The 72089-nt window shown below is 41.3% G+C and overlaps 1 protein-coding gene across 1 annotated transcript; it reads right to left on the bottom strand.

Moving 5' to 3' along the window:
* Positions 1 to 25631: 25631 nt before the first annotated feature.
* On the bottom strand, positions 25632 to 50625 carry LOC118833218 (DEP domain-containing protein 7-like). The gene is made up of 9 exons (XM_036740588.1): positions 50518 to 50625; positions 38014 to 38407; positions 37150 to 37277; positions 36123 to 36312; positions 33155 to 33366; positions 28525 to 28667; positions 28263 to 28388; positions 28095 to 28173; positions 25632 to 25905 (listed from the first exon to the last, which is right to left on the bottom strand). The coding sequence occupies exons 1-9, from the start codon at positions 50588 to 50590 to the stop codon at positions 25892 to 25894; spliced, it is 1359 nt and encodes a 452-aa protein (XP_036596483.1). The 5' UTR covers positions 50591 to 50625; the 3' UTR covers positions 25632 to 25891.
* Between the last annotated feature and the right edge of the window lie 21464 nt (positions 50626 to 72089).

Here is a 72089-nt window from a genome sequence, read left to right as displayed (position 1 = left end):
ACAAAGTTTACCAGGACCTTTAAAAACTTTGTTCATAGGAATCTCTCTATCCTGAAAACTTTCACAAGATGGAATATCTAAACGTCCTCAGTTCAGTTAACAACCTCAATTTCTTAATTAAGTACAATTCTTAATCTAACAACATCCAGATTATGATAGAAATTATTTTCTAACAGCATAAGTAATGCGATGTTAACCAATTTGTATATAATAACAAATTTAGAAATAAGTACACCACAAGCAATTATCATGTATTTAAAACTTGAAACAGATTCTAATTAATTACCAATCTAGTGATCATAACTGAGTTGGATAAGCAAATCAGATCTGGTTCGTAACCACTAGTGGTAACATTCTTAATTTCTAAGGCCCAACACTCTTAGCATAGTAAAAGAAAACATTACTGTTTATAAAACCATATTTTAACAGTTCACAAGAGAACCCGAAAGGCCTCTGCACAAATTCCTGACTTATAGCAAAAACAATTTCAATTGAACTTCCTTTTAAATAAAGACAAAACTTGGAAGTTCATAATTCTTTAAGTTACAGCAGTTGTCCAGCTTCTTAACCTAATGCAACTTTAAGCCCTAAACATTATTATGTGTGTAAAGTTTGAACTACTCATTTCTGTCTAGGTAAGTACATTTTAAACCAAATATGATAGTTTAAAACTACCAAATTCTCATCACATCCTCTAAGAGCACTCAATTTACATATATCTAACTCAGATTAAAATCGCATAATAGTCTTTTCAAATTACAAAATCTAAGAATTTTAGAAATATAATGTTAGAAGTACAAAAACAATAAATTTCAGATGGCAATTCCAGACTATCACATATAGGAATTATTGAGCCTATTACTTCTGGTATTTCTATATTAATATATTAAATACACTTTATTTATTTAACTGTATATTCTCAATCAGGTAACAAGTTTCTTTTAGCTTCAGCTTCCACAGTCTTTCAATGTGGAGGGTGGGGGGAGGGATGTGGCCAGGAGCAACATCCCCCCACCTAAATTTCCCCATACAAGTTTTCTCTTTCTTTCCTAATTCTTGACCCAAAGTACCTCAGACATTTCAAGTGAATAATCAATTACATACTCTCCCAGCTTTATTATTTTTAGAATCTAACCACCCCTTAATTCAGAGCCCATTTACCAATTTAGGTGAGCAAATTTCTAAACCTCTATGCACAGAGAATCTTCCATCTCATCTTTAAACCACCAGATATATGCTCATAAAAACTTTCTCACATGGAAAGTGTGTTCTCATGGTTAATATCAGTATTATTAATTATTCACTTGTTACAACCACATATAACAGTTCCAAATTTTATCACATATAGAAATTATTCAACTTATTATTTTGGTATCCAAAAAACTACTTCAAAGGTTAACAATTACATGAAATCAGAGAGATAATAATGTTGTGTCTAAAATATAAACAACCATCATTATTATTTCCCTTTGCAAATCAGGAAACAGGTCAAACAGAGATTAAAATACAGTTTGCAATTGGAACAAAAATGTGAAGTTACCTAGAGCAGAAGCTGGTATCCCAGTGGTGACAATTCTGGGAGGCAGAAAGTCCAAATCCATCTACCTCGCCCTTCCCCCACGACCGCAGAAGTTACTGAGCCTAGGGCAGTTTGCAACTTCTGAGGACAGAGTGGGCAAGATGCAAAGGACCTGGATGGCATTTCCAAGCCAAAAAGGATGGGCTACCCAGGGGCACAGGACTGACTGTCAGTCTGTGAATTTCTGTCCTTCTCCTCCTTTTTACCGGGTGGGGAAGGGTGATTTAAGTTTTCCTACAGCTCTCCTGCGTTCTTCTAATCTGATCTGAGAGGAGAGGAGTTTGTTTTATCTGCTCTAACTTTTACTGCAGCCCTGAAACAGGATAACAATGGTGAAAAATCTCAATGAAGTAAACTTCACTCCTCGCTTACTCCTAAAGAAAACTTTTGCACTAGAATCTAAGGGAAAAGATTCCCTCCTAACTGTGATCAGGGACAAAGACAAATGCGAGAGTCCCATAGAAAACTCCAACAGAGGTTTTAGCCAGAAGGCATTCATTGGGAGGAGGTCTTTCAGCAAGAGGAGCTCCTGGAATGAATTTACAATTTCAGGAGTTCCCTCTCCCGGAATTCAACTAACCAATTTCCAAACTTTTTAACAATTAAAACCCAGAATTTGCCAAAATTTTAACCCTTTTTCTTTCCGTTGTAGCTCTAATTCGGCCACAAATAGAAGTACAAGGGAAAAAAGTCTTTGTTTCCCTACTTGCAGCCTGGAATCTCTGGCTGCCTGTGTTACAAGTTTTTTAACAAAACATAGACATTTCACAATTTGACATAGACACACGAACAGAGACGAACTCAAAACGTAACAAAAAGACACAGTGTGGATCGAATTGAAGGCTAAACAGGTCCCCTCAGAGGAAAGAAAAGTGAACCAGATTTCCTCCTTAGGGACAGGACCCTCAATCTCCCCACACCCAACACAAAACAGAAGACCAGATGGCATGAGTTGGTTGAGGGCTAAACAGGTCCCCTCAGAGGAAAGAAAAGTGAACCAGATTTCCTCCTTAGGGATAGGACCCCCAATCTCCCCATACCCCAGCAGGAAGAGGCTGACGTCTCAGCTCTTCCACTCTGCCCACCTTCCCCTCGTCAGGGGTGTCGTGGTAACAGAGACCAGAGTGGCTAGCCCAGAACAGAACAGAACCTTACCTCTAGAGGATTTGAAACCAGATCTTCTCCGAAGGCCGAAAAGGGACGAGTCAGCAAAGAGCCCATTCTCCGAGACCATCTCCCAACATCAGAGTCCTAGGAAAAGAAATCCCCAGGAGCCGGCCCTCTGAAGTGAGAGAAGGTGGATCGGGGGCAGAGACTCCCTGTTGAGGTCCGGAATTCTGTGTGTGTCTCCAGGGCGGTAACACGGAATACCGCCTCATCTCGCTGGGGCCTCCAAAATGTTATACCAGAAGCGAGTGAGACACACGACAAGAGTTTAAGTTTTAAATGGAGAAGTTTATTAGCCGGCCACCGTTCGGGGAAATAGAGTCTCCCAAATCAAAACGGCCACGATGCCAGTGAAGAAGCAGTATTTATACAAAAATCTAAGTACAGATGTTAGTTATCTCTTGAAACTCACATGTTATTTTTAGCAGGCTCAATAAGCCTTTGTTAACTTTACAGAAAGAAAGGAACCCCCTAAATAGATTGTAAATACAATATATCAGATAGCTGACTTAAGCGTTGACTGAATTACAACCCAGTATCTCTTCGTCCAATCTGCCATACATCCCACGGGAGCATGAGATAAGAGCTAGGAGCAATCACATAAGAAAAGGAATATCCGGGGCTGAGGCTTTCATCCTTCAAGGCCATAGGCAGACCGGGACAAATAGTCCAGCTGGGTTTTGTTGAGACAAGAGATAAAGTTGTAATTCAGTCAACTTAGTTAGGTAAAGGAAGATCGTTGGGCTTTCCTGGTAACTAGCTTACATTCCATGGGAATATCTCAGGGGCCGTGGGAACTCGCCAAAGGCAGGAACTCAGCCTGTTCTTTTATAGCACTCTGGAGTTTGCGATTAGGGGCTGGGGGCAGGGTTTTTAGCAATAGCTGGCTACTCAGGTATCACAGTTTGAATTTGCGAACTACCTTACTTCCTTTTGACAACGAAGGGGGAAGGAACAGGCGTGGAAGTACCGGATACAGCCGTGATCAAGCCCAGGCCTCTCAGCCCAGGATGGGAGTCTGTAGGAGCACAGAGCCTGTGGCCACAGGAGCACCTACTCCGGAGGCCTCCAACCCCAGGCAAACACAAGGGCACCAGACCAAACCAGGTGTGAACAGGAGAGAAATCCAGCCAGCATGCCAGTCTGGGAGGTCACTGGGTGAGCCAAACACCAGAGCAGGTACAGGCCCAGGGCGGAAGTACCAGCTACAATCGTGATCTAGCCCCAGGCTTCTCAGCCCAGGATGGGAGTCTGTCAGAGCATAAAGCCTGCAGCCATGGGAGCAGCTAGCCCAGAGGCCTCCAACCCACAGTCTAAAGGTTTGAAACTTGCCTTCCTGAACTTCTGGGAGCCACGATGGCCGGGTAAAATGGCTCATATCCCTCCCTTTAATAAACCCATAGCATAACATCAGGAGAAAAAGAGGAGCCAGAAGGGGAGCTTCAGTAGCGATAGAAGTGGGGGAGAGGGCCCTTCCTGTGGTAGCAGAAGGAGACTAGTGAAGGAAGACAGGTGTCCCAATAGCCCTCACCTCAGCAGAACAAGGGGAGTAACTGAGCCCCAGGGGGTGGAGCTAACTAAGGTCAATGCCAGGACCCCAGACTTGGCTTTGCACAGCCAGGGGAAGTAACAGACACCAACACAGACACGAGCTGAGACCACCTATGCTGTAGAACAGTCCTGGGGAAGAAGAGACTCCCAGCAGCCAGACCACACTCCTCCCCCACACCTCACAAAACCAGAGGCCATAGCATATAAAGCTAGATCCCAACACAAGAAACTTGGGACAGAACCCCCTGAGCCCCAGAGGCAGAGATCCACTTCAGAAACCAGGAGGGGGAAAACACCATGAAAAAGAATAGCAAGAAGCTTTCAAAGAGGATTGATTCATATTATGGAGACAGGGAAGATGAAATTATCAGTTCAGAAGAGGACAGCATGAACACTACACCCACATCTGAAACCTCAAAAGGGAAAGTGAACTGGTCTCCAGACCAAAAAGCATTCCTGGAAGAACTGAAGGAGGACTTTAAAAACCACATTAGGGAGGTAAAAGAAAAAATGGAAAAAAATTCAATGAGGAAAACAAATCTTTAAAAGGTAAAATTGGGGAATTGGTTAAGGAAATTCAGAATATAATTGGAGAAAATGTCTAATTGAAAAGTAAAATCAACCAAATGCAAATGGAGATAGAGAAGACAAAGGAAGAAAACAAAATATTAAAAATTAGAATTGGGCAAGTAGAAGCTGATGACTGTATGAGACATCAAGAATCAGTCAATCAAAATCTAAAAAATGAAAAAAATAGAAGAAAACTTGAAATATCTGATTGGAAAAAGAACTAACTTGAAAAACAGATCCAGGAGAGATAATCTAAGAATTATTGGTTTACCTGAAAGCTATGATGAAAAAGTATCTTCCATGAAATCCTTAAGGAAAGTTGCCCAGAGGTCATAGAACCATCGGGTAAAATTGTCATTGAAAGAATCCATTGATCACCCCCTGAAAAAGATCCCCAATTGAAAACTCCAAGAAATATTATAGCCAAATTCCAGAACTACCAGGTCAAGGAGAAAGTACTGCAAGCAGCTAGAAAGAAACAATTCAAATGTCATGGAACTACAGTCAGGATCACACAGGATATTTTAGCTTCTACATCAAATGGAGAAAAAGGAATACGATATTCCTAAAAGTAAAGGAGCTTGGACTACAACCAAGGATCAACGACCCAGCAAAATTGAGCATAATTTTCCAAGGAAGGAGATGGGAATTCAATGAAATAAGGGAATTCCAGAAATTCCTGATGAAAATGACAGAGCTCAATGGAAAATTTGACCTTCAAATACAAAACTCAAGAGAGACATAAAAAGGTAAATGGGGTGAAAAACTCCTAGTTAACCAATAAGGCTAATTAATTACATCATTATAGAGGATTTTTTATGTTTTATATATACACACATGTCAGTCTTGAGACTAGTAGACTCATTATGACAATCAAAAGCGATATTCATAGAATGTGGATATCAGTAGAAAATAACCAACATAATGACAAAAATACAATTAAGAGATATAATGGGATGGTTCTGGGAGAACAGGTAAGGACGTAGTAGAAAAGGGTAAATAATAACACATGAAGAGGGACAAAAACATATTGCAGTAGAGGGAAAGAAGGGAGGGAGAAGAGCAGCACTTGAGCTTTACTCTCATTGGATTTGGTTCAAGAAGGGAATAACATAGCCTGATAAGTATAAAAATCTAACTTGTCCTTCAGGCAGTAGGAGGGGAAAGGAAAAAAAAAGGAGGGGGATGGTCAGAAGGGAGGGAAGAAGTAGCAAGTGGAAACTGGTAAGATAAGGGAAGGGAATCAGGAGGGAGGGTAAACCAAGGAAGGTGGTGATCAAAAGGAAAACTTTGTTGGGGAGTGGAAGGGGAAAGGGAGAAATAAAAGCATAAATGGGGGGGGATAGGATGGAGAAAAAGACACGGATAGTAATCACAACTGTGAATGTGAATGGGATGAACTCTCCCATAAAATGTAAGCAGATAGCAGAATGGAGTAAAAACCCTAATCCTACAATATGCTGTTTACAAGAAACACATTTGAAACAGGGGGATATGCAGAGGGTAAAGTTAAAAGGATGGAGTAGAATATATTGTGATTCAGCTAAAGCAAAAAAAGCAGGGCCAGCAATCCTCATCTCAGACAAAGCAAAAGCAAAGATAGATTTAATAAAAAGAGTTAAGGAAGGATACTTCATCCTGCTAAAAGGCACCGTAAACAATTAAGCAATATCACTGTTTAACATATATGCGCCAAGTGATATGGCATGCAGATTCTTAGAGGAGAGGTTAAAAGAGTTACAGGAAGAAATAGAGAGCAAACCACAATAATGGCAGACCTCAACCTTCCCATCTCTGAATTTCATAAATCTAACCTCAAAATAAACAAGAAAGAAGTTAAGGAGGTGAACAGAATTTTAGAAAAGGCAGATATGATAGACCTCTGGAGAAAACATAATGGGGATAAAAAGGAATAGACTTTTTTCTTAGTGGTACATGGCACAGACTCAAAACTTGACCATGTACTAGGGCATAAAAACCTCACAATCCAGTGCAGAAAGGCAGAAGTAGTCAAAACATCCTTTTCAGATCACGATTCAACGAAAATTATTTGTAATAAAGAACCATGGAAAAAATAAGCTAAAAATTAATTGGAAACTAAATAATCTAATTCTAAAGAATGAGTAGGCCAAAGAACAAATCATAGAAACAATTAATAACTTCATTCAGGAGAATGACAGTAATGAGACAACATACCAAAACTTATGGAATGTAGCAAAAGCAGCTCTTAGGGGAAGTTTTATATCTCTAAGTGCTTACATGAAGAAAATGAGAAAAGGGAGATCGATGAATTGGGCATGCAAGTGAAAAAGCTAGAAAAAGAACAAATTGAAAAATCCCCAATTGAATATCAAATTAGAAATACTGAATATCAAAGGAGAGATTAATAAAATTGAAATCAAGAAAACTATTGAATTAATTAATAAAACCAAGAGCTGGTTTTATGAAAAAACAATAAAATCGATAAATCTTTGATCAATTTGATTAAAAATAAGAAAGAAGAAAATCAAATTACCAGTATCAAAAATGAAAAGGGGGAATTCACCTCCAGGGAAGAGGAAATTAAAACAATAATTAGGAATTATTTTGCCCAATTGTATGCCCATAAATTTGACAACCTTAGGGATACGGATGAATACCTACAAAAACAGAAATTGCCCAGGTTAACAGAAGAGGAAGTAAAATTTCTAAATAACCCCATCTCACAAAAAGAAATTGAGCAAATCATCAATTAACTGCCTAGGAAAAAATCTCCAGGGCCAAAGGGTTTTACATGTGAATTTTATCAAAAATTTAAAGAACAATTAATTCCTATACTTTATAGACTATTTGGGAAAATAGGTGAAGTAGGAGTCCTACCAAACTCTTTTTATGACACAAATATGGTAGTAATACCCAAACTTGGAAGAGTCAAAACAGAGAAAGAAAATTATAGACCAATTTCCCTAATGAATATTGACACAAAAATGTTAAATAAAATATTAGCAAAAAGATTGCAGCAACTTATCACGAGAATAATACAATACAATCGGGTAGGAGTTATTCCATGAATGCAAGGCTGGTTCAATATTAGGAAAACTATCAGCATAATTGATGATATCAACAACAAAACTAGCAGAAACCATATGATCATCTCAATACATGCAGAAAAAGCCTTTGACAAAATACAACACCCATTCCTATTAAAAACACTAGAAAGCGTAGGAATAAATGGAGCTTTCCTTAAAATTATAAATACCATCTACCTAATACCATCAACAAGTATTACTTGTAATGGGAATAAGCTAGATGCATTCCCAGTAAGATCAGGGGTGAAACAAGGATGTCCATTATCACCCCTACTATTCAATTTGGTACTAGAAAAGTTAGCTGTAGCAACAAGAGAAGAAAAAGAAATTGAAGAAATTAGAATAGGCAAAGAAGAAACTAAATTATCACTTTTTGCAGATGATATGATGATTTACTTAGAGAATACTAGAGAATCAAGTAAAAAGCTACTTGAAATAATAAACAACTTTAGCAAAGCTGCAGGATATAAAATAAACCCACATAAATCCTCGGCATTCCTATACATTACTAACAAAGCCCAACAGCAAAAGATAGAAAGAGAAATTCCATTCAAAGTTACTGTAGATGCTCTAAAATATTTAGGAGTCTACGTGCCAAGACAAACCCAGGGCTACTATGAACATAATTATGAAACACTTTTCACACAAATAAAGTCAGATCTAACTAAATGGAAAAATATCAGTTGCTCATGGGTTAGGCTGAGCTAATATAATAAAAATGACAATTTTACCTACATTAATTTATTTATTCAGTGCCATACCAATCGAATTACCAAAAAATGATTTTACCAAGCTGGATAAAACAATGACAAAATTCATCTGGAAGAACAAGAGGTCTAGAATATCTAGGGAATTAATGAAAAGAAATGCTAGGGAAGGTGGCCTAGCCATAGCAGATACTAAACTGTACTATAAGGCAGCAGTCATCAAAACTACCTGGTACTGGCTAAGAAACAGAGCTGTGGATCAGTGGGATAGGATAGGTACACAAGATGGAGAACAACTATAGCAATCTACTCTTTGATAAACCCAAAGAATCCAGCTTCTGGGCTAAGAATTCACTATTTCACAAAAACTGCTGGGAAAATTGTAAAATGATAGGGCAGAAACTGGGCATAGACCAGTAGCTTACACCATATACCAAAATAAAATTAAAATGAGTTCATGATTTAGGAATAAAGACTGATACTATAAGCAATTTGGGAAAGCAAGGAATAGTTTACCTATCAGATTTATGGAAAAGCAAAGAATTCATGACACAGCAAGAGATAGAGAGAATTACAAAATGCAAAATGGATAATTTTGATTATGTTCAATTGAAATGTTTTTGCATAAAAAAAGCCAATGCAACAAAAATTAGGAAGGAAGCAGAAAATTGGGAGAAAATCTTTGCAACTAGTGCCTCTGATAAAGGCCTCATCGCTTTTTTTGGATTTTAAAACATTTAATAGCCCTAAGCACGATCTGGAATCTTTTTTTTCAAAAAACCTCTGTCATTATGACCATTTTCTGCTGCTTCATAGAACAAAAAAAATGTCTACACAAGCAAAATATTGTATCCTTTGATGGGCTATATGATGACTACCTATACTTTTTTAAAAATTTTTTTGAGGTTTTTTTTTTTTATTTTTCATTTACAACACTCAGTTCTACATAATTTTGAGTTCCAGATTTTCTTCCCCGCCTTCCACCCTCCCTCCCCAAGACGGCATGGAATCCTATATATCTTCTACGTATAACTTCTCATTGAATTTATTTACACACTAGTCATGTTCTGAAGAATTATGACCAATGGAATGAATCATGAGAAAGAAGAAACAGAACCAAAAAAACTCCAAAAACAAAACAAAAGAGAAAAAAAAAACAAAGGAAATAAAGGAGAGCATACAGTGTGCCTCAATCTACATTCAGACTCCATAGGTCTTTCTCTGGATGTAGAGAGCATTCTCCATTTGAGAGTCCTTTGGAGTTGTCTTTGCACCTTGTGTTGCTGAGAAGAACAAAGTCTATCAGGGTTAGTCATCACAGAATCCATATATCTGTGGTTGTGTACAATGTTCTCCTGGTTCTGCTTGCTCACTCAGCATTATATCGTGTAGGATTTTCTAGGTTGTTATGAAGGCTGTATCATCCCCATTTCTTATAGCACAATAGAATTCCATTACCTTCATATACCACAACTTGTTCAGCCATTCCCCAATTGATGGGCATCCCTTTGATTTCCCATTCTTTGCTACTACAAAAAGAGCTGCTATAAATATTTTTTTACATATGGGTCCTTTTCGGACTTCTGTGATCTCTTTGGGATACAACACTAGAAGTGGTATTGCTGGGTCAAAGGGTATGAATATTTTTATAGCCCTTTGGGCATAGTTCCAAATTGCTCTCCAGAATGGCTGGATTAGTTCACATCTCCACCAGCAATGTAACAATGTTCCAGTTTTCCCACATGCTCTCCAGCATTTATCATTTTCCTGTTTTGTCATTTTAGTCAATCTGACAGGAGAGATGTGATAGGAGAGTTGTTTTGATTTGCATTTCTCTAATCAGTAGTGATTTCCAGCATTTTTTCATATGCCTATAGATATCTTTAATTTCTTCCTCTGAAAACTGCTTGTTCATATTCTTTGACTATTTCTCAATTGGGGAATGACTTTTATTCCTATAAATCTGGCTCAGTTCCCTGTATATTTTAGAGATGAGGCCTTTATCAGAGGTACTAGTTGTAAAGATTTTCTCCCAGTTTTCTGCTTCCCTCCTAATCTTTGTTGCATTGGCTTTTTTATACAAAAACATTTCAATTGAACATAATCAAAATTATCCATTTTGCATTTTGTAATTCTTTCTATCTCTTGTTGCGTCATGAATGCTTTGCTTTTCCATAAATCTAATAGGTAAAGTATTCCTTGCTTTCCCAAATTGCTTATAGTATCAGCCTTTATTTCTAAATCATGAACACATATTGATTTTTTTTGGTATATGGTGTAAGCTACTGGTCTATGCCCAGTTTCTGCTCTACCATTTTACAATTTTCCCAGCAATTTTTGTGAAATAGTGTATTCTTAGCCCAGAAGCTGGACTCTTTGGGTTTATCAAAGAGTAGATTGCTATCATTGACTTCTCCATCTTGTGTACCTATCCTATTCCACTGATCCACGACTCTGCTTTGTAGCCAGTACCAGGTAGTTTTGATGACTGCTGTCTTATAGTACAGTTTAATGTCTGCTATGGCTAGGCCACCTTCCCTAGCATTTCTTTTCATTAATTCCCTAGATATTCTAGACCTCTTGTTCTTCCAGATGAATTTTGTTATTATTTTATGCAGCTTGGTAAAATAATTTTTTGGTACTTCGATTGGTATGACACTGAATAGATAGATTAATTTAGGCAAAATTGTAATTTTTTTAAATATTAGCTCGGCCCAACCAAGAGCAACTGATATTTCTACATTTATTTAGATCTGACTTTATTTGAGTGAAAAGTATTTCATAATTATGTTCCTATAGGCTCTGGGTTTGTCTTGGCAGATAGATTCCCAAATATTTTATAGTTTCTACAGTAACTTTGAACGGAATTTCTCTTTCTATCTCTTGCTGTTGGGCTTTGTTAGGAATGTATAGGAATGCTGAGGATTTGTGTGGGTTTATTTTACATCCTGCAGCTTTGCTAAAGTTGTTTATTATTTCAAGTAGTTTTTTACTTGGTTCTCTAGTATTCTCTAAGTAAATCATCATATCATCTGCAAAAAGTGATAATTTAGTTTCTTCTTTGCCTATTCTAATTTCTTCAATTTCTTTTTCTTCTCTTGTTGCTACAGCTAACTTTTCTAGTGCCAAATTAAATAGTAGGGGTGATAATGGGCATCCTTGTTTCACCCCTGAGCTTATTGGGAATGCATCTAGCTATCCCCACAACAAGTAATACTTGTTGATGGTATTAGGTAGATGCTATTTATGATTTTAAAGAAGGTTCCATTTATTCCTACGCTTTCTAGTGTTTTTAATAGGAATGGGTGTTGTATTTTGTCAAAGGCTTTTTCTGCATGTATTGAGATGATCATATGGTTTCTGCTAGTTTTGTTGTTGATATCATCAATTATGCTGATAGTTTTCCTAATATTGAACCAGCCTTGCATTCATGGAATAAATCCTACCTCGTCATAGTGTATTATTCTCGTGATAAGTTGCTGCAATCTTTTTGCTAATATTTTATTTAACATTTTTGCATCAATATTCATTAGGAAAATTGGTCTATAATTTTCTTTCTCTTTTTGGCTCTACCTCGCTTGGGTATTATTAACATATTTGTGTCATAAAGAGAATTTGGTAGGACTCCTACTTCACCTATTTTCCCAAATAGTCTATAAAGTATAGGAATTAATTGTTCTTTAAATTTCTGATAAAATTCACATGTAATCCCATCTGGCCCTGGAGATTTTTTCCTAGGGCCATTGATGATTTGCTCAATTTCTTTTTCTGAGATGGGGTTATTTAGAAATTTTACTTCCTCTTCTGTCAACCTGGGTAACTTATGTTTTTGTAGGTATTCATCCGTATCCCTAAGGTTGTCAAATTTATGGGCATACAACTGGGCAAAATAATTCCTAATTATTGTTTTAATTTCCTCTTCCCTGGAGGTGAATTCCCCCTTTTCATTTTTGATACTGGTAATTTGATTTTGTTCTTTCTTATTTTTAATCAAATTGACCAAAGGTTTATCAATTTTATTGGTTTTATCATAAAATCGGCTCTTTGTTTTATTTATTAATTCAATAGTTTTCTTGGTTTCAATGTTATTAATCTCTCCTTTGATTTTCAGTATTTTTAATTTGGTATTTAATTGGGGATTTTCAGTTTGTTCTTTTTCTAGCTTTTTCACTTGCATGCCCAATTCATTGATCTCCTTTTTCCCTATTTTATTCCTGTAAGCATTTAGAGGTATAAAACTTCCCCTAAGAACTGCTTTTGCTACATTCCATATGTTTTGGTATGTTGTCTCATTATTGTCATTCTCTTGAATAAAGTTTCTATGATTTGTTCTTTGGCCCACTTATTCTTTAGAATTAGATTATTTAGTTTCCAATTAAGTTTTAGCTTATTTTACCATGGTTCTTTATTACAAATAATTTTTATTGCATCGTGATCTGAAAAGGATGCTTTGACTACTTCTGCCTTTCTGCACTGGATTGTGAGGTTTTTATGCCCTATTACATGGTCAATTTTTGAGTATGTGCCATGTACCACTAAGACAAAAGTCTATTCCTTTTTATCCCCATTCAGTATTCTCCACAGTTGTATCATATCTGTCTTTTCTAAAATTCTATTCACCCCCTTAACTTCTTTTTAATTTTTTTGAGGTTAGATTTATCAAGTTCAGGGAGGGGAAGGTTGAGATCTCCCATTATTATAGTTTTGCTGTCTATTTCTTCCTGTAACTCTCATAACCTCTCCTCTAAGAATCTGCATGCCATACCACTTGGTGCATATATGTTAAATAATGTTATAGCTTCATTGTTTATGGTGCCTTTTAGCAGCATGTAGTGTTCTTCCTTATCTCTTTTTATTAAATCTATCTTTAATTTTGCTTTGTCTGAGATTAGGTTTGCTACACCTGCTTTTTTTCACTTTAGCTGAATCACAATATATCATACTCCAGCCTTTTAACTTTACCCTCTGTGTATCCCCCTGTTTCAAATGTGTTTCTTGTAAACAGCATATTGTAGGATTATGGTTTTTACTCCATTCTGCTATCTGCTTCCATTTTGTGGGAGGTTCATCCTATTCACATTCACAGTTATGACTACTATCTGTCTTTTTCTCCATCCTATTTTCTCCCTGTTTATGCTTTTATTTCTCCCTTTCCCCTTCCACTTCTTAACAAAGTTTTTCTTTTGACTGCCACCTTCCTTGGTTTACCCTCCCTTTTGATTCCCCTCCCTTATCTTCCCATTTTCCACTTGCTACTTCTTCCCTCCCTTTTTTCCCTCTCTCCCTTCCTACTGCCTGTAGGATAAGTTAGATTTCTATACTTATCAGGGTATGTTATTCCCTTCTTGAACCAGATCTGATGACAGTAAAACTCAGATACTGCTCTTCTCACTCCCTTATTTCCCTCTACTATAATGTGTTTTTGTGCCTCTTCATTTGACATAATTTACCCTTTTCTATTCCCTCCCTACATCTTCTCCCATAACCCTCCCTTTACATCTCTTCATTATGTTTTATCCTTATATCAGTTATTTTATACAGGCATCCACAGTCTACGTGTATCCCTTTCAATTGTCATAATAGGTGTACTATTCTCAAGATTGACATATATATATATATATATATATGTGTGTGTGTGTATGTATATTACATGATATAATCCTATAATCCTATATAAAGATTCAAATAATTTGGCCTTATTGATTAATAAGTTTTGTGGGGGTTTTCCCCTTGTTTACCTTTTTATGTCTCTCTTGAGTTTTGTATTTTAAAGTCAAATTTTCCATTGAGTTCTGGACTTTTCATCAGAAAAATCTGTAATTCCCTTATTTTGTTGAATATACATGTCCTTGCCTGAAAAATTGTGCTTAATTTTGTTGGATAGTTGATCCTTGGTTGTGGTCCGTTCCTTTGCCCTTCGGAGTATCATATTCCAATTTCTCCTGTCATTCAAAGATCCTGCGTGATCCTTACTACAGTTCCACGATATTTGAACTGTTTCTTTTTGGCTGCTTGCAGTATTTTCTCCTTGACTTTGTAATTATGAAATTTGGCTATGATATTTCTTGCTGTTTTCAGTTTGGGGTCTCTTTCAGGCAGTGATTGGTGGATTTTTTTCAATGACTATTTTACCCTCTGGTTCTAGGACCTCTGGGCAGTTCTCTTGGATAATTTCTTCGAAGATACTGTCAAGGCTCTTTTTTTCATTGTGGATTTCTGGTAGACTAATAATTCTTAAATTGTCTCTCCTGGACCTATTTTCCAGGTCAGTTGTTTTTCCAATTAGATATTTCACATTGTTTTCTATTTTTTCATTCTTTACCTTGTGTTTTACTTCTTCTTGATGCCTCATAGAGTCATTAGTTTCCACTTGCTCAATTCTAATTATTAATGAGTTGCTATCTTCATTTTGCTTTTGACTTTCCTTTTCCAATTGGTTGATTTTACCTCTTAGGGTGTCATTTTCTCTATTTAGATTCTGAATCTCCATAGCCATTTCGCCAACCTTATTTTTTAAGGACTTGATTTCGTCAGTGGTTTTTTTTTTTCATTTTTTCCATTTTTTTTCTTTTACCTCCCTAATTTGTTTTTTAAAATCCTCCTTTAGCTCTTCCAGTAATGCTTTTTTGGTTTGAGACCAGTTCACATTTCCTTTTGAGGTATCAGGTGTGGGTATAGTGTCATTGCTATTCTCTTCCAAATTGGTATTTTGATCATGCCTGTCTCCATAAAAAGAATCAATGGTCCTCGGTTTTTGTGTGTTTTTCTTCATGTTGGTTAGGTTTTTCCTGGTTTTAAAGTCAATTTCTGCTTTTGGGGCTCAGGGCTCTCTGTCCCAGGTTTCTTGTTCTAGGGATTGTGAGTCTACTTACTGGCTTCGTATATTATAGCCTTCAGTTTCCTGAGGTGTGGGGGAGGGGTCTGGCTGCCTGAAGTCCCCTCTTCACCTGGGGCTGCTCTCCAGCACTGTTGCTCTTAAGCAATGGTCTCAGCTGTTTGTTGTTTGTGCTGGTGTCTGCCACTTCCCCTGGGGGTACAATGGTACATCTGGGCTCCTGGTGTTGGTCCCTGCTGGCTCTGCCCCTCTGGGACTCAGGAACTCCCACTGCTCGGCCACTGAAGCCCCAATTTTGTCTCCTCCATTCCAGTGTTTTTTCCCGAGGAATTCTCTGGGTCGGGGCATGGGGGGTGGGCAGGGATTAGAGCCATTTACCTGGCCATTATGTCACCCAGAAGTTCAAGAAGATGCTTTTCATACCTTTGAGCTGCAAGCCTCAGGAGTTGATGTCTCATGGCCGGTGGCTTGCCCTGCTGCCTCTAGTCGCTTCTACAGACTCCTGTCCTGTGTTGGGGGGCCTGGGGATCCAGAGATCCTAGAACCAGAGGGTAAAATCATCATCGAAAGAATCCATAGATCACCCCCTGAAAAAGATCCCAAACTGAAAACTCCGAGAAATGTTATAGCCAAATTCCAGAACTACCAGGTCAAGGAGAAAATTCTGCAAGCACCTAGAAAGAAACAATTAACTATCACAGAACTAAGGTCCAGATCACGCAGGATGTTTCAGTTTCTACATTAAATGACAGGAGAAATTGGAATACAATCTTCTGAAAGGCAAAGGAGCTTGGACTACAACCAAGGATCAACTACCCAGCAAAACTGAGCCCAATTTTCCAAGCAAGGAGATGGGCATTCAATGAAATAAGGGAATTCCAGACCTGCCTGATGAAAAGGCCAGAGCTCAATGGAAAATTTGATCTCCAAATACAAAACTTAAGAGAGACATAAAAGGTAAATGGGGGTAAAACCCCTAGTTAATCAATAAGGCCAATTAATTACATCCTTATATAGGATTATTTTGTTTTATATATGTTTTATATATATGTATGTGTGTATGTATGTATATATATATATATATAGGTCAGTCTTGAGAATAGTATACTCAGTATGACAATCGAAAGGGATATTCATAGAATGTGGATATCAGTATAAAATAGCCAACATAATGATGAAAATATAATGAAGACATATAAAGGGATGGTTCTTGGAGAACAGGTAAGGAGGGAGTAGAAAAGGGTAAATAATATCACATGAAGAGGCACAAAAACATACTGTCGTAGAGGGAAAGAAGGGAGGGAGAAGAGCAGTATTTGAGCTTTACTCTCATCGGATTTGCTTCAAGAAGGGAGTAACATAGCCTGATAAGTATAGAAATCAAACTTGTCCTTCAAGCAGTAGGAGGGGAAAGGGAAAATAAAGGGAGGGAAGAAGTAGCAAGTGGAAACTGGTAAGATAAGGGAGGGGAATCAAGAGGCAGGGTAAACTGAGGAAGTTGGCGGTCAAAAGCAAAACTTTGTTGAGGAGTGGAAGGGGAAAGGGAGAAATAAAAGCACAAACGGGGGAAGTAGGATGGATAAAAAGACACAGGGGTACCAGTCCGAATTTCAGACAAAGCAAAAGAAAAGATAGATCTAATTAAAAGAGATAAGAAAGAACACTACAGCCTGCTTAAAAGGAATATACTTTTTTCCAGCGGTACATGGCACATACTCAAAAATTGACCATGTACTAGGGCATAAAAACCTCACAATCCAATGCAGAAAGGCAGAAGTAGTCAAAACATCCTTTTCAGATCATGATGCAGTAAAAATTATTTGTAATAATGAGCCAAGGAAAAATAAGCTAAAAATTAATTGGAAACTAAATAAAATGTGTTCATGATTTAGGCATAAAGGGGCAGCAGAACCTGGAGAACATTATATACAATGACAGATATACGGATTCTGTGATGACTAACCCTGATAGACTTCACTCTTCTCAGCAATACAACATACAAACACAACTCCGAAGGACTCATGATGGACAGAGCTATCTACATCCAGAGAAAGAACTATGGAGTCTGAATGCAGATTGAGGCACACTGTATGCTGTCCTTTTTTTCCCTTTGTATTTTTTCTCCTTTGTTTTTGTTTTCATTTTTTTGTTTTTTTTGTCTTTTGGGGGGTTTTGTTTCTTCTTTCTCATGATTCATTCCATTGGTCATAATTCTTCTTTACAACTTGACTATTGTGTAAATAAGTTCAATGCGAAGTTATATCTAGAAGATATATCGGATTCCATGCCATCTTGGGGAGGGGTGGGGGAAGAAAAGCTGTAACTCAGTTTGTGGAACAGAGTGTTGTAGACAAAAAAATAAAAAAAAATCTTAATTATTAAAAAAAAGAAAAAAAGAAAATGGGGAGGGGGAAGCTTAAATATATTCCTTATTAGTCTTTGAAATCATGTTTCCTAGAGCAAAGTAGCATGACTTCTGACCACTTCTCAGTCTCTTTTTGCTGGCTCATCATCTATATGATGCCTCCTAATTGTGGGTGTTCCCCAGAGCCCTGCCCTGGGCCTCCTTGTCTTCTTTCTCTGTGCTCTTTCATCAGCATTGCCTTCCTGATTGGTCTGTCTGCTTCCTCTCATCACTGTGATCCATATTCCCACTGCTTCCAAAGTGATTTTCCTTCAGCACAGATCTTACCATACCATTACTCAGCTAACCTCAGTGGTTCCCTCTTGGTTCTAGAATAAAATATAACCTTCTATGTTTAGCTTTTAAAGCCCTTTGTATTCTAGCACCAGCCTTATCTTTCCAGGCCCCTTGAAGACATCTTGCCTCCCAGCAAACTGCTGTGCAACCAAGCCATCCTTTTCTGTTCCTCACACACAACCCTCCATCTCCCTTCCAAGGTTGTCCCTCATTCCATAAATACACTCCCTCCTCACCTTTGCCTCATAGAATCAATCCCTTTCTTCTTTCAAGATGCTGTTCAAGCATCACCTTTGGATGAACTTTCCTGATTCTCCCACCACTTAGTGCCCACCCTCCCTAACTGGTACAAATCTTTTTTATATTTAATCTGTATATTCTTACAGAGGGTGTCCCAAAAGTGTGAGTGCACTTTTAAACAACTTAAAAGGGGCACTCATTCTTTTGGGACATGTTGTAAATATAGTTAAGTTCATTGACGATAAGGGATGTTTTCTTCTTTGTCTTTCTCTGTTTGGGCCTGGCACATACTGGGCACTTAAATATTTATTAGTTTTCACTTTAACTTCTTCAACTGTCCTATTACCTTGGTGCCATGTCCCTGCCCATTTCTGGCCCTAGAATACACTGTTACTATAGAGATAATCATTTTAATGTTCTCCCCAAGCAGAAGTCCTTCTAGGCCTTCCTGTTCATCCGTATTTTGTTCTGCTTTGATATTCCATTGTTCTTGCTAATTGTTTTTATTTTTCTTTTATCTTAGCTTTCTTCAAGAAAGTACAATCCCTTCAGCTTTTATCTTGGTGTCCAATGTATTCTTTTAGCGTCAAAGCGTCCAGGTAGTTCTGTTCTATCCTTGGAGATACAGGAGAAGCTCTATTAGTTTGGGGGCTGTCATTATGCTAGCCCAAGTTTTGGTAATTCCATGCATTCAGTTCATACTACTTAATTGCCTCTGCTGTGTTCCAAGAGTACATCCACCAGATGTCCTTTTCTCAGGCCCGTGCAGCATAATGAAAGAGGAATTTTGGGGCACATTAAATAGTAACTAAACGTGGTTCCTGTGTGAGCTAGTTTTGTAATGATTCTGTCGCTGGAGAAAAGGTTGAGGCACAGGTTTAAAGCAGCTCTTTGCCTGCCTGGTTACATCAAGCTCTGTCTTTTTGGAGGGGGGGAATGTGCCCACCACTAAGAAAGCAGCTGACAAATGCCACTTCCTCCCCTTGGCTGGGCTTTCCAAACATTAAACGTTTTATGAATCCTCTGCCTTTCTGGAAGCATCCACATTGTCAGCTTTGAGGAAGATTGTCAGGTTTTTGTTATGTAGAAATTGGGATTAACCTGCCTTGCTAACAGAATAAGGCAGAACCAGTGGAATGCTGCAGTGGCTCATCCTGGCTCCCCACACCCAAATTGCCACATCTTCCACTCAAGCCTGGAAATCAGCAAATGCCACAAGATTAATGTATTGTTGTTGACTGTCTAGACTTGAGAAAGTGATGGAGAACATGTTAAAGTATGTCATACATACATTTAGCGGGGGAGCCAGTTGTTAAACATTTCCCAGAGCACCTGTGCTACACAACCCATGGCAGTACTTATTGATTCACTTAATGGAGAGATAGGATGATCTTTTCCCCTCCCCAACCCAAATCCAAAATTCTCCCTAATCAAAGAACCTGTCTGATATTAGGAACTTATACTGCTTTAAGACTAATTTCAAAACCAAACTACTCAACAAAATCTGCCAACCTCTAGTTTTTTAGGACACAGGCTGTCTGTCCTTCCCAATAGGGAGGCCGCCTGATGATGCCCAGGGGCCCTTGGTTTCTGTCCAGCCCCTAGCTGAGTCAAGGGGATTGTGGACTCGCTCCTTACAGAACAGTTGCTGAATCAGGACATGGGAAATGAGAAAGACAGAAGATGGATTAGAACGTGTTCCAAGAGAACTAGGAATTATCTCTCCTCTCCTTTCTTCTCCTGGGCAGAGAAATATGGGTCAGATTCCTTGCTTTTGAAAGTAACATTGGTGACCTAGCCAGTATCCTGAAAGTGGAAAAAAGTTGATTCACAGCATTCAAGGAAGAATATGAAGGCAAGGAAACAGCATTACCGGTCGATAGGTACAAGTTCATGGATTTGTATCCCTGCTCTGTGAGTGAACTGAAGGCTCTTGGCTATAAGGTAGGTGGTGGGGACTGCGTCCTGTGGGTGGAGTGTCATTTCCCTCCTCTCAGCGCTGCAGTTTCTTGAGCATTAAACCATCAGAAATACTGAAAATGAATTCAAAGTCAAATTTACACCATAGCGTTCTGTTTGCACCTGGTGACCAACCTACTCAGCTCCCTCTTGTCAGTACCCAAGGATACGGAAGTCAAATAGAATGGGAAGTTTAAAAAGGAAAACCAAAATGCTATTCATTCTCCCAGACTGTTCAAACTATTCTTTTTTTGTAACTTTAAAACATTTTTGGGGGAAGGGGTAGTGGTGGTTCAGATGCTACTCATAAAATTGATGAATCGGTTTCTTAGTTGTGATCCAGACTTAGTTTTGGCATACAATAGGTGCTTAATAAATGTTTATTGATTGATTGGTTGATTGAAATATCTCTTGTATTAGGGTTAGGGTTTCTAAGATGCAGTAAAAAGGTAGCCTTGTCCTCTCCTTCCATCTGCTGTGTTTCTTGTCATTGAGGCTTCTGAGCCCACATAGCAGAGGGCCGAGGCCTCAGAGATCCCGGGTAGAATGACCTGATCTGGAAACAGAGCTCAGCTTCATTGTGAACTGAGCCCTCAGAAGACACAGAGCCAAAGTGGGACCGAGGGAAGGGTGGGGCATTCAAGCAACCCAAGGAGTCACTCATGTTTAGAAAACATGTTTTATCTTTTCCTTGTGCTTCTCATGAACAGAGGAGAAACTTTGTCCTGGGCCACCCAGGACCAATTGAAAGCCAGATGATATATTAAATGCACCTGTGAAAAGCCTTTATTCCTTCACTGTCCTCTTTATTTCATGGCTTTCAAAAGTGCAGGGGATGAGAAAATCAGCCAATAATTGGTATTAATTATTGCTTTTAATTCGCAGTTGCCCTAGACTGGTCAGAATGGCAGACTGAGCCAAGAGTTTATTGCCTACATATAGTATGTCCATGTAGTATATTTACTTCTGGCTAAATCAGTGCTTAATGAAAATTCAAGACTGTTTGGACATAAGGCCGTACGTTTGTCTTTCCTTTAAAAAATTCACAAAGCTCTTTTCCTTACAAGAACTCAGAACAAATATTATCTCCATTCCACAAATGGGGAAAGTGAGATCAAAGTTGAGTGGCTTGCTCCATGCTTAGACAGCTAGTAAGAAGGAGGTGGGATCTGAACTCCTCTCCTCACTTTGAGTTCAGGCCCCTCAGAGCAAATCACACAGTTTCCCTTGGAAGTCCAGAAATATCAGACTGGATTCAAGGAAATCTTTAAAAAAAATTCGTTATGATATTAAGTCACCACGAACATTTCAGTAAACCAAATACACAAAAAAGGATAGTATATAAAATTGTGAACCTGTCACAGTTTGTGTTTAATGTATGTACTGAATTTGAAATGGTATATTTTGTTCTATATATTTTTTAATGTTTTCTTGACACATTATTTATTCATTCATTCATTCATTTATTTATTGATTGATTGATTGCATCTCACATTCCCCCCCACCCCCGCCCAAATAGAAGGCCTCTCATAACAAGTAAACATAAGGCAGAACAATCCATCATATTGAACATACATGAACACAGATGTCTTATTCTTTACTGCTAGTCCATCACCTCATCAGCATGTAGGGCGCCGCCATCTTGTTGTTCGGAAGCACGAGGGAGCGTGCACGAGCGAGAGCTGGAGCCGCTTACCCACCCCCCCACCTCACCCCCCCCCCCCCGCCCCTCCCGTGCTCCCCTTGGGGCAAAGGCCACAGCAACCCTGGGGCCCAGACGCTGCCGGCCTTTCTTTAAAATCGCAGTTATTAACAGAAAGGAGAACCTTAACCACGAGTACCACAAACCTTACTTAGCATCCCTTACGTGTGAATGACGTCAGCTCCGGCGACATCGGGGCTGAAACTGCCTCTGCCCTTGGGCGGAGGGCCTCCCTGCCCGTGGGCTCCTCTTTATCCCTTTGGGAGCAGAACTTCGAGTCCCGCTTTAGCACGCAGCTGAAGCTTCGGGTTCCAGCCTGTCCTCTGTGGGCACCCTCCTCCCCCAGCCCTTCCTTCTGGCCTTCTCTAGATTGGGGAGGGGGTCGTAGAGAAGAGGAAGAAAGAACAAGTGGTAGCTGACCTATAAAGGGACTGCAGAATTTGGTGCAGGAAAACACCTTAGACACAGAGAGCAACGACCTAAATTTTGTAGTTGAGAGAAATTCAATTAAACCAGGGGTCCTGGTCACACAAAAAATGAATGGCAAAGGAAGCATTTGAACCCCGTCCAAAGCCGCCTCCCGAACCTGGCACTCACTCTTCCTTTGTTTTCATGCTACCCTATCATATCCCCCTTAAAAAACCAACCCAGAATAGCTCGGGATCCCCAAGTAAGTTTCCCTTGGGCTTAGCAGGTATGGGAGGGGGCGTCTGGCTGAGCGGTGGAGGGCTACAGCCACCTCAACCCCCCATGTCCTTTTCCTTCCAGACTGAGCCCCTCTCCCTCTCATGAACCTCTTCCTAAGGACGTTCTGAGCATCTCCTCTGCACACCCCACCTGGCCCCTAGCCCAGTGACCATGGTAACGTCGCTCACGACCTTCCTCCTCCTAACAGGAGGGTCGGGCAGGTGCACGCGACTGCTGAGTGGTTTTCATTAGTGTCCGACCCTTCGTGACCCCCTTGGGGGTTTTCTTGGCAGAGAGCCTGCAGCTGTTTGGCCATAGCCGCACAAACTTCCCCAAGAGAAGTGTCCTTTAGTCTCTTGTTTGCCGAATGACTCTTCAGTCGCCCACAAAGTGGGTCTAGCTATATGCTCCCAGCAGGGCTTTCAGAGGACTTTATTTCACGCGGATCTGTAAAGAATGGGCCTCTTTACACCTAAGTCATCCCGGCCTTCTCGTCCCACGCCTCGGTCTCCCCAGATTGCTTACGACCCGAGACATCTGAGGACTAGCTGGTTTTGGTGAGGGCACATAGGGAAGCAGGCCAGTTACTGTCTTCAATTAAAAATCCATTGGCAGGGGAGGGAAAAACCTAACAGCTTGTAAATTCGCATACAATCATTTCTGCTTTGCAAACGTCTACATTTCAACAGCCGAGGTCGTGCTACTTTTTAAAGAAGGGGCATTAATGTAACTTGTTGGATTTTAATGGAAAGTCCAAGCCTCAGATCCGTAAGGACTAAGGAACAGCAGAGCTGAACGTCACTCACTATCATCATGCCCTGTCAGGGAGGTAACTGTGGTATACAGAGGCGTAGGAATGACAATCAGGACAGACCCAGGTTTGAATTTGGACTAACTGTATTATAGTGACAGGAAGGTCCCTTGAGGGCATCAGGCTGCTCCGGCAACTAGAGAAGGAAGCTACTGCTACCGGTGGCAGAATCAAGATCAAAGGAGATGTGTGTGACGTGTCATAACTAGGAAGAAAATGATGTTTTCCCTTCTTAATTTCAGTTCCTTTGTTCTTTTTTATTTCATAGAGAAAAGTTTTGATTTATCTTTTTAAAAAAATTTTAAGGTTGATATTTTAAAGCAATTTGTCACCTATTTTACATCTGCTTTCTGGAACTTTATCAGATTTTTAGTTACTTTTATAATTAAATTGGAATCTTAAGAATGCAACAAGACTGGCAATTGAGTAGTCCATCTAAATAATGCTGATGTATGAGTATTTTAGTGACAGCTTCTTAGAAAAAAATCAAAGAGAATTTTTTTTGTTTTTTTTTTGGCAGGGCAATTGGAGTTAAGTGACTTGCTCAAGGTCACACAGCTAGTACATATGTCAAGTGTCTGAGGCCGCATTTGAGCTCAGGTCCTCCTGACTTCAGGACCGGTGCTCTACTCACTGTGTTACCTAGCTCCCCCCCAAAGAGAATTTTTAAAAAGTCTTCTTGGCATGTTTCATTCTCATACTTGCCTCTGGTTTAGGTTTCTTAGAAAGAACTCTACAGCCTGGGCTATGGACAAGAACTGTACTTTCAGTCAGAACACCTGAGTTCTAGGCCCAGGCCCACAATTTCCTAAGTGGTGTGAGCAGCAAGTTAAAAATAGGTAATACTCTTACTAGTAGGCATAAGTAAGAGTGCTAGTAAGAGAGGTAAAGGATTGGACAAGGAATAAAGAAACTTGGCTTTGAGTCCCAACTCAGGAATAATTTTCCCAAGGTCATCTTCATTTGTCAAAGAAGCAGATTATACTGGCTGGTGTCAGAAGCTCCTTCCAGCTCTGCCGCTGTATGTCTGCTAGCCCTCTTTGCCTGGATGTCCCAAAGAGAATCCATCTTTTCCCCTCCTAAATTCCCTGGTTCTGCACACCAGTCACTCTCACTCCCCATGAGCAGTAAGTGGCCAAGCCTTGGCCATCTTACAACCAAACCACCCTAGTGCAGGCTCTTATCACTTACCTGGATGCCTGCCATAGCCCCCTAACTTCATCTCTCTGCCTCCAGTCCTCCCCTCTTCAAACCATCCATTCTCCACCTCTGACAAACCACCAAAACTGCTCCTATCTGACTAGGTTACTGTCCATTGCCTCGGAGAAAAAATGAAATGCCTTCATCTGGCCTTGAGAGCTCCTCACAATCTGGCTCCGGCTTGTCCTTCCAGGCTAATTGGATGTTATGTTCCAGCCAGACTGGCCTCCTTCAGCTGGAAGATGACATTCTCCCTCCCACACTGGTGCCCTGGCACAAGCCCATGTTGGGTAAGCTCTCCTTCTCCTAGAATCTTTCAAGCCTTGCCTTAAATGCCACCTCTTTAAGAGGCCTTTTCTCATTTCCTCCAAACTGTATTTATTTTGTGTGTATATGTACACACATTTGATATCTTGTATTTACTTGTCTGTGACCACGTGGCTCTCCCCACCTCCACAGAATGCAGGTTCCTTGATATTAGGGACCAGGGCACTATGACGCTCACAAGCACTTTGCACCCTCCAAGATGTCTTGAAGATGGGAACTTGGATCTGGTTCTTTTCCATTCTCGAGTCTGTGCACCTTGTCAACATGGGTCTTGGCCTGAGCTCTTAGGAGGACATTCCCAGGAGCTTCCTTACCACTGATCAGCTAGGGGATGTCTTGGCTATTTTACCTTCTGTTTGGGGAGCTGTAGTTCTAAATCAATTCACCTTAAAAAGTCATGGCCAAAAACATCCTGCTTATCACTTCCAGACTTCATGTTAAGTTTCAGACACACAAAAGGTGTATATATAGAAGCAAATATTGTATTTATCACAGTTTCATATTTTAAAAAGCAACATTTCAAAACTCACCATATAGATCATACATTTTATTTTCAGATATACATGATCACTCTCATATACACAAATTATATAAAAATATTTGAGACTCTACCTCCCAAATATTCAACAAAGATGTCTAGGTGACCCTCATAAAACTGACCCAGTAATTTCTTCTTTTCTTTGGCAGATAATTCGGAGTCCTCATCAATCGTTTTTAGCAGAGATAAAAGCTCTCACTTAGTGGTTTTCTGGGCACTGCTGTAATACTCACTTTGGTCATGTCTCTGTCAGAAAACATAACCTTAAACAAAAGGGAGAAATTGTCAGGGAAGTTCAGATTTTTTTACCTATAGAAATATGCCATTCAGGCAATATTTCATAAAACCATGTGTAAACTTCTCTCATCTCATTAGCAACAAGTTAAGCCTTCAGCCATCAAATCCTAAACTTGTGCCTTGATTTACTAGCTCTGGTTGAGCCATTTCTCCTGGGGGTGGGGCTGTGCCCTCCCAACTCGACAAGCTCTCCACAGCGGCTCTTCTAAACCTTTTCGTCCCTACTCAAACCACCCATGGCTCCAGCTCCCCCTCTCCCCAGCTGAGAACCTCCCCTCATGTTTGACAGACAAAACTGAGATCAGTCCCCACGGGCTCCCCGTTCTCCCCTTTCCCTCATCTGTCATCAGGCGAATGCCTTCTGCTGCCATCTCCTCCTTTACCCTTGTCCCACACGGTGAGGTGGCCTTACTCCTCACTAAGGCTCCATCTACCTGCTCAAGCCATCCCATCCCACCCCATCTCCTCCAACAGACTGCTCCCATCCTCCCAACTCTTTCACTTATTTTCAGTCTCTCCCTGTCTACTGGCTGATTCCCTACAAACATGCCCATGTCTCCCTCATCCTAAAAACACCTTCACTCGATCCTTCCCTCCCCACTCTCATCTCTTAGGCCTTTTGTGGCTAAACTCCTCAAAAAGGCCACCTACAATAGGTGCCCCACTTTCTGTCCTCTTGAATTTTTTAACCCCTTAACAATCTGGCTTCCGATCTTATTATCCCACCCCAACTGCCAAGTCACCAATGATCTCTAAGAGCCAAATCCAATGGGCTTTTCTCAATCCTCATTCTCCTTGAACTCTCCCTGAATCACCCTCTCCTTCTTGATACTCTTTCTCTCTAGGGTTTTGGGACCCTCCTCTTGGTTCTCTTCCCTCTCCTTGGCTGGATCCTCATCTAGACCACTCCCACAGAACCCTTCTGTCCTGGGCCCTCTTCTCTCCTCTGTCTGCACTACCCTTCCTGCAGTGATCTCATCACCCCTTATATATTTAATTACTATCTATATAGCTGACTCTCAACTCTATCTATCCTGCCCCAATTTCTCTGCTGACCTCCAATCTTACATCTCCAATTGCCTTTCAGATATTTCAAAAATGGATTTTCAGTAGACATCTTAAACTCAGTATGACTGAAGCAGAACTCATTACATTTCCCCTTAAGTGCCCACCCCAACCCCCACCTCTCCTATTCCTGTAGAGGGAAAACCCATCCTCCAGGTCCCTCCGGCTCACAAACCAGGTGTCATCCTGGACTCCTCACTATCTCACCCCACGCTCCCTCGAAATAGTGAAGCTGTTGCCAAGGGCTGTTGATTTCACCTCTCTTGAAGATGCCCCCTTCTCTCCTCTGACACTGCCCCCACCCTGGTGAAGACCCTCATCACCTCATACCTGGACTACTGCAATTACTGCTGGTGGGTCTGTCTCCCTCCCTCATCTCTACCCACTCTAATCCATCCCTATTCAGCCACCAAAGTGATTTTCCTAAAGCAAGTCTGACCAGGTCCTCCCCTTACTCAATAAACTCCAGTGGCTCCCTATTACCTCCAGGATCAAACACAAAATGTTCTAGTTATCGTTCAAAGCCCTTCATACCTAGCCCCATCCCACCACCTTTGCAGTCTTTTACACCTTGCTCCCCAACACATACTCTTCAATCCAGCAACACTGGCCTCCTGGCTGTTCCACAAACAAGGCTATCTCTTGGTTCTGGTTATTCTCTGACTGTCCTCCCTTCCCTGGAAGGCTCTCCCTTCTCTTCTCTGACTACTGACCTACCTCCCTGGCTTCCTTTAAGGCCCAACTAAAATCTCTTCCTCATCAGAAAACCTTCCCCAACCCCTCCTAATGCCAGGTCCTTCCCTCTGTTAATTATTTCCTCTTTATTCTTGCATGTGGCTTGTTTGTACATATTTATTTTGCATACCGTCTCCCCGATTTGATTGTGAGTTCCTTGAAGGCAGGGACTCTCTTTATACCTACAGTGTTTAGCACAGTGCCTGGCACACGAAAGGTACTTAATAAATGTTGACTGAGGAAATATCTGAAACTTACAATTCAGTAAATGCAAACCTCCCTACAGCCAGTCACTTTCATCTGGTGCAGTGTCTCAGCTTCTAATGCCCCACAAAGAAAGTCACCTCCAAATTACCCATTTCTCTATCTCGATCTCTTGCGCTCTGTATGGCCATGAGTTTGTCACTGACGATTCTGTGTAGCACTCCTGGGACCTTAAGAGACAGAATGGATAGCATTCAAGCCTTTCATCTCAACTCTCTCTTGCAGGGTTCAGCTCAGCCCAGGTACTTTCAGAGCTTACCTTAAAAACATCTTTTTGACGATCCACTAAAAACAGCACGAAAAGGTCCTTCTTGCCTTTAGATAATTTTTTGTTGTCTACAATCGCTTTAGAAAACATCCTTTTCACAACCATCCGATTCTCACGCTGCAAAAACCCAAGCACACAGAGAGAAGAGGATTAGTGCCTCCTGGCTCTGCATTCATGATCATTGAAGTAGCTGCCTTCCTCTCACTTGGTGAAGAAGGTGGAGACCCAGATGTGCCCACAGGCCCTGACTTACCTCTTTCTGTAACTTAAATTCAGAAGGACGAGCTGCCACAGCCATGAAGTACAACAGTCTTCTAAACTCCTCTCTCCTGCTGGAATCCAACAGCTTCAGGCAGAGCTTCGTGGCTTCTAATGCTTTGTCTGTCTTCCCATTCACTTTAACCAAGACAGAAGATTAGTTTTATATACTACAGGAAGGTGAGAAGAAAGCCAAGTCATCCCCTAAATGAAACTACTACCTTTACCCATAAAAAGCAATGCCTTCAACAACAAGAAGTTCCTTTTTGGAGTACAAAGGTCATTGTTCACAATCGCTCTCTACAGGAGTCATGATCATTGGTATCCCCACTCACATCACTATCCAGGAGCAGAATGAAACGAAGATCTGCACAAGGGACGTCTGAGGCCATCTCACCCAATACCCTCCCTGTACAGATGAGGAAACTGAGGCTCTGAGAAGTTAAGGGGCTTGTTCAAGGTCACGTGAGTAGTAAACACCAGAATCAGGCTTGGAACCTAGGTCCCATCTGTACAATGGGATGATAAAAGCACCTGCCACCCAGAGTTGTCGTGAGGAGCTGAGCACGGCACCTGGCACAGAGTAAGCGCTATGTAAATGGGGGCTGTTATTGTTTATTGTTATTATCATCATTAGACGCCAGAACCAGGGCTCTTTCCACCATACACGGCAAACTGGCTTGGACAGGCCAAATGATTTATCCCATGTCACAACATTAACAGACTTCCCAGTCTCACCGGGACTGACACTCAAGAGGCTCGGTCCCCTCAGGCTGCTACTCTATCAAAGAAAAGCAGTTCTAAATCTCTGAAGGAGTGAAGTGAAACTAAGTTTTTACATGTTATACCTGACACTGTGATATTGCTTACCTAAATTCTGACAGAGGGAGAGGGAGAGAAGTAAAAAAGATCACTGAGATAGAATGGCAGAAAGGACCAAGGCACTTTCGATCTCACAACCTTGTCTGTCTTGACTCAGCAAATATTCACAGAATCTCCCAATGCCCAAGCCCTAGTGTTCTCAGCCTCCTCCTCCTCCAAGGGGGATGGGCTGGGGAAGTCCTCTATGTGCTCTTGGCTGGTCATGCTGAGGACCTGGGCTCTTTTGGTGTGCAGGATGGTTGGCAGATGTAGCCTGCTCTGAGCCCAAGTTCCCAGTGAGCCTTCTGTGGGCACCAAGCTACGGTGACCTGTGAACCCACAGGTTTCACATCCATCTTGTCTCTACAGCTTCTTCCCAATCACATCAAGGAACTCTGGGATAAAAGGCTAAGTCCAGTGAGTCACCTTAAGAGAGTATCCACGGGGCTGAGGACAACAGAATTGTGGCTCCTTAATAAACCCCCATGAAAAAATAGACTTAAAGTAGTTTGATTCCGTGCCTCTGGCAATGGTACTAACCCCCCTTTAGAGAGCTTGATTAATCAGTTTTTCCCAGTTAATCCAAATGAAATTTAAAAGTACTTTACCGTACTCTAAACTTAAAATCCAAATCGACATACTTTTCCCAGTCTACCAGAGGATACTTAATATATGAAGAGGAGGCTATTAATTTTACTATCAGCAAAGGGCGTATTTTATTTTTCCAAGAAATGATAGATTTGTAATAGTCCCTCCTTCCAATGACCCCATGGTTGCAATTTACAATTCATACTTAGAGGTAGCATCTGTGCTCATGCAACCAAGTGGGGGCTGATCTCATAATTTTGGCTTCAATAACACAACGATTAGTCCACCCTGAGCTATGCCCAGCATAAATACAATCATTTTGTTATGTATTCTTTTGGAAAATAATCGTTGCAGAAAACCACATCTATATTCGGAAAGCAAGCGATGCAAAAGGAAAGCATGCATATGTATAGTTAAGGTAGAGCTTGAAGAATGATGATTTGTCCCAGGGAAAATCTTACCACTACTAAAGTTACACTTATTAAGCTTATATCAGGTTTTTAAAAGCATTTTTTGTGATTGGGAATTTCATCATGCTAGATATTTCTCCCTTAAGAGAAAAAAGAAAACCTTTAAGTCACTGAAACTGTAATCATTTAATCAATTAACAAGCATTTATTAAGTACCTACTATGTGCCAGGTACTGCTAGGCACTGGAAATACAAAGACGAAAGTGAAATAACTCCCTGCTCTTACACAGACCCTATATTCTCTCAAGAGATACAACATTTACATATTAAAACATAAATGAAATAAACCTAAAATACTTATTTAGAGAAAAGCACTAGCAACTTTAGGGTGCCAAGGGTGGAATTAGGAGAAGCTTTTTGAAGGTGGTGCTTGAACTGAATTTGGAAGGAAGCTAGGGGTTCTAGGAGGGAGAGAGAAGTGTGCCATCATGTGTGCCATCCAAATGGGGAGGTGATCTGCTGCTAAGGTACAGAGATGGGAGACAGAGAGTGGTACAGGGAAGGTTAGCCAAGGGCCAGTTTGGCTGGGCTATGTCATGTAGGAAGGGGACTAATGTGTCATAAGGCTCCAAAGATAGGCCAGAGTAGGGAATGAGATGGCCGGGCCTATGCTGGCAGCTGTGTCTAAGGTGTCCTGGAGGAAGGAAGAGCCATGGGTGAGGATGGTCTTGAGGTAGAAGCAGCCAGATGTGACAACCGACAGACAAGAGATGAGGAGAGGATGAGTCCCAGGGCAACTGGAGGATGGCGCCATCTCAATAAAGAACTTTGCAGGGAAAGGGGAATGCGGAAACGAGAATGAGTTCTCTTCTTTGGGGGCATGTAGGGTTTGAGATGCCTCCAGGATGTCCAGGCAGAAATGTCCAGGAGCAGAGAGGCCCAGGGGCACACTTCTGGCCACAGCTGCTACAGTATGGATTCACTTCGCTTTTTGTCACAGGGTTTTGTTTTGTTTTCCCCTTTCTCTCCTATGTTTTTAATTGGGGGGACCGGCCAAGGGACCCAGGGTTAGTAGCAATGATGCCACAAAATGAAGGCCATTGTACCATTTTTAAAAATGCACAGAAGAGTCTAGAAGAGAGCACGTACAAGCAAGACAAGTTTGAAGGGAACATGTAGAATTCCTTGTATACTTTGAAGAAGCTGTAGGAAATTAAGGTGAAGGTTTGATATTGAACTCTCTTTTTGTGTTCTGCTACACGGTTCATGTTTACATAAAAATATATATGTTTTTAAGTTCAGGAGGGAGTGGGTGATGTCAGAGTGAAGCTCGGGAGAGGAACCACAAAAGCCTAAAGGTAGTGACGGACAGAGAGGTCAAGGGGGCGAGGAGCCCACTGGGGAGCGTGGTATGGACAGAAGGGCAGAACAGCAAGAGGATACAAAATTGGGCCATTTTCCCCTGAGTTCCACTGTGAAAGGGAGGACAGCTCTAGAATGCCAACTTGAGGGAAATGGCAGAATCATATGAGGGTCTTTTAAGGGTGAGGGAGGTTGGTTATGTTTTAGGGAAGGAACTAGTAAAAGGGGAGAGACTGAAGGTTGGGGGCTGGAGGAGGCAGGAGGTGGTGGGATCCAGGGGTTGCTGGCTTTGGTGTGAAGAAGCCTGGACTAAAGACTGGACTAAGGGAAATTAGGGCTAAGACAGCAAAGGGGAAAGGAGGGGACTCCAGGTGAGTGGCTGTTTATTTTCCCCAGCTCAGGGTGGAGGGAATGGTGGTGGGGGGAGGCTTGAGGAGAGAAGGTGGGAAATGACATAGAATTAATTTGGCAGGAGTAACTGAAGAGAAAGTTTAGTTGAGATTACTCCATCCAGTGGCACTCAAGGATGGAAAGCCAGATGGTGAGTGTTATATCACCCAAGCTTAGGCGAATGTGACCAACAACTTTTAAATACCCTGTACCAATTATCAAAAGAAAAAGATCAGCTGCAAAACATAAAAGCACACAGTATTTTTTGGTTATTAAATATATACCTTTAAAAATGAGGTATGAATAATTTGGAGCTTATCATTTTTATTGAAATGCTTGGGTTGGGTCTTTTTTTGGGGGGGGGTACTACCTTTAGAATAAAATAGTTTCAGACATCACTTATTGTGTAAATAACTCCTCACTATTTTTACAGTTTTACCAAAGTACTATAAAAGTTTTTTTATGAAAGTACCATAACAACCCTGTCGAAATATTATTTCCCTTTTACAGATGAGGAATCTCAGGTTTACAAACACCAAATGAGTTATCCCATGCCACACAGTAATGGCTAAAATTCCAACTTGGGTCTCCGGATTTCTGTCCGACCTTCTTTCCTTACTTAAATACATTATATAAATCCATTATCCGTAAGAAGGCAATACCAGCTTATGTTGTATGTTCGAAAACACAGAATGAATGGTACCCAGCCACTACTAACGATGGTTGGAAGTTACGACTGTACAATGAGCTAGCTTTGCCATATCAAATGTGCTTTCTACTTCATTAGGGGCTGTTCAATATCTAGATTATTTTGAATCTCCCCTAATTCAGTCACAAAAATTTATGAGTTGTTATTAAAATGTAGGAATTTTAATGGGCAGTTTTCTAAGTGGATTTAAGTCTGTCTACAATGTCAGCTTTAGAGCTTGTTTTAAGTAAAAAACATTCATCCAGAAATCGATTTTTTCCTCCTGTAAAAGACGAAAATACAAGGACTATCAAGTTTTTGCTTACCTAGGAATTCTGTAATCTCCATGTGGATTTCAAATAAGTGGCTTAACAGAGGTTCCCTATTGTTGTAGTATTTACTAATGGCATAAAATAAGCGTGCTTTCCACACATCTCTGTTCTCTGCTGGCTTAGGCAAATTTCTGCTTAGCTCCACCACCATCTGGTCTGGAAAGTAGTCTAAGCAGTCAGTCGCTGCGGAGAGCCATTCATCATGCCTAGAAAAGCAGAATTTGTTAAAAACTACAAGACTAAGTAAGCACACGAGAGTTTTCTCCTCCTGAGACCACCTCACGGAGAGCTGCTATGCCAGCAGAGGTCAGGCTCTTGTTGGAAGGATGGCCATATGCTCCTGATGCAGACTGGCTGCTGTCTGGGAATCGGCCTGGCCAAGTTCAGAGAGGTTCACCACCAACAGCCAAGCCACTGAGTGCTAAATCTTTGGTTGGTGCATTGCCAGAAAGCCAAAGAAAACTGCAAAGGCACCTTGGTCCTAGGCTCCCGCCCTTTCCTGCTTCTGCAAGGATGGCAGCAGAGAGGTTAAAAAGCCCACAATGGATGCCAAGAACTGCACCATTCTGAGCTTCTCAAGAAACATGTTCACTGTTGCTCCTCCAAGTGTGAGGTGTCTAAGTCAACATCCTACAGAAGGAGTGGGATCCTATTAATACTGATAGTCTTACTATGACTGAAGTCAGAAAATAAAGAAGACAGAGCTCAGTGGAAGGAAGTTCGCAGGTTCTTGGAAAGGCACAGAATTAGATAGCTTAATCACCTTTCAAATAGCAACAGGCATTTTATAGGACACTTGGCCATTTTGCTTTGAAGTACTTATGAAAACAATCAAAAAATATCTACCCTAAAGATAAATGTAGCTTAAATACTAACTTCATCTGTCATAAAAAGGAGAAAAGTGAATAAAGTATGAAGAATGAACCTATGAAGAACTCTATAAGACCTCCAAAATTAAATTGATATATTTTTAGATGGCGACATCAAGGCAAAAGGTAAATATAAGGGGAGATGACCAAAAATGCTGGTTTTATGTTACGAATATTTTATTTGCAGAGAGTCAGAAGGCTCTGAACCTCAGGGAGAATGGAAATTGCCTATGCCTTGACAGAAAACAATTGGTTAGTAGTGTGGGAGTCATTTCTGACCTCATTGCTGATGGACAGTCAAACTTCTTCACCTGGCTAGAGCAAAGATTAAAACCTGCCAAATTAAAAGGGTAAGATGAAAAAGCATAGCATGCAGTGTAAACAGTTGTACTCTGGCTTAAACAAGCCAATCATGGCAACGCAAAGAAAATCCCCAAAATTCAGCAGCTGGAAAGGACCTTACAAGTCACAAGCCAACTTTCTCATTTAACAGATGAGGAAACTGAAGCCCAAAGTCTAGAGCTATGACTAGATTTTCCGGACACTGAGTCCAAGTCCAGTATTCTTTCCATGGTGCCAGCCTGCTTCTTTCCAGAGCTTCTGGTACAATTCATGGTCTCTTATTATTGCTAGGAGGAGAGGTAAAGTTTTCTTTAAAGCTAATTGTCAAATTATTATTCAAAATGTTAACTTCAGACAGAAATAGAAAGTAATTTTTTTAAAAGCACCAGCAGGAAAAGTAAAATAAGATTTTTTTACATTTGAATGTTTTATTTGTTAAATTCAGTAGGAGAAAAAGGACCATGAGTGAAGAAATCTGGGTTCTGACATTAATTTGGTTTGTAACCTCTGTAGAATTCAAGGTCCTAAAAGGCACTGACCAATTTCCATTTTTGTCTCTATATCCCCAGAGCCTAGAATAGGGCCATGAATATAGTAAGCATTCAACAAATGTTTCTTGATTTCAGTGTAAATTTGTTAACTCCTAGAAAAGTCACTTAACTTTAGGGCCTCAATCATAACATCTGTGAAATGAAAGGATTAATCTTTGGAGGTATCTGTCAAATTCGAGGGGAAGGTGAAACTTTCTAAGTGGGATTGAACCAGATTAAAATGTAACTGGGAAATGTTTAATGAAATAAATAAAAATACAATACACTATAGATAATGTCAGTCTGTGGCTTTCTTTGAATTTGACACCACTGGCCTAGATCACACCAAAATTATATACTAACATTCTATATCCAGATAAGAAAAATACAGAAAGCTACACTGATTAAGACTTCAATTACACATTTTTATTATTAACAATCCCTATACTGTTAATTAAAAGGGTATATAAAGTTAGAGTTGACCTAATTGACCAAGGTCAACTATCTCTTGCTATTCAACTGTTAATAAATTCATTTGGCATTCAAAGGGTTGATTACAAACCGTCAGATTCCTCCTTCCTAACTGGGATAAAAAAGTTAAGAATTGACCGATGTTCCAGTAAAATACAGTAGGTTGTTTGAGGGTAAGGGCTACTTTTCATGCCTGATTCACCTAGCAATGCACCTTGCAGGTATCAAGTGCTTTAATAAGTTTGTTGAGTGGTATAACCTAAGAACTTACTTTCAACTGAATCCTGCAATAAAATGTCAAACTTGTTAGGAATTTATGAAATTCTCTTAGGTCAAGTCTTACTTTAAGAATCTTGGTAAAACTGAACTGTGATTGTAGAAATGATTTTTTAAAAATTCAGCCAATGTAGTTTGTTCATTGCCTTCAGAGCATCACTGTTGTTGGAGGCTGCTCAGAGCCTAAGAACAGGCCAGCTTGACCTCTATGGTAAAAGACGAAGTTGGATGCCCAAGGACAACAACTTTCTTTGCCTGATGAGGGAATTATCTACATGTGGAACAGAAATCAGAAAGTGAGAACTCGGAGAAACTTAAAACTTTGAGTAAAGCAAAGTTGGTGACAATGAGAGGAAATCAGATATATGCCCAACGACCTGTCACTATGCCAAGGAGTACGTAAGCTGTTGTAACTATTTGGAGTTCTACATATGACTTCCAAATACTCTTAGAATTATCAACATTTCTACATACTGTGAGTCACTATAGGTCTTGAGAATCCATCGGTCCAAACAGCTACTGGTGTTGATCTCGTCTGTTTGTGCCTCAGGATGAGGAACCTTAGATACCATCTCTTGATGCTGAAGCAAGGACTGAAGGACGGGGAGGTCTATAAGCTGTACCAGGCACCCAATGATTTCTTTTCGCCATACTTCATTAATAACTACACAGGGAAAACAGCCAATGATTACTAATTCAAATGGTCACCACAATAATTCCTTGGAAGACTTAAGTCAATAAGTCAGTGGCCATTGAAAGATATATAAACTTTACAAAATGCTTTCTTCTAAGAAGGGGAATAATTAACGATTTGTTTAACATGTAGGAGAATAGACTTTGCCTTCTACTGTACAAAGAATGTAAAGAATTCCAGTTGTCCAATCTGTCAAATAAGAGATCAAGTCACATAACTCATGCTAATAAGGACTTTGGAAGAAAGAATGATTCATTGAAACTAAAAAATAGCTCTGCACTACTAACTGCAGATTATTCCACTCAGGGTTTCTACGACTCTGCTAGAGGGAGGAAAAGTCATTATGCTGCATTCTACTGACAGAGGAGTAAACTAGGAAGCCAGAGAAGAAGAATCTAAACACTGGGATAGGATTGTGATATGCATTTTTAGTTGATCTTACACCTATTACAATTTGAAAAGAAAATATTTACATTTGAGAAAGCACTTAAGTTATAATTAACTGGTGTCATTAAGTTATAATTAACAAAGATGCATGCAAAATAGACTTTAGTTTTGATTCTCTGCCAGCCAATATAACAGCAGCCTGTATTCTTCAAAAATGGCTTCACTGATTTAAGCTTTAAAGAGATAATAGACTTCTATTAGAAATGAAAAATACAAACAACTTCAACACAATGTTCTCTCTGAGCTATTTCTCATAAAAGACTAGGAAAATATCAAGCAGATGACATTAACAATGAAAAAATAACTCGAATCCTATTTAAAGATGCTTTCAACTTCTCAGCATGTATCATCTTAGCTTACCTTGAGGAGGCAAGTTTGTGGAGATATTTACACGGGGCGAGTTAGCAGGCCTTAAACTCCGATTTTTCAACAGATGCTCTAAACTTGATTTCAAAGCAGATGAATTAAATAATGGTGTCTTCTCACATCTTAAAGCAAGAGATCCAATTTCAGAAATCAGTACTTACAAACTGAATCCAACCATCTTCATCAATTGTACAAGCTGCACTGACTGCATCCTGCTCTGCTCACTGATCTTTTGGGTTTTTATTCATTTGAGAACTGAACTGTCAGCTTCTAGTACACGAATGGAGGAAAGGGCAGTGGCCCCAAGATTAAAGCAATCACCTCATTAGCCCAATTTCTGAGCTGCCTTGATTGAGGAAGGGCTGAGCATTTTCTAAGCACCCCAGAGAAAGTGTGCTTCTCCCCAACCCACCTCCCAAGTTATTTCTTTGGCATCTTAGTTCTCACGCTGGCGGCTTTGGAAGCTACGGAGATAAACGATGTGATCTAATGAAAAAAGTTTCTAATACATTTGTCACTGTCATATATTTTACCAGCTGAAAATACTTAAGACTCCCTACTTCACTGATCCTACTGAAGATTCAAATTTAGGCTTTACTTACCAGCAAAATTTGAACTCCTTCCAAAGCCAAACACATTTTATGAAAAACAGTTTCACTTTTTATATACTTTTCATAAACTTTTTCCCTTAAATATTATGTTTATTAAATACAGAGTTCATTGTATTAAGAGACCACTCACAGGCCCAAGATTTTAATGAAAAGGAGCAAAAAGACAACTATCCCCCTTTTTTTAAAAGAGAGAGAAAGTCTAACTCCCCCTGCCCACTCCCAGTTGACTGAGGAACTCGCCACAAACCTGGAAGGTGAACACACTCTATTCTCTTTTCCTGACTGAACATCCTCTTGGTCAGGCACAGCCATGAACTTGTAAACTCTACAGCTACTGTCTTCAAACACTGGCTGTTTGTCTCTTCCAAAGACTTTGGTCGGGATTGCTTGAAACACTTCAAAGTCCATTAATGCTTGACATATTCTCACAGCTTTGGCACGAGGAATATTTACATCTCCAAATAACTTATTCTGAATTAGATGAGAGAAGACAACATCCACAGCATCTGAACCAACAAAACAGTCATCATGCCATTTTAAGTGGTGCCTTCGTTTCTTGACTTCCACTTCTGTTTGAAGGGTGTTTAAAATGCTGCTAAAAATATACGTGGCCCCAAAAGGCTTCTGTGTCACGCCGAAATCTGGCAGTGAAAAGAACACAGCAACTAAGACTCAGGGAAGACAACCAAAGACAACTGCAAAGTCACCTTTCAGGACCAGCGGTGAGGACAGATTAGTTTTTAGCTTGGTCTTCAACAAGGAAGATGAAGACCTAGTATCGTGGGAAAGGTACTGAGCAGTCAGGAGACCTGACAAAGGCTGGGAGACCCTGGCTAAGTCACCTCACTGCATCTTAATTTATTCATCTATAAAAATGAGTATTAGACTAGTCAGGGTTTGGGAACCTGTGGACTCAAGACCCCATGTGGCCTTCTAGGTCCTTAAGTGTTGGGGTCCTCTCACCCCTGGTGGTCCCTGGTAGCTACTCAGAAGGAATGTGATCCATACTGTTAAAGGTGGAGATCTGCATTTGGGAAAAAGCTGAGGGGACAATCTTAGCCTTAGTCTAGGATGGGATCCTCCTAGCCTCAGTTTCCCCCTGTGTTCCGTTGGAAAGGAAGTTTCCCACCTAACTATTTCTGAGTGTAGCAATGAGATGGAAGAGATACTGCATAATTGAGGAATCATAACTATATCTGGATTATAAACAAAGCCAAGGATGTTTTATCCTGTCATATTTGGCGTGTCACATGTCCCTGCTTTTTTTTCCTTCTATAGCAAATTTCTGTGATCAGAGCAAGTAGTCAGTATAAGATATGAGCTCTTTTGTGTTATCTTACTGGGCAATCTAATATTATTTTTATCTAGAACTAGGGCATGTGCAGAAATTTAAACAAACTGCTTAAGACTCACTTTAATATGTTCCCTTTGTCTAAAAAAGATTCTAAGAGCAGTAGGATTTTTCCTGTGACCACTCTCTTACTGCTACCAATGTGAGATTCCAACACCTTTTTGACTAAGAAACTTTGTGATATTTAGGAATTCTGCATTAATGTTACTTATGGACTTTTGCACCAACTTAGTAAAGCTTTATGAACAAGGGTAGAAATGCATAAAAGTCACATAGGGCTCGCTTTGTAAATGTTCCTTAAGAAATGTGAGAATGTTATTTTGCTATTTGATTAATATCATGCTTGTCTAAAGTTTTGTTGCCATTAATGATGCTCATGAGAAAATGGTTTGTGGTTTATTTTGTATAGGCCATCAAAGAAACATGGCACGGTTAAAAGGTTAAGATTTTACATCCATTGTGTTAAATTGACTAATGTATTTATGTATGTGCTGAAAGCTGTTATTAATTCCATAAGTGATGTCTCATCCTCCTGATGAGGAAATTAATAATGGATGTATGTAAAGTGTACGACCATAGTTTCTGATGTGAATTTCTTAAATATGACAATTAGCCATGGTTCAAATTTTCAGTTTGTAAAAATGATCAGAGTTATAAAGATTAGAAATGATAATTTAAAATTGTGCTAAGATTACTCTTGTAGGAGAATGGACAGAAAGCTGGTTCCTGCAAGAAGAGGGGAAGAAGAAGAAGACACTGTGCTGGAGATGACTGGAACAGATACCAAGGACCAGAAGATTTCATTAACGATGTCCTCTGCCAGACAGCTGCATACAAAAAGACTTTTTGGATCTTAAAGAGACAATTACATTTTTATTTCTTTTTTGAGTCTATGTATGTATATTCACAAAGGGGACTGCCCCCTTGGATTTGTCAATGCGTCGATCAATCCTTCCCATGTTTACTTACAAGGGGATAGTTAAAGGAAAAAATTCGGATGTACCTATAATGGTGAGGTGTCTGCAAAAAGAAAAAGAAAAGGGGGGATTGAGTGGAATACTGATTGAGTGGAATATTGAAGTAGCAAAACAATTATTGCTTATTGATAGTTTCAAAAAATTATTGATATTTTCAAAACATTTACCCATTTCATAATGTATTCTTGACTATTTTCCACCTAGTACCTTATGTTCTTTATTTGGTCATAATAAGTTTTTGTCTACCTTGTGTCCTTAGGATAATGAACGCTATGTTAAAGCCTTATTTCATAATCAGAATATTACAGCAGAAATTGCCCAGTTGCTGCAATTGGCCACTGAGGAAGAAAAGGCAGCACTTGAGAACTCACAACCTGGCAGTGTTATAGACGACTTTCTGAGTCATATTAAGACCTTTTTAACCCCCAATTGGCTTACTCATGTTTTAGAGACTGTGGCCATTGTGAGGGGCCTTGCCCCTTTGCTATGTTGTTGCACTCCTTTAGTGCTAAGGATGTGTCTGGAGGCCCTGTACACAGCCATTGATTCAGTACACATTGACTCTTGGTGCAAAAACAAAACGGGAATTGTAAGGTGCTCTTGAGAGCCTGCCAGCTCGGGTCCTCCTCCTCTGATAAGGCAGGCTGTGAACAGCACATGCCCCCTTCCAAATAAGCACTGGACACGAGTTGTCCACGAGCTGTGATGCATGGCCCTGGGGACCCTGATAGGCTTAGAGGATTGGGCACAAGCTTGCTTGCACCCGGAAACGAAGGCTAGTACTACATAAAGACCCTGCTTGCTGAAACAATAAACAAGAGTTCCTTCCACCCTGACTCTCACCTCATTATTGCGTATCGAGACAGGTCCTTGCTGGTCAAGGACTACCAGGGATGAGAGGACCCCAACACTTCAGTGCAGCCCTTTGACTGAATCGAAATATCAGAACAAATACCCTTAATAAAAGGATTTGTTCTGTAATACTCAGACTCAGTCAAAAAGCTGCACCCAAGGACCTAAAAGGCCACATGTGGCCTCAAGGCCGCAAAACTTGATGATGAACTAGGTGATCACTGTTATCTCTGACTTTTAGTTCTGAGATTATAATTCTATGCTAGGAATAATCATCCAAACATTTAAGCACCTACAACATGCAGAGCAATGTTCTAAATAAATAGTTTAGATAATAGTCCCTGCCCTTATGGAGCTTAGTAGGATAAGACACAACTGTAGATAACTATAATACACGACAATTATATTAGTGTTGTTCAGTCATTTCAATCTGATCTTAACTCTTCATGACCCCATTTGGGGTGCTCTTGATAGAGATTCTGGAGTAGTTTGCCATTTCTTTCTCCAGCTCATTTTACAGATGAGCAAATGAGGAAGACAGATGAAGTGACTTGCCCAGGGTCACACAGCTAGTAAATGTCTAGGGCCAGATATGAACTCAGGAAGATGAGTCTTCCTGAATCCAGGCCCAGTGTTCTATCCACTGTGCCACCTAGCTGTCCTAATTATATGAGATAGGATAAGAGTACTAACAATAATAAGTAACATCTTTATAACACTGAGTCTCGGTTTATCCTCACAGTAGCCTCATGAGTAGGTGCTATTATCATCCTTGTTTAACATATGAGGAAACTGAGTCTCAGAGACTTGTTCTGAGCCACAAAGCTAGTAAGTGTCTGAAGTAGCATTTGAACTCAGATCATCTTAACTTTAATCCAGCATTTAAATCCACTGTGGAGAACACTCTATGGTGGTTGGAAAGAGAAGGTTGGCAGTGGGAAGAAATAATGAAAGGCATACAGCGGTAGCATGTGAGTTAGACTTTAATAAACATGGAGGACTTCTACAGCTGTATCCCAAAGAGATCATACAAATGGGAAAATGACCCACATGCACAAAAATATTTATAGTAGCTCTTCATGGTGGCCAAGAATTGGAAATCAAGGGGATGCCCATCAATTGGGGAATGGCTGAACAAGTTGGGGTACATGAACGTAATGGAATACTATTGTGCTATAAGAAATGGGGAGCAGACAGACTTCAGAAAAACCTGGAACCTCACATATGAACTGATGCTAAGTGAGGGGAGCAGAAGCAGGAGAACATTGTACATAGTTACAGCCACATTGTGCCATGACTGACTTTGATGGACTTAGCCCTTCTGAGTAATACAAGGTTCTAAGACAACTCCAAAAGGCTCATGATGGAAAGTGCTATCCACATCCAGAAAAAGAATTACTGAGTCTGCATGCAGATCAAAGCGTACTATTTGCTGTCTCATTTGTTTTGTGTCTTCTTTTTCGCAGTTCATTCCATTGGTTATAATTCTTCTGTACAACATGACTAATGTGAAAATATGTTTAGTATGAATGTCTATATAGAGCCTATATCAGATTGTACACCATCTTGGGGAGAGGGGAAGGGGAGGGAAAGGGAGAAAATTTAAAATTCAAAAGCTTGTAAAAATCAATGTTGTAAACTAAAAATAAATATTTTTTTTAAAAATGAAAAGAAACCTTATAAGTTTTTTTTAAAAAACATAGAGGAATTAAATAGGTAAACTGGGTGAAAGGGAAGGCACTCCAGGCATGGAAGAGGGTTAGCACAGGACTGAGGCTGGAAAGTGTAGTGTGTGCACACAGAGAGCATTATCCAGTTTGGTTACAGTACATAGTAAAGGATCAAGTTCAAGGATGCCAGGCAATGGAAGATCTTCCATGCCAGGCAAAGGGGCTTAGATTTGATTGGTTAAGTAATAGGGAGCCACTGAGTATCTCTGACACACGAAGAACAAGACTAGGTCAGTGCTTCGAGTTTAGTCTTGTGGCTGCACAAAGAGGAGGCTAGAGGGAGCAGAGAGAAGCTGCCAGAGTCTAAGAGATAGGGCAGATATGGAATGTAGTGGTGGACCAGGACTCTGTCCTCATTATCTATGAGTGGCACAGAGGAGGTGCTTAAGAAATGTTTGTGACTAATTCTGAGGTAAATGAGAATTAGAACCAACACCAAGCCTGTAAAGATTGGAGAACAGGCACTCTTGTCTTGATAGACAGAAGGAAATCAGAAGGAAGAGATGGTTTGGAGATGTAGTAGAGGCTCAGCTTTGGACATACTGTGTTTGAATTGTCTGTTTGGGGCTCAGTTCTGAAGAAGTTTACCATTTTGCTCTGGAGTTCAAGAAAGAAAGGACAGCCAGACCTAGGGAAAATTACTGCCCCCTGCCCCACACACACACCTTTACCTATAAACTTTTCACATACTCAAAGCTAACATTATTTTGAACACTTCAAGCAAAATATACTAACTTTTTGTAGCTATTTATATTGAAAAATCTCATTCTTTTTGATGCCTTTGTTTTCCTATCGCATCCTCCTCTCTCTACCCCAGGGGTCATCCCTTTAAAACAAAGAATGAGAAGAAGAAAAAAATCAGTGAAACCATTGCTTCTGTCTGACAGCATGTTCACTTCACTATTTCATGTCCATAGCTGCTGACCTCTGCCCCCCCCCAAAAAAAGAGCAAAGGGGACTTCCTCCAGATTGGTCATTAGGATGGACAACAGGTCACTGTGTCTGGTTTGGTCAGTTGTTCCCACTGCTGGAGCTATGGCACATGTTGTATTCCAGGTTCTGCTGATTCCCCTTTGCTTCAGTTGAAGTTTTCCCATGCCTCTCTGAATTTCCTCCCTATTCACAGCACATCTGCATACCACAACTTGGGCAGCCTTCCTCCAATCAATGGGCACCTACTTTGTTTCTAGTTGTTTGCTACCACAGAAAAGCATGACTATGACTATCCTGCAGAGAAAATGCATTGGTAAGCCCACTCTCCCACATCCATGAAAGCAGCTCTAGCCCTTATCTCCAATGAATCTTCTGCTGGATGTGAGACCTTTCTGTCTTTTGACTCCTCAGGGCAGGTGCCTTCTAGGGAGATCTCTGAGTCAAACATTTTAGTCCCTTTTAAGCATAATTCCAAATTACTTTCCAGACTGGCCTATGGCTCCCCCAGAATATTAACGTGGCTGATTTTCCAAAATTCCCAGTACTGACTATTCTCATCTTTTATCAGCTTTACTAACTTACTAATGAGACTTTACTAAATAAGAGCTATTTTGATTTATATTTCTCTTATTAATGATTTATAGGAATGTTTTCTATACTTGTTATAGCTTGTAATTTCTTTTTAGAAATGCTTGTTCAGTATCTTTTGAACACTTATCCATTGAGGAATGTCGCTTGGTCTTCTACATTTGTATCAATTCCTCATATATCAAACATTGCAAAGCATTCCCTTACATATCAGGCCTTTATCAAAGACATAAGTTGCCAAGTTTTTTTTCCTCCAACTGATGGTCCTGATTTTACTAATGCAAAAACTTTTTAATTGGAATTATTATTTTCTTTTGTGATCTCCTTGTTTTGTTAAGAATCCTCACCTCAACCAAAGGCTAACCTCACATCCTGAAATGTTAGGAAGTTGGTTTTCAAGAATCAAAACCACATTAACAACACGGAAAACACTTTACAAAGCCATACCAAATAAATACTCGCCATGAATACCTGCATGACCATGTCTAGCAAAAAAGCAAAACAAACAAACAAACAAAAAAAACCTACCTCTAGCAGTTTCCAGTATGAATTCTGGAGAATGCTTCAGTGATTCTAATCCAGGGGTGGGGGCCCTGTGGCCTGCCAGGTTCTCGGGTGTGGCCTTTTGATTGAACATGAGTTTCACAGAACAAATCCTTTTAAGGGGATTTGTTCTGCGAAGCTTGGATTCAGTCAAAGGGTAGTACCTGAGGAACTGCCTCACTGGCAATGAGGACAAGATGTCCAATAGTGTGGATTGCAACCCACTCATGGCTTCTTATCTTATGTATTTTTGTAATTTGTTACTCATGTCCTCCTATAAACCCTCCATAAACAGGATGAAGAAAGCAGTAGGGTCAAGGCTATCAATGTAGCACAAGTCATTCATCTGTTACATCTCTTTTGAAACAATGGAAATGGAAACTGTATCACTTTGGGGACAGGCCATACAGCAGCCTTTAAGAGAATTTAACTTACTGTAGGAGAACAGCTCCCCAACCTGACACATATGACACAAGTGTGAAGGCACTGTGAGGTGGAGGAAGACTGGAAAAAGAACCTGAGTTCTAAACCATCAGGCAAGCCACTTCACTTCCTTCAATCTTCCCCAAATCCAGGCTTTTAAACCACTTTATTTTTGGCTTCCACTGAAATAGACTCTAGAGTTAGCACTCTCCACAGGGATGGTAACCCCTGGGCGACACTTCTCTGAGGATTTTAGGCTGGGCTAGGGAATGGAGTGCACACAGTTACCAATCTGAGGTCAGTGAGAAAATAGAGAGGGGAAAGGGCAGGGTCTATTTTAAGGCCCAATCTGTACAATGGAACAGGCAAAGAATAAACCGTATTTATTCACAACCTGTTCCTTAAAGGTGAGAAAGCAAGATTTTCTATGAGATAGCTAGGTAGCTAGATGGACATAAGATTAAGGAAGAGGTTAGGGTAAAACAGGCACTTGTGAAGAAAAGCTTTTCCTTAGTCCCCCAGGAATAAAACAGTCTAGTCCCTTCAGATCTTCTCCCCACTTACACCACAATTCCTAACAAATGCATTCTGGGATGTTTCACCTCAAGCACTACCACCTACAGAGCCAAACCAGGTCATATATTCCTGCAGATACTTTAATACCTAATGCACAATGGATCTGGCCAACGGAGATGCCCAAACCCACACCAGGATAACCTGTTTTCTCAACACTGACATCAACAGGTGAGCACAGACACCCCTTCCACAAAGTCACTTAGCTTTCCTCTTGTTTTTCATCTAATACCAAATAAAAATTAACCCACATTCGGCTAAAATGCACCTTAGTGTGATATATCCCACATCGAACAGGACTGAAAGGAGGCCAGAAACAAGGCATAAAGGAGAAGAACATTTACTATCAAAATTCCAATCCCAGTCTTTCATTGTCTTATTAAATACACACCAGCCAAAGGTTTTACAATTCATCATCACTCCCATGACATGTACTTTCTATATGGCTTGAGGATTTCACTGCCAAGAAATTTAAGGCATGTCTACAGCACAAGATGGGAAACAGGCCAAATTTAACCATGTCAGAAGACAGGTTTCTATATAATTTTGTATTCTTTATTCTCCCCTTTCCAGCTGCTGCTCTCCTGGGTTTTGACTCCAGGGAACAAGATGCCCTCTTAGGATAAGCTCAAAACTCCTAATCTCTCCAGCCTGCATACCACCTCCCTCAGCTACTCTCCCCTCTGACTAGAAGCTAGAGGGGGAAGTACTAAACTCTTCCCAAAGCCTTCCTTTAGAGAGGTCAGAAATTGGGCTTCCAGCTCCCTCTACTCTCCATGTGGAGCTCTGCCTGGTTTTAACTCTACAGAACCCTCTGTGTCAGAGAGGACACCTTCCAGAAGGTCCTACCAGGTCACCAGGTCATAGATCTAGAAGCCTTTTGGCCAGTCCCTTCATTCTACAGATGAGAAACCTGAGGTCCAGAGGCTAAGTAACTCATACAGGTTGTATCACTCAGAAATGACAACTCCTCATTCAGACACTCATGTAATCCCCATTGACTCTGAGGCCTTCTTGAGTCAGTGCTCCTTCTACCCAAGCTCCAGGGAGAGAGGAACTGATGTGGGCACTGTCGTAGGTAACACCTGAGTCATAACCACATACTTCTCTAACCAAAACATTAACATTACTGTTATGTTCCAAACCTCATTGTACCAAAACAGACCCTGGGGGACTCAGACAATGAAGGTACTCATTTTAATGAGTAAATATATCACAATACATTAAGGAAAAAAAACCTCCACTGCATTATAAATTGGGCCAAAATCAAGGGTCAAAGCTAGCTATAGCTAAATACTTCTCTCCTATTTATGCTTTCCTAGGGCTTAGAGCTAGAAGAAATATTGGATACAGTCTAGTACAAACTCTCAATAAGGAAACTGAGTCCCAGGGAAGTGAAATGTCTTGTCCAAGGTCACAGAGGGTAGAAGGAACAGGATCAGATTTTGAACCCAGGTCTTCTGACTGCAAGTCCTGGACTCTTCCTAATATTCCATGTTGCTTCTTCCTCTGAAGCTCAGAAAAGCATCAGATCAAAGAAAAGCCTCACAGAAAACCTCAACATAAGCCATAAAATCAATGACCAAAATGGGAAATGCAACAGGAAAGGAGGCCAGTCTGACTCAAATTCAGCCTGAAGGTTGCCTTTTCTACAATCCCACAGACCACAGAAACTGGGTGGTATGAAAAAAGTGGTCCCCTCAGTAAAGGGGCTAATCTGGCAGCACTCACCATACAACAGCTTATACAAAACTAGAAACACTGTGGATTACCAGCCCTAAGTAGGAAGAGAGGATGAAAGCCTTTGCTGGGCACTCACCAATCCCCCCTGCCAACAAAGGGGTGTGCATTTGGTGGTGTTTGTGGTAAAGAGTGGGATGTGCTATATAAATGTTATAGCTCTGAAAGAAAGACTCCAGAAAAAAGTACTTGTGGCTAGGAAGGACAGCCATTTAAACATGTTCACATCACACAGAAATCACAACAAAGGCAAGCCATGGTCCTCACCTTACTCAGGGAAGAGAGAGCACATGGGAAGCCCTCTGGGTTCCCAAGAAAAGTGACACTGTTCAAATTCAAGGAATGACATTACTGCATTAATGGGTAACATGCCATCTTTTCAGAGATTCTGCCTACATTTAGAGATGAGTCCAAGATCTGCATTTTTACAGGTCCTTCCAGCCCCCTCCGCTCCAAAAAAGCAGAAACCCATAGGCACACAATCAGAAGAATCTGAACTTAAAAAACATAACTAGCAAAGGAAAAGAGAGACATTCAAATTTATAGAGTATATTGTAACATACTTTATGTCATATTAAAGCATATATAAATATAATTACAAATGATAATTTCTTGGCCCCTTAAAAATGAGAGGTCTGTTTCATCTAAAACACAAGAACTTTACTTGAGAGTGCTAATCAGAAAGTTTATGACAAGTCAAGGAAGGAGCCCCTCGGTGACCCCTCTAGACTAGAGTGGCTACTAGTCTTTCTTTTCTTTCTAAAGGGGCGAAGAAACAAAGGCAAAGATGCTTGCTCAGTGAACCAATGGCAAGAGACCAAGAAGTGCTGGCTCCCATTGCTTTGCTCAAGTCACAGACTGAAGTTTTGTTATACACCAAATAGTGAAAATGGGATTAACACACTCTACAGGCCAACGATTGCCCCATGAGGCAGAGCACAAGCCAGGCACAAGAAAGCACTCACAACCCAGCAGTCCTGAGCATGGACCCACTGCACCTGGTCTTCAGAGGCTATACTGTCTGTCTTCCAAAGGCTCAACCTTTAGGCACTTCTGAGGGAGCCTAAAAAAAACATACCTGAGTCCCAGTCCCTCCACTACACATAGAAAATGGATTGACCCCAAATTTTTCAAATCAGGTTAAGATTTGTTAGCACACCATCCTTCCTCCATTGGAGGGGAATGAACATGAAGATTTCTTACAACTTTCCAAATAGCATATTAGTTTTAAGGCATAGGATGCAGCAGAAGTGTTTCAGTAATTAAATTCTATTATTAACAACAGATGAATCTCCTTAAAATAAAGGGGAAATACCTTATTAAAGACATTTCTTAGAAAATCAAGACTCACCATTCTTTTTTTTCCTGTAATGACTTTGTTAGGAACAAACATTAAGGGCCAAATACCAGATCCTAATCCCAGAGGTGGGTTTGTAGGGCCATAACTTCCTAAGAAGGAACAAACCTCATGAAAATCTCATCTTAATGAGTACTTTGCAAATGAGAGACTTATGTAGGGATAGAGATCAACTATGTGGTTAAACCAGGCCAGAGACAGAAAAGAAAACTCGGTTCACCTGGTCAAAAGGAAAGTGGTGATTTTATTTCTTTACTATTTGGAAACACCATATTTTTGCAACTGAGGCACCTGAATCTCAATTTATTCGATGCTGTACAAAACAACAGGCATTATTTTCCCTAGAATGAGGCAGGAGAAAGTTCTTTCAAGAACATCTAGCTCAGTATTATTTTTTTCTTCCCCCCCAAATGAGGAAATACAAAGTCACTCGACCAAGGCAAACAACCAGCCCGTAGGCTATCGGGATCTTCGATTTGATTCAGGTCGACGAGCATTAAGTATATGAAGACAAAAACCACAAAGTCCCTGCCCTCCAAGAGCTTACATTGTCTCGTGGGATACAGGGGTATTTTTGTGTGCTGGTGGATACCAACAGAATCAAGGCAAGAATAGCTTAGTACAAAATGTTTTTTAAATATTGAGGCTGTTTTGACATAGCAGAAAGCACTGACTTTTGGACTTCAGTTTCCTCATCTATCAATCAAGTATTTGTTAAGCACCTACTGCCAATGAGGCGCTGGAAATAGACTAAAACTATTCCTAAGGGTTAGGAACTCGCATTTCTTTTAGAGACAAATATAGAAAAAAAAATCTATTCAGCCTAAGGAGTTAATAAAGTCCTTTGCAAACCTCAGAGCCCTATCGATAGCCCGCAATTATCAAGGCATAGTTCAATTCGTGGAAGGGAGGGCGCCTGCAAGGCGGGGGAGGGGGGTGGGGGAGGGGGTTCCTAAGCTGCACCCCCGCCCAAGAGAGAAGTTGGGTGGCGGCCAGAAAGGGGGGAGTTTCTGGGAAGGTGGGTGGGGGCGGCCGTTGCAAAGGTTCAGGAGAATCTACCCGAGGGCCATGGCTGAGCCCGTTTGGCCCGAAAGGCCCCAACGGGGACAGGCTTGCCAGGGCGGCCCGGGGCCCCTCCAGCCCGGTCCCGGCCGGCGCCCCCGGGTCCTCGAACGGGAGGGGGAATCTTTCGGTGGGGGCGCCCCGGGAGGTCCCAGACGGGGGAGAGGGGCTCAGATGAAGCGGCTGAGCAGGCGCAGCCAGAGCTTGGAGTCCTTCGCGGGGACGCGCCGACGAATTTGTCTCACTCCCCTGGACTGCCAGACGAGCCCGGGCCAGGGAACCCAAGCGAGGGACCGCGAGCTCCGAGGATGCAAAGAACGCGAGCTGGAGGCGCGGGGCGGGGGGGGGGAGGCGGCGTCTGGAGCCTAGAAAGGTGGAGCTGGGGAAGGAGCGTGAATCGGTGCTGGAGCGTCACGCACGAACCCCAGGCAGCGGAGGCTGCGCAAGCCTCGGGCAGGCGAGGAACCCCCGCGGCGTGGCGGCCAGATCAGCGCCTAACGGCAGGGAGTAGCGAGCGTCGCCGCCAGCGGAGGCCGGTGAGTGATCCCCGGCGGCAGCCCGCCCTGGCCCGCTTGCTCGGTAGGTCCCTCTGGCGGTCAGCCCTCGGCCCCTGCGCACCTACCTGGGGGCTTGTGCTCGCGGCTGTAGAGCGCGGAGACGCTCCGCGCTGCAGCCTTCTTCCGCACCGCAAACATGACTGCTCCCGGCCGCTGCGGCTCCCCTGATGGCAATGAGCGCTGAGCTGGCGGGTCCCCCAGCCAGTTAACTTGGGGCCGCGGGGGTGGGGGGTGGGGGTGGGACTCCGGTAGGCCCCGCCCCTCAGCCCCCGCCCCCCCGGCCGCTAGTGCTGCCCACGTGCGCCGGGAGGAGGCGCGGCACTGAGCTGGGGCGCCGCCCTCCCCAACCTGAGCCCGGGAGGCCCAGCCCAACATCACTGCCCCCGCCGGGAGCGCGGATGCGCCAGTGCAGGTGGGGGGTGGGGCAGGGAAGACAGCACCCTCCCCCTAGGGGGCTGCCTGCCCGAAAGCCCCCAGTCCCGCGCCCTCTGCCCCCTCAGTGACAGCTCAGGCCACTCCAGCCCGCACGGATCATCTGCCCTTAACTCCGGGCACTGATCTGGGCAAGACGTTGGGCGCTCGCCCCGCGTGTATTTCTCAACTTTTCCATTGTAAGCCTGCATGCTTACAATGTTCCTTGGCGCACCTGTCCTGGGGCTGGGCACGTAGGAGGAAATGGGCAAAAACCTGACAAGGGCAGAGCTTTGGAACTGCTGTCTGTGTCTTGTATGTTTTCAAAAAGTCGTGTCTAGAATGGCCCCTCCTCGACCAGCTCTCAGTCTCCGGCTTCCCCCTGTATGAAACCTTCCCCACTCGCTAGGTAGCCCTTTCTCCTCCTTCTTGACTTGTCTTGCAGGTTATCTGTGTGTCCGACCGGCGCCCGCCCCCCAACGTTGGCCTGTAGATTAGAACCTCCTCCGATGGAGAGATTAAAGTTTAAAGTAATAAACAGGATGGTTGTTACCCTAATTTAATTTAGATGCCAGGAATTTTGGTCTAAATTGATTAGGCAGCTATTTCCTCTTTTAAAAACAGACCATTTAGTGTATACCACTTCTAGGGCTGTATCCCAAAGAGATCATACAAATGGGAAAAGAATTATGGATTCTGAATGCAGACTGAAGCATACTATTTGCTCTCTCTCTTTTGTTTTGTTTCTTCCTTCTCATGGTTCATTCCATTGGTTATAATTTTTCTTTGCACCATAGCTAATATGAGAATATGTTTAATGTGAATGTGTATGTAGAGCCCCTATCAGATTGCATGCCCGCTTAGGGAGAGAGGGGGAGAGAATTTGGAACTCAAAAGCTTGTGGAACTGAATGTTGTAAAGCAAAAATAAATTACTTAATTTAAAAAAGAAAAAACCAGACCATTTAGTCTTCAAACTGTAAAATTTTAGTGGTCTAGTTCTCTAGCTTGGAAAAACAGTCAAATTAACTATTGCGGAATTACCTGAAGCTTCTGTTGTCAAACAAGCATTAGTTAAAAATACCAAAGCAGATGGGCTACAGAGCGAATATCGGTTTTAATACCTGCCGCTTCCTGGAAATGTAGAGATGACTGACTTCTGGGGAATGGAGTGAATTTTCTTCCAGTGCAGGAAATTTAAAAGAAAATTCCCCAAATTACTTTACAGTCATGAATAAATCAGAGTTAAGTTCTGTCTTTAATTGTATCCGCTTGTTCACTGCATTGTTTCAGACAAGTCACTTGCTAATGTTACTATCGTTATTTTGTCTGGACATGGCAACTCTGAAGAATTCAAGATATTTCAAAAAATGGGTCACAGTCTATTTTCAAATAATTATGAACGCTGGAATACAAAATGACATCAGCTTGACATACTGCTTTATTAAGAAAATTTAAAACATAATCTTGCCTGTTCTGTCCACAGAATTAACATAATGTTCTCTGTTTACACTCATCTCTTGCATGTAATGGAATCCAGCTTCCTCTAAAATAAATTAAATTCAACAAGCCACTCTGGGTTCTGTTGAACTTTCACCTTATCTCGATCTAGTCACTTCAAGGCAATCTCTATGCCATGTTCTCAAATCCCTCCCCTTTCTGGCTCCCTTTTACATTTTGCTTTCCCTTGTTAGAGGCAGGGACTGGCTGGTATTTTGTCCATTGTTCTCATTGTCACTATCCTCTGATACCTAGTTGGTAGACATGCATCAGCACTTTTCATCCTCCATATCTACTTCTTAGTTTATAGCCTTTTAGATTAAACTTGCAAAACTTAAGTTAAATATAATCTTCTGTGCCCTTTGTAGGCCCACATCTGGAGAGAGCCACATTTCTGTGAATGCCAGAAAGTGAAAACTGTAAGAGGAGGAAAACAACCATAATGGGGAATTTATTAAAACAGAGTAGAGAGATCAGAGGCCATAAAGAGCAGGGCAGAGGAGGAAAGGGACTTCAGTGGGCTAGAGCTGAGCTAGATGAGGATAAGAAAGAGAGGAGAGAGAGGAGGGAGTATGGGTTTTCATTTTGACAGATGGGGAATCTAAATCACAGGGATTAGGGGAATAGGAGGTCAAGTGTTGCATAAAATTTTGACCTACAGTTCTCTTAGCAATGTCTTTGCAGCTGTCCACAGTTGTAGTGAAATAATATAAAAATCAAGTAAAAATTAAACAGGATTTATGTAACATGCATAGGCTCTGGGCTCATTCTCCTAAGAGCAGTTCTCTTGGCAGGACTTGTCCCTTAGAGAGAAACTTAAACTTGTGTTCTTTCCCTCTCTCTTGAACCAAGTGCTTTTTGCTTTATTGGGGTTTGGGTTTTTAGTTTAGTGACAGGTTATTTTATTAAGTCTGGATTCAGCAGAGAGCTAAAACGCCTTGTTTTCTTCCAGTACCAGGTCATAAGGTCCCTAAGTAGTTGTTTCAACAATTCAGCTAGCAGCTGCTGCGAGGGTGAAAAACCAACACGAGCCCAACATCAAGAATGCTGCAAGCCCAGGTTCTTTTTTTTTTTTTTGCTTCTTTTTTTTATTTTTTTTTAATTTTTTAATTTTTTTTTTAATCTTTAAATGCAATTTATTTATTTAACATATTTGGTTTTCAGCATTGATTTTCACAACATTTTGAATTACAAATTTTCTCCCCATTTCTACCCTCCCCCCCACTCCAAGATGGCTTATATTATGGTTGCCCTGTTCCCCAGTCCGCCCTCCCCTCTATCACCCCCCTCCCCTCTCATCCCCTTTTCCCTTCCTTTCTTGTAGGGCAAGATAAATTTCTACGCCCCATTGCCTATGTATCTTATTTTTTAGTTGCATGCAAAAAAATTTTTTTTGGAACATCTGTTTTTACAACTTTGAGTTCCAAATTCTCTCCCCTCTTCCCTTCCCACCCACCCTCCTTAAGAAGTTGAGCAATTCAACCTAGGCCACACGTGTATCATTATGTATAACCCTTCCACAATACTCAGGTTGTGAAAGGCTAACTACATTTTGCTCCTTCCCAACCCATCCCGCTTTATTGAATTTTCTCCCTTGACCCTGTCCCCTTTCCAAAGTGTTTGTTTTGATTACCTCCACCCCCATCTGCCCTCCCCACCATCATCCCCCCCCCTTTTATTTTTTTTAATCTTCCTCCCTCTTCTTTCCTGTGGGGTAAGATACCCAGCTGAGTATGTATGGTATTCCCTCTTCAGGCCAAATCTGATGAGAGAAAGGTTCACTCATTCCCCCCTCACCTGCCCTCTCCCCTCCTGCCACAGAGCTGCTTCCTCTTGCCACCTTTATGCGAGATAATCCACCCCATTCTATCTTTCCCTATCTCCCTCTCTCAGTATGTTGCTCTCTCATCCCTTAATTTCATTTTATTTCTTTTAGATATCTTCCCTTCATCTTCAACTCACCCTGTGTCTACTCTCTCTCTTTTACATATATATATATATATATACACACACACACATGTATATATATACATACATACACATACATACATATACACATAGATATATACATACATACACATTCACTTATATATATATACATAAACATATATATATATATATATATATATATATATATATATATATACATATATATGCATATTCCCTTCAACTACCCTAATACTGAGGTCTCATGAATCATACACATCATCTTTCCATGTAGGAATGTAAACAAAACAGTTCAACTTTAGTAAGTCCCTTGCAATTTCTGTTTCTTGATTACCTTTTCATGCTTCTCTTGATTATTGTGTTTGAAAGTCAAATTTTCTATTCAGTTCTGGTCTTTTCACTGAGAAAGCTTGAAAGTCCTCTATTTTATTGAAAATCCATATTTTGCCTTGGAACATGATACTCAGTTTTGCTGGGTAGGTGATTCTAGGTTTTAATCCTAGCTCCATTGACCTCCGGAATATCGCATTCCAAGCCCTTCGATCTCTTAATGTAGAAGCTGCCAGATCTGGGGTTATTCTGATTGGGTTTCCACAGTACTCAAATTGTTTCTTTCTGGCTGCTTGCAGTATTTTCTCCTTGATCTGGGAGCTCTGGAATTTGGCGACAATATCCCTAGGAGATTTCTTTTTGGATCTATTTGAGGAGGCGATCGATGGATTCTTTCAATTTCTATTTTGCCCTGTGGCTCTAGAATATCAGGGCAGTTCTCCTTGATAATTTCTGGAAAGATAGTATCTAGGCTCTTTTTTTGATCATGGCTTTCAGGTAGTCCAATAATTTTTAAATTCTCTCTCCTGGATCTATTTTCCAGGTCAGTGGTTTTTCCAAGGAGATATTTCACATTGTCTTCCATTTTTTCATTCCTTTGGTTCTGTTTTATAATATCCTGATTTCTCATAAAGTCACTAGCTTCCACTTGCTCCAATCTAATTTTTAAAGTAGTATTTTCTTCAGTGGTCTTTTGGACCTCCTTTTCCATTTGGCTAATTCTGCCTTTCAAGGCATTCTTCTCCTCATTGGCTTTTTGGAGCTCTTTTGCCATTTGAGTTAGTTTGTTTTTTAAGGTGTTGTTTTCTTCAGTGTATTTTTCAGTATTTTTTTGGGTCTCCTTTACCAAGTCATTGACTTGTTTCTCATGGTTTTCTCGCATCCTTCTCATTTCTCTTCCCAATTTTTCCTCTACTTCTCTAACTTGCTTTTCCAAATCCTTTTTGAGCTCTTCCATGGCCTGGGACCAGTTCATGTTTTTCTTGGAGGCTTTTGATTTAGGCTCTTGCACTTTATTGACTTCTTTAGGCTGTATGTTTTGGTCTTCTTTGTCAGCAAAGAAAGAATGCAAAGTCTGAGACTGAATCTCGGTGCGTTTTCGCTGCCTGGCCATATTCCCAGCCAACTAACTTGACCTTTGAGTTTTTCAGTGGGGTATGACTGCTTGTAGACTACAGAGTTCTATGTTCCACGTTTGGGGGGGAGGTGCCAGCTCTGCCACACCAGCACTGCTCCTTCCCCAAGAACCCCCAACCCGAACTGGGCTCAGATCTTCGGCAGGCTGTGCACCCCTGCTCTGATCCGCCACTTAATTCCTCCCACCAGGTGGGCCTGGAGCCGGAAGTAACAACAGCTGTAGCTGCCCCACCTCCGCTGCCCCCAGGGCTGGAAGCCGAACCGCGAACTCCTTCCACTCCCGCAGCTTTTCCCACTAACCTTCTCCGCAGTCTTTGGTGTTTGTGGGTTGAGAAGTCTCGTAACTGCCGCAGCTCACTGAATCAGGGTGCTAGGGCCCCCTCCGCCCGACTTCTGGTCTGGATGTTCCACGCTGCTCAGGCTGGGCTCTGCTCCACTCCGTTCCCAGCTCCCAGCTCCCAGCTCCGTGTGGGATAGACCTCACCCAGAGACCATCCAGGCTGTCCTGGGCTGGAGCCCTGCTTCCCTCTGCTGTTCTGTGGGTTCTGCCGTTTTAACCTGTGGTTTGTAACAACTCAAGCAGAGGAGTCTGGGGAAAGCGCTAATAGCACTCAGCACTCCCTAGATGACACAGTGTTGCAACAGTCTACTAGCAGCAGTTGTAGGGGTGTAAGACCCACCAATAACCAGCACACAGAAAGCTGCCAACACAGCTTCTATGATCTGCTTTACTAAGGAAAGCAACATTAAGGGCTTAACAATCTCAATTTAATCGGAAATACAAATATCATTCACTTAGTTCAGGGGGAAAAGCCAGCACCCTGAACTCCAGAGCAAACACAAATTACAAACATCAACAGATAGACCTTGTCTGATTCAAATCTCAATGCATAGTTACCAGAGTTTAACAGAGTCCAAACATCTGGGTTTACAAGCTGGAAGGCTCTTAACTACAGCTGCTCAGTCTCCACACCAACACACCTCCAAGAGTGAGAGCCCCCAGGGAGAATGCCAACCTCTGGGTTTATATATCTTGCTCAGGGTAAAAGGTGAGTCACACATGCGAGAATCACCCACCTGACTTAAAAGCATCACAAAAATTCAACTTAAACCCACGTGGTCTAAAAGCCTCTGATGTCACAAACATGTCACTCAAATGCATGTAAACTAGGCTTTCCCTTGAGGCAAGGAGGTCATCCAGGACTCCTACTTTAATCAAGGAAACAAAGGCCAAAGCCTTCAAGGGCACTTGATTGAATAAGTGCTAAAAGCCCATCTTAATTACTAATGTACACGGAAGCCAAAGAGAACTCAGAGGATGAGCAGTAATCTGAACCTAGGCCTGTGCAGGCGGTGGGAGGTGATACAGCACCTCCAGTACACCAGGGACTGTGCTGTGCTCTGGGAGTGCCCCCCCTCAGGGAGCTTCCAGTTCTAGCAGGGAAACAACAGGTGCATATATAGGGGTATACAAGACACAAAGTGGGGCAATAAAAAGGATAATTACTAACATTTATATAACACCTACCAAGTACCAGCAGGCACTTAAAAATTATCTCATTTGTATTCCTTCCTTTGGCCAGATGAAAGATGAGGTATCAGCTGCTCTCCTCATCTCATTTGTAAAAACATTTAACTTTCTTGGGAAAAAAATTCTTGCTTTATCTCTTCTAGGAATTATAGTTTAGTTTGTAAACAAGTTGTGTTTTTCTCTGAGTCTTTGCTTCAAGATGTATTGGAGACATTCTCTTCTGCATTTGTGTCCTTAACCTTCCCTGTCACTACACCAGCTGTAGATTTTATTTTACTTTTTTTCTCATTTTTCCAGCATACTTCTCAACTTCAGGCTTGATGGTAGTGCTGGGCTTTGCCAAACTTCTGGGGGAAAGATCTGGCCCTGTCCTATTGCTGCTTTCTTGGGGTATTGAGTGTTCTCTGATTCCAGGATCTCAGGGAAAAGGCTGGAGACCTGCAAATTTTCAGTTTTCTCAAAGTGGTTTCAACCAGGGCAAAATCTAATTGCTGCTACCCGGTCTGAGATCTGCAATTTCCTGACATTGATTTTGGTCTGAGCAACTTCAGAATGATGCTGGACTTAGTCCCTATCAACGAGGTGGAAAGTTCTGTTCATTCATATTGACAGATTTATAGACTACCCTTTGGTCCAGGATTCCTGCCCTGGACTAGTTATTCCTCTGCAGGGTGGACTAGATGCTGAAATAGACCCTGGTCTGCTCCTGGAGTCAAAGCTGCTACTTTCTAAACTTCCTCTTTTGTCCCAAGTCCTCCCTACTTGGGAATGGCACCTTCCTTGCTCCCACCCTGCCAAACATAGTCCCTAGGTCTGTTTTAGATTTGTGATCTGGGACTTAGTGGTGGACAACAAAGCTTCCATTTGGCACCAGTCCCAGTCATGATGCCCTGGTACACTGCTTCCACCCATAGTGTTTGCTTGGCCCGATCCCACTCCCAAGTGTCCTTAGACCTCTTTGCCTCTTTATGCTGATCTGAGCTAGACAGATGATTCACTGTGACTTTTCTGAACTTCTCCCATCAGGATTCCATCTGGTACATTTTCTAGGTGTGTTTGGAGGAATTCTGCAAAGGGAAGCCTGGCTGTATTTTCACTGTCAGTCCACCATCTTGGCTCTACCCCAGGACTCTTCATTGAATTAGGACTTGACGGTCTGATATCTGTTGTTGCTCTGGAGCAGGATGGACAGATGATATAGTGGCAGGTCATGCCCATGGTGAAGACTATGGGCAGGACCACACAGAGGCCAATGGTAAGAGTCCCAACAGCAGTAGCTCACATTCTGCCATTGTGTAAAGGCATTCTGGTCCTAGCTCCTTGAGAGTGGTGGCCAGGCTAGTTCTGAGGTTCTATCTCTCCTAGGGACCTTGAGGGAAAGAAGCCACAACTTCAGCTAGGACCCCAGTTCTGGTGCTGAGCATCATCAAACTGGGCTTTCTTTGCTTTCACCCTTCTACTGGCCTCATGTCCCACTAAGGTTATAGTCTCTTTAAAATGTTTCTATCTTTTATTTTTATATTGTTTAGATTTCCCCCCTGTAGCTTTCCCCCTATCAGACAACAGTGCCTCATAATGATTTTTTGTTAAAAGGAGGAAGAGGGAAAAAAGTCGGAAAAACTGAATGACATATCCTTTGATCCAGCAATACTACTACTAGGTCTGTATCCCAAAGAGATCCAAAACAGAAAAGGGGAAAAGACCTGCTTGTACAAAAATATTTATAGCGGATCACTTTGTAGTGACAAAGAATTGGAAGTTGAGGCAATGCCTATCAATTGGGGAAAGATTGAACAAGTTGTGGTATACGAATGTAATGGAATAGAAGAAATACAAGAATATAAGAAATGACTAGAAGACCAAATTAAGAAAACAACTGGAAAGACGTTAACTGATACAAAGTGAATTGAGCAGAAGCATGAGAACGTTGTACATAGTATACAGTATACAGTAACAGCAACCCTGTATAATGTTCAACTATAAATAACTTAGCTATTCCTAGCTATTCACATCCAGAGAAAGAACTGATGGAGTCTGAATGCACATTGAAGCATACTATTTTTACTTTATTTTTTCATGTTTTTTTCTTTTGGTCCCTTTCTTCTTTCCCAACCCTACTAATATGGAAATGTTTTACATGATTCCACATATATAACCTTCATTAAATTGCATATCTTGGGAAGGAGAGAGAAAATTTGGAACTCAAAACTTTCAAATTAGCGTGAAAATTTGTCTTTACATGTAATTAGAAAAAAATACTATTGAAAAAAACCTAAATGACACATGGAGAAAAGCCTGTAACCTGTAATGTTTCACACCTGTGGATCCCAACTTCTGCAAAAAAGCAAGGGAGATGTCTTCTCATATCTTTTCTTTCAGCCAAACTTTGTGGTCGTTGTACTTTCCATTTACATTGTTCTGGCAATGCTTACTCGAATTTGCATCAGTTCATGAAAGAGTTCTCTCTGTATTAACCATGCCTTTTTTTCTTACAGCAAAATAAAATATCCAATTATATTAATGTACCACAATTTGTTTATCCATTCCCAACTGAAGGGCTTTTACTTTATTTCCAAGTCTTTGCTGTAATAAAAAGTGTTGATAAAGATTTTGGTGAAGGGAATTTCTAGGGTGATAACATGGGTATGATAAGGGAGAAAGTCATGGAAGTAAGAGGCAGATTCCAAATAGTAATGAAATATTAATTTACTCAGACAAAATTGTGATTTGAAAGAAGTCATTGAATACACACACACACACACACACACACACACACACACACACACATATAGACAGAGAGCACAGGATTAGTTGAATATGAAGGGATGATATCTAAAAAAATAAAATAAACTTAAAGGGTGACTGATAAATATATTGAGAGAGGGAGAAAGGGAGAGATAGAATGGGATAAATTACATCACATAAAAGCGGCAAGAAAAAGCAGTTCTATTGGAAGAGAAGAGGGGGCAGGTGAGGGGGAATGAATGAATCTTGCTCTCATCGGATTTGACTTGAGGAGAGAATAACATACACACTCAAGTGGGTATCTTACCCCACAGGAAAGTAGGGGGAAGGGAAAGGAAAGGGGGAATGATAGAAGGGAGGGCAGATAGGGGGAGGAGGTATAGTAAATATCATACCACCTCAAATTCGATAAATCCAGGCAAATTCTTCATCTTCCCTGCCCAATTAATAATCTTTCAGAAAAATCCTTTATCAGACCAGGTCTAAAAAAAGTCAGCTAGCCATGCCTCTATTTACTAATTTGAGGTTTGCTTTCCATAGTAATTCACATTTTATTAAAAAAATTGAATATAATATAAAATGGAAAGTGAGGATTATTTCATTTTTGTCTACCTCAATGCCTAATACACAGTAGATGTTGAATATTTGCTAAAATAGCCTAACTGAATATGTTTCTCTATGAGGATATTGTGGTATAATACTCTTTTATATTAATTTCATGAATAGTCAGTCATTAAACATTTATTAAGTGCCTACTATCTGCCAGGCACTGTGCTAAACTCTAGGGGACATTAAGAGAGGCCAGATAGTCACTGCCCTTGAAAAGCTCACAATCTAATGGAAAAGACAACAAGCAAACACACACTTAGAAGCAAGCTATATACCGGATAAATGAAAATAATGAACAGGGGAAGGAATTAAAATTAAGAGAGCTTCCTGCAAAAGGTAAGTTTTTGGCTGGGACTTAAAAGAAGCAAGGGAATCCGGGAGGCAGAAATGAGGAGGAATGAAATTCCAGGCATTGGGAACAGCCAGAGAAAATGCCCAGACCTAAGAGATGGAGTAACATTAGTATGAAGAAGAAATAGCTCACTCCCTTCCCCCAAAAAGACTGGACAAGAGGCTGGACTGAACATTTCTTACAGGTCTGACCATATTTTTTACAACTTCAAAGCTTAAAATACTTAAAGACCACGTCAAAATTAACTTGATTGCTACCTATGAGTATGTGATGAAAAAAACTCTTTTCTACCCTAAATCTGCATCATCCTGGATCTTGGCCTAGGCAATTTCCTAGTACTGAAGGTCAGGAGGGAGAAATCAGTGACACATGAATTCCCAATTAGTAGGATTTTTATGCAAAAGGAAAAAAAATCTTTTTATAATTAAGTTTTTAGTTATCTAAGGCAAAACAGCCTGCACTTTGAGTGCCAACTGATCACCTAATGTTTCCTCTCAGCTATTCCAAAGAGAATACAGTGTAACACCATAGTTAAAATCAATATTCATAAGATCTAGGATGACAACGATGGTTAGTTGCTTTGGCCAGAAACAAATATCCCTTGTTGGCCAACCTTCTGGATATGGGTCTCCTGGAATTTAGCGAGGTTGGTCCACAGATGACAGAGTCCAATGCTGGGCCTGCACTCAAAGCCTCTCCAGGCTGGTTAGGACCACTTCCAGCTTGCAGTCTGTGGATATAAATTTCAAGGACTGAGGGTCACTGTAACATCCCAGAGATTTCAGTGCTAGTCATCTGCTGCTGCTTTTAAAAAATTAACACATGTGATACCCAGGATGTTTCTCAAATTTAGCTGCCCCAAATATGGAGATTCAGATTAAAAAAGAATGGCTAAAAACCTCCTATCTATATACAAAAACAAATATACATGAGACTACAATCAATCCTTGAATTCATGAAAACCACAGTGAGATATGACACAAGTTCATTTTAGAACTCACCTAAAATTCTTGTAAATATGCTTAAATCAAACAGCTGAGGTGTAAATTCTGGCCAGGTAACCCTCATATCTGTGCATGAGGAAAGGAGCCTTATAACAAGTCGGTAAGAAAGAATAAATCAAAGAATTATTGACTGATTTAGTGATTTAAAGTTAGTACTTAACAAAATGTTTCTAATTATGTACAATCTAATAGCACTTTGGCACTTCTAAGACCTGCTGGCTCTGGAGTTAAAGGGACTTCAGTTCAAATCCTTCCCTTGATGCTTTCTACCTATCTGATCTCCACTATTTATGGGGTGCCGAATATTGCTGGGGAAAGGGATGAAATTGTGCTGACTCATATACATTTATGGGACATATTATCGATCGGGTCCTAGATTGCAGAAAGGGAATCTCCCACTCACTCCAGAGGCTACTCATCCCTCCTCAAGCTTTCAAGGGCATTACCTTCTGCATCCCCTCAGGGAAGGACCTCCCCTCATACTTCACTAAAAAAAAAAATGAAGCTTTTCACCAAGAATTTCCTCTTCTTCCCTGCTCCTCACTTCACATCACTCAAACATGTTTCTCCACTATGTTCTCCTTCACCTCTGTCTCTCATGAAGAGGTGGGCCTTCTCCTCACCACGGCAAACCCCTCAATATGCATCCTTGATCTCATCCTATCTTCTCTCCTGCAGACTGTTCTATTTTCCCTGATCTTTCACTAATCTTCAATTTCTCCCTCCTTATCCACTGGTTCTTTCGCTATTACCTACAAACACACTCACGTCTCCTCCATCTCTAAAAAACTCTCACTTGATCCTACCGTTTCTGCTAGCTATCATCCTATATCTCTCTTTGCAACAATACTTGAGCAAACTGTCTACTGTCTCTACTTCTACTCCACTGACCTCTTCATTCAACTGAAACTGCTCCTTCCATAATCACAAATGACATCTTATTTGCCAAATTGAATAGCTTTTTCTCTGTCTTTATCATTCTTGACCTCAGCAGCAATTGATACTGTTGAGCACTCTCTTCTCCTGGATGGTCTGTTCTAGCTTTTCATGACACTCTTCTCTCCTGCCTCCCCTACCTTTCTGACCATTCCATATCAGTGTTCTTTGCCAATTCTTCATCCAGGTCACAACCCTGTTAACTGAGGTTGTCCTTGGCCCTCTTCTCTCCTCTTCATACATTCTGTCTGATGGTGATCTCATTAGCTCCCATGAGTTATCACCTCTATGCAAATGATCCCCAGATCTTTATATCCCCAGGCCTGTCTCTTCAGACCTCCAGGCTCACATCACAAGTTGCCTTAGACACCTCAAACTCAACCTGTCCAAAACCAAACTCATTATCTTCCCCTCACCCCCAATCCTTACCTCTTTCAAGATTCCTTATTAACAAAGGCATCATTGTACTACCAATCACCCAGACTAGCCACCTAGGTGTCATCCTTGATCCCTCTCTCACACTTATTCCACATATCCAATACATTACCAAGTCTTTGTTATTTCTACCTTCACAATATCTCTCTAATACATTGTGGTTCTACTTACAGAACCATCGTCCTAAGCTACGGCAAGAGCCTTCTGGTTAATCACCCTACCTCGAGTCTCTCCCCATTCTACTTGATTCTCTACTAGGCTGCCAAGTCAACAAGCATTTATTAAGGCCTTACTATGTGCTAAACACTGTGCTAAGAACTGGGGCATACAAAGAAAAGCAAAAAGAGTCCCTGCCCTCAAGGAGTGTACATTTTAACAAGGGAGGCAACATGTAAACAGCTCTATACAAACAATGGGAGACCTGGAAAGACCTCCTGCAGCAAGCAGGATTTGAGATGAATCTTGAAGGAAATCAGGAAGTTGAGATGAAGAGGGGACATAGTCAGACCTGAACTTCAGGAAGATCACTTGGGTAGTTGAGTGTAGGATGACCTGGACTGGGGTGGGGCTTAAGGCAGGGAGGTCAATAAGACTGCCAATTCAAAAGTCCAGGCATGAAATAAAGAAGCCCTGTGCTAGAGTGGTGGCTCTGTGAGTGAAGGGTTTAGAAGAGGAATATTAAATTGAAGAAGTATGAATCAATTTGTGCTGTGACATTGAATTTCAGGAGAGAGGTTAGGATTGGATAAACAGACCTGGATGAATATGTAGGAAAATAAGAAGCAGTCAGACAAGAGGAGAATGGAGAGAGTAGCAATGTTAAAAACCAAACCAAACCTCAAAGCAAGAGAAAAGGATATCAAGAAGAAGGTGATTAAAGTGTCAAATACTGGAGAGGAGTCAAAAAGAATAAGGATTAGGAAAAAAGTCACTGGATTTGGTAATTAAGAGATCATCAGTGACTTTGAAGAGAACAATTTTAGTTGAATGAAGAAGAGGGAAGCAAGACTGCAGAGTTGAGAAGAGAATGAGGAGAGGAAGTGGAGGCACAATTATAGATGGTTTCTTGACAAGTTTAGCCAACAAAAAGAGAACTAATTATAGGATGACAACTCCAGGGATGGACCCATCAAGTGAGTGCTAAGGGTGTCAAGGTGATTTTTCCAAAGCTTAGGTCTGGCCATCTCCAGTGGCTTCCTACATTTCCAGGATCAATTTTTCTCGCCCCTCCCAGCTGCCAGTGTCTTCCCTTCTGAGATTACTTTCCACCAAATCTATCTTCGGTGTACCTCATTATTCAACATAAAGGACAGGAACTATTTGCCCCAGGACTTAACACAGTGCCTGGCACATAGTTAAAAGCGCTTTTTAAAATGCTTAGGACAGACTGCCTGACTTTGAGCAAGCCATTTGAACCTCCCATGCTTTGGTTTTCTCATCTGTAAAATCAAGGTATTGGTGTAGATGGCTTCTGGGATGTCCAGCTCTAGATCCTATTATCTGAACTCAGAGCATCTGTGTCAATGCTCTATAACATTGTGCCTAAAAAGCATGTCCAGGAAATGCCATCGTTTCACCCACCTTCTCTTCTCCAGGGACCATCACCGATGCTCTTCAAGTTTAAGTTTTGGTTTTTTTTTAAACAAGTGCCTGTCATGTATTTTGGACAGTACTAGCTGCTCTGGATTCAAAGACAAAAATGAAACAGTCCCTACCTGAATGTATTATGCTCCATTAGAGGGAAACAACATTAACACACATAAGTAAATACCAAGTAAGGGGGTTGGGGAATCATACAAGGAAGAAGACACTGGCCACTCAGGACCTGGTAGAAGAGGTGGCACTGGAGTTAAGCTTGGGGAGGGGAGCTAGGGGTTCTATATGGCAATAGGTGAGGAAGAAGTTCATTTCTAACATGGTGGACAAGAAAAAAGAGACAGATGGTCGTAGAGTGGGAATAAGTTGTCTAGTATGGTCAGTATGTAGAGAAACTTTCACTAAGCCTAGAAAAGCAGCCTGGAGGCACAATGTGAAGGATTTTAGAAACCAGAGGGGGCTGAGGAGCGTGGTTGGGGCAGCAGCCTCTCCCCCAGCCCCCAGCCCTGCCCTGCCGCCCCTTCCTGCTGAGGGGACACCCACATACAAGCATCAGGCCAGGCCAGGCTGGGCGTTAAAAGGGCAGGCCTGGCCGCTGCCCAGGCCCGCTAGGCTCCTGACAACAATGGGCCCGGAGCTGGGCCAAATGCCTGTCTCCCTTACCAGGCCTTGCAACTGCCGCCGCTGCTGCTTATGGTGGTTATTAATATGCTGGTGTAGTACTGAATCGCAAAATACAATAGACTGTCTACAGAGAAGACAGAACCAAAACATTTATTCAAACACCAGAAAGCCGAATCCAAACTCCAAAAAGCCAAATCCACCATAGCAACAAAGAAATCGATACACATTAGCAATACAGGGGCACCGCCATCCCCAAGCCTTTCCTCTGTTAGGGCCTTCCCACAAATGAACAACCTCAAGCAAATTGACAGTTAATATGTGGCAACTCATATAAGCAGGAATAGTGACAATGATTATGATTATTTGGGAGGAGATAAAATATAGAAATGACATAAATGAATTTCTAAAAGAAATAAATGACCTTCTGTACATAGGAAAGAAGAGAAAGAATCTGAGTACATATATATGAATATTGTGGAGAGCCAGCTATATCCTGTTTAGGTGTATGCAAGGCAAGGCCACGAAAGATAAGAGGATGAGGCAAGGACCTGCCCTCTCAGCTGCTATCTGCATGGGAAAGAACAGAAATGTTTCAATATGGTGAGCATCGAGGGAACAAACGTTTCATACCCAGGAACAAGGAGATAAAAAATATTACTATGTTGATGCATTACAACATTGTAGTTTTATGAGAAGTCGGAATGATTCAGCAGTTAACCTGTACAAAAGGCTATTAGTGTCCCTATTAAAGTCAGTCTATAGCCAGACCATATGACTCGCCTAGCCCCACGTGTGTGTGTGTGTGTGTGTGTGTGTGTGTGTGTGTGTGTGTGAATTACTTCATCCTACGCTTTGCACCACTGCAGGCAAAAGATGTTCTCTGTCATCAGATATATGACTTGTCTTTTATTATCTATATATTCATTTACATAAGTATGAAGTTGTAATTCATTGGAGATACACTGTAGTCTCATATATGAACACATACAGAAGATATAGAGCATCTATAAACAAACTACAGAAGTTCTTTCCTGTATACAGGAAGATATGTCTTTTGTCTCCCACCCCCTCCTCCCTGTCTCGCTCTCTCTCTCCATCCCCTCCCTCTCTCCCTTTCTTTTTTTGTGTGTATAAATTTATGTTTTTAGGATTATCATCATTCAGTGTTCAAAAAGAGTAATAGAGAATGGAAGATTACTCCCTTACATGAACATACAGAGGACAAATCTGAGCCCTTCTAAATAAAAATACACAAAACCCAGTGGTTTGGAAGAGGGGGGCAGAGGGCTGTCTAGACAGATAGCAGAGGGTTGCTTCGTATCAGTCCTGGTCCCTGGGGTTCTCTCCCTCTGTACCTGACTTCTGGAATGGCCATTATCCGGAAACCCAGTTGGCAGTTCAAGTGAGCCAGAAAATGTCTTTGGGGGAGGAAAAAATGAGCCTGAGAGAGTGTAGGGTGGAAGCACTCTCACTCCAGGCAGAAGGCTGAGTGGGGTGCCTGTTGGGGGCCAGTGGAGGGACATGTGGTGGTCGCAGGAGGAGGACTTCTGAAACACCAAGTTGTGCACTCATGGATACAAAGCTCGGGTGTTTTGGAGAGATGGACAGATGGCATCCTGGATAGACAGCATGGTGCCTCTGGCCATCAGTCCTGTTCCCTGGAGTCCTTTCCATCAGTACCCAGTTATTGGAATGACAACAGTCAGGTAATTTGGCTGGCAGCTCTGGCCACTTGCAGTGGTAGTGGGGGAGGGGAAATGAGTCCCTTTGGTGGGAGTGGGGGTGGGGGTGGTGAAGCTGACTGCAGGGAGGTGGATGAGTGGGATGCCTGAAGACAGCCAGGGAAGGGATAGGCAGGGTTGGCAGGAGGATGTCAGCGCTGATGTCATTGGCCACCAGCACTTAAGAGGGGGTCCACCTTGTCAAGATTTAGATGTGCTTTGCTGGTGTCTCCTAGAGGGCCTTGAGGGCTGGAAGTGGATATGTGAAAGGGGCGAGATGCCAAGGGACCAGTTCAAAGTCTCCCTGAGACTCATGCTCCTGAGCATGGGAGTCAAAAGGCCAGGAAAAGCAAGCACCAGACCTCGGGACTGCTGTCCATGGTAGGGAAATGGTCCTCACCTGGTTCCTATGAAACCTTTTCCTTCCACCCTCTTGAGTTTTGAGGTTTGACAGTCCCTGTGAGATGGTGGAATGGCAGCACATCTGGTTCAGGAAGCCTATCCAGGAAGAACCAGGGGTTTTCTTTCAATCTTTAGGGTTAGAATAATGGCAGAACTTGCTGATTGGGGGCTGCCCCAAGGGAAATCATTAGACTAACTGGGTTTTCTCCAGGTGGGAGAAGGTAGTTTAGTAGAGGAGGGAGGGGGTTGTTGGGGGGATATGTTCATGTGGAGGGGAGAGTGAGAATGAGCTTGTAGGTTTGGATAGGACGGAGGGTTAAAAGAAACCTCAGAGGTTATCTGGTCCAACCTCCTCATTTGAGAAAAGGGTGACTGAGTTCAACAGGAGGCAAGGGACATGGCCAAGGTCACAGAGTCAGTAAGAGGGAGAACCAGACCTTCAGCCTTGGTCTCTCTTGCCTGCCAGGCTAGCTGGCTTCCATCTTGGACATTTCCTCCTCCTACAGCCAAGCTGCATGGGTCGATTATTCCTGGAAAGACACTCACCAGGAGCCAGGGGGCAGGATCCTCATAGACCTGGGCTCTCTGGGAGTCTTTGGTTATTATGGAGTTGTTAAGTGAAGGGCAAACAGAGCACCCCTCCCCCCCACACACAGAGTGAGATGCATCTTAAGCAGGGTGAGACTGAGCAAATTCCATGCCTTCCTTGAATGGTTTTCTTCCATATATGAAATGAGGCAGATGACACCTAGCCGCTTTATTCATAGCTTACCTAGAACATTTTCCTGGGGTTTGGAGGTGTTAGTCTACATAAGGTGACTGTTTTCTGCCTAAAGAAGTTAATGGGGGAAAAGGTATTCCTTTGACGTGCTGGACATGGTATTACACACAAAGAAACACTGAAAAACACATTGCTGCACACACTTATGCAGATATGATTTGGAAGATGGGGACAGAGGGCCATCTGGAAAGACAGCAGAAGGTAGCTGCACATCAGCCCTGGGATGTCTAGTGGGAATCAGGGGAGGGAGGGTGGGGTTGGTAGGAGGGGGACTCCTGTCCCTGGAGAACACTGACATCACAAGTCATCAACACAGTGGATGGTCCACCTTACCCTAAGGATCTCTAGGGTTTGAAGTGGACATGCAAGGGAAAGAAGTACCAGGGGAATGACCCAAAGCCCACCTGAGTCTCAGGCTTCTGAGCATGGGAGAAAAGGGGTCAGGAAACAGAAGCTCCAGACCACAACACTCCTACCCATGATAGGGAAATGTTCCCCTACTGGTCACTATGGGAACTTGGCCCCCCCAGCCCTGGGCGTGTGAAGCCTTAAAGTCCATGTGACATGGGGGTGGAGGTGTGGGAAGGCAGTCCGGTTCAGGAAGCAGGTACAGGGAGAATCATGGGTTTTATTCCAATCTCTAGGGTCAGAATAAGGACAGGAATTGCCAACTGGGGGCTGCCCTAAGGGAGAGGCTTAGACTAGCAGGGTTGTGACTTGTCTATTTGACTTAGGACCTGGAGAGACAGGACAGCCAAAGACAAAACAAGCTGAGAATCTTACCTCCTAAGGACAATCTCATGGAAAAGGAGATTGGAAGATTTAGACATATCCCCTAACAGATGAGGCTTTGTATCTTCCATTTGTATCTTGACATGTACGGGTACTCACTCTTTCTCTCTATGTATCCATGACTCTGAGTGTTAATATGCTGTCCTTATGGCTTCGATGTATAAATACTGTCCTGTACTCCCTTATTCATATCTCAATGCTCATATATCATGTCTTTATATTAATATTTTTATATATTCCCCATGTTCTCTCTATATTCACATATATATGAGCAATCATGTAATCAGTGACTATAAATATACTATATAGTGTCTTGTGACTCATACATATGATTATTCGGATATTCTCTCTATATCTTGACCTATGGAACCTCTCAATATTCTTGTACGAGTACTTCATTTATCAGTACTCATTTACTCCCTACTCTTCTATCTATAGCTACCCTTATTCTCTGTCTATATTCCTATATATGAGTCTTTATATACTCTTTGTATTCATATAAACAGGAGACTTCACGTATTCTCTCACAGGGAAAGAAGCACTGGGATATCTGTAGGAATATAGGCATAATATAAGAGTAGTCTTATTTGTGAATAGAGAACATGTATAGATAGAAATATATAATAGAGAAAATATGAGTACTCATAGATATGAATAGAGCGAATATATTAATATTCATTTATGTAGTAACTGAGAAAATCATTACTAATGTTTATGAGGAAATAGAATGAATAAATCATATAAAAGAATTTACAGAAAGAACAAATGACTTTTACATTGGATTTGAAAAGAAAGAACCTGAGTACGTACATCCATACATACCTTCATATATACACATATTTGTTTCGGTATATATGAGGTGTCATATATTATCTATATATTTATTTCTCTGAGTATGAAGTTCTATTATATAGGAGAAACTCCAGTCATTTATGACTCATATATGTATGTGTATACATGTATATATATATATGATGTAGTCTTATATATGCATATATGAAGATAGAAAATATCAGTGAAATACTCAAGGTCTTTATATAGAACGATATATATATGCACAGATATACATATATACAGGTATATATGTGTGTATATATACACATATGCACATATATACATATATAGACATATGTACATATATACACATATACATACATATATGTGTGTGTATATAGATATAGATATATATTGACTGAACGGAACCTTACTGCACTCTGTTTCCCCTGATTTATCTTCATGGTCCCCTACGGGCATGAAAAATTCCACCAATGGGCAGTCAGGACCTCTCAAACTTGGTGGATTTCTGAAGTTCACTCAAGTCCTCCTACTCTTCCCTGGCACCCTGCTCTGATAACCAGATGTGTTTTTATGTGGAGTTGAGAGGGTCTTTGTCCAAAGAAGCTGTCACTATATCCTTGTAATATTTCTCTTCTGTGTTAGTTCAACGGATACCTGCTACTGTTAACTGTCCAGTGACTTCCCAGTACCTCATTTCATCCCAACACTGACCCTGAATTAAGAGATTGCTGGTGTTCAAGCCTCCTCTAACAGCCTGGCACAAGAGAGATTCTCAGAGACTTCTGGATTGACTGACACTGTCCAAAGGAAGCCTCCTGCTGACTGTAGGGCCAAAATTTTTCTTGTTTCTTAGAGTGAGAGAAAATAAAATTTGTAAAATAATTATATACATGAAAGAGTTGGGAGAATTGAGAACACCATTCTAGGCTCAAAAAAAATCTGAGGAAGAACACAGCTGACAAAACAAAATCTGAGATAGGCAGATCCTTGTTTATTAGATTTTAAGTCAAATTGCTCTAGAACAGCAACCATTTGGTGTGCAGCTACTGAATGTTCAGCATAATGTTAGGCAGTGCAGAGGAGTGGTAGGTGCATAAGAATGAGGAAGGTTGGAGATTAGGGGGAACAGCCCCCCACCACTCCATGGCAAGTTCCTGAATTAGGCGTTCTGTTATTCTCCTTCCTGTTTCCCTTTCTTCCCTTTGAATCAAGAAAGACAATTCCACTGAATTAGAAATCCTTTTGGGGTAATGACCTTGAATATGTGAACATGGATTTGTGTGCTTCAGAAAGTGGAAGAGGGGACTGCTGGTGCAGGTATATACTACAGCACTTAGTACAGTTCTTTGCAAATAGTACTGCTTAACAAATGTTCATTCATTCAATCATTCATTCATTCACTGATGGTTGGCAGTAAAGGGCTCTCCTTGAATAAATGATTGATTTGGGACTGTCAAATAACCAATAGCCTCCACCAATTTTCCTCTGGAAAAAATCTAAAGACAATGTCATCGTGAAACTGCAAATGAGATAAGAATGTGAGAAAATGGAGTTGGCATGGAAACCCCTCCATGCCAGTTTTGCAGATGATAGGAATAGTGACTGGCAATTATCCTTCACAACATGCTCTGATTGTTTGAGGAGATCTGTTACCTGTTTTATATACTGGTGTGGATTGCCTTTGAAAGGCGATTAATGGAGAGCAGGGGGCGGAGCCAAGATGGCGGCTGGAAAGCAGGGACTAGCATGAGCTCCCCGCCGAGTCCCTCCAAAAACCTATAAAAATGGCTCTGAACCAATTTTAGAACTGCAGAACCCACAAAATAGCAGAGGGAAGCAGGGCTCCAACCCAGGACAGCCTGGATGGTCTCTGGGTAAGGTCTATCCCACTCAGCGTGGGCGGCGTGGACTAGCCAGACCAGGAGCCAGGGGGAGCATGCCCTAGCGTCCTGAATCAGTGAGCTGCGGCAGTTACCAGACTTCTCAA

The sequence above is a fragment of the Trichosurus vulpecula genome (genome assembly GCF_011100635.1).
Source record: "Trichosurus vulpecula isolate mTriVul1 chromosome X unlocalized genomic scaffold, mTriVul1.pri SUPER_X_unloc_4, whole genome shotgun sequence".
NCBI lineage: Eukaryota > Metazoa > Chordata > Mammalia > Diprotodontia > Phalangeridae > Trichosurus > Trichosurus vulpecula.
This window is presented reverse-complemented; position numbering and strand designations above follow the sequence as displayed.

Coding starts and splice junctions, on each gene's coding strand:
- LOC118833218 (XM_036740588.1), bottom strand. CDS start 50,590: ATGTTTGCGGTGCGGAAGAAGGCTGCAGCGCGGAGCGTCTCCGCGCTC. Junction 28,389..28,524: donor AATTTAAGTTACAGAAAGAG/GTAAGTCAGGGC, acceptor GGGTTTTTGCAG/CGTGAGAATCGGATGGTTGT. Junction 28,174..28,262: donor GTCAAAAAGATGTTTTTAAG/GTAAGCTCTGAA, acceptor CTGTCTCTTAAG/GTCCCAGGAGTGCTACACAG.